This window comes from Triticum aestivum, chromosome 4A (genome assembly GCF_018294505.1).
Source record: "Triticum aestivum cultivar Chinese Spring chromosome 4A, IWGSC CS RefSeq v2.1, whole genome shotgun sequence".
NCBI classification, from domain to species: domain Eukaryota; kingdom Viridiplantae; phylum Streptophyta; class Magnoliopsida; order Poales; family Poaceae; genus Triticum; species Triticum aestivum.
This window is the reverse complement of record NC_057803.1, coordinates 666,327,987-666,399,719: the sequence shown is the minus strand read 5'-3', so window position 1 is coordinate 666,399,719 and position 71,733 is coordinate 666,327,987. Positions and strand designations below refer to the sequence as shown.

The window sequence follows — 71,733 nt, the reverse complement described above, 5'->3', positions numbered from 1 at the left end:
CGTCCCATACCTAGTTTTGAAATTGCATTACTGGTAGATCAGACATTTTTAGCATTCTTCAAGTTGGCCAACATGGCAACTGTTGCTGGATTTGCATGACAACTGCTAACTATGTCACATGGCAACTCATATTCCCCTTACATGGCAACTACCAGCTTTTCCACTTATTTTTCATTTTTTAGATTTCTACCATGGCAAAATATTCTTTGTTCATTTTTAACACCTTTTCCATGTGCTTTCCCTTTTTGCAGGGTGAAGAAGACTACTGCACGCGCAGTCAAGCATACCATTAGGGACCCCCTCGAACGTCTTCATTCAAAGTTGTCAACAGGTGGCAACTCAGATGTTCATGAGGCGCCAGGCGACAAAACTGCTGCTGCACCACCAACTATTCCCACTAACTCTGACGCAAGTGGCCGACCATCTCCGCCTGCTGCAGATGTGCTGGCTAGAACAACGGGCCTCCGTACATCGGGGAGTGACGACTCGGTATCTGCCAGGACCGCTGAAATATTGCCCACTCTGCTGGCAATGAAGGATGCTGCTGTGAGCCACGCCACCCCATCAGGAAGTGTTGAAGTGGATGCCCCCGAGACCAACCTAAGCAAGGAAGATTCCCGCTCATCTGACACTGATTCCAAGCGCGTGCGTGGTGCCACTCATGTGCCCACTACAGAAGTTGCCGAGGCGGCAGTTCATAATGATATGCCATCTGCAGGTGAGACTCTTGGCACAACAGCTCTAGCTCCTGGTGGTGCAGATATTGCTCAGGCCACTATTCCACGTGCTGGTCTTCCACCTAAGCGTCGTAGCCCCCGCAAGCAATCAACAGTTGTATCCAATGCACCAGCTGCAGCTAGGAGTAGCAGAGATGAGTCTGGTTACATCCCTGCGTCCACACTGTTCCCGCCAACCGCCAAAAGCAATGTTATGGAGAAACCAGAAGACCAGAGTATAACTGATGCAGGTGCCAAGCCGGGCACGAGTGATGAAGGTGAACGTCCGGAGCAGACTGCACCTTTACCCGCAGTGGAAATCCCCAGCTTAAATCTGCGCACTTCCAAACTCCCAATCAACATCGATGTCCCCTACAGCCCCAACAAGAGGATTGTCAACAAATCTACGCCCGTCACCACTGACAGCACGCCCCGCCTTATTGGCAAGCCTGATGATTCTGTAACAGCTGATCCCGAAGATATGTTTGTTGATCTTTCACCGTTGGATTCTGCCCCGCAAGTTGTTCGCGGTCCGGCCAGTAGGCATGAGAGGCACCCAATGGCCTTCACCCCACCAACCTTCAGCCTTGGCGTTAGTCAAGATCAACTAGTGGCTCAAGATCCTATGCCAGTTGCCTTTGCTTTTCCTGGAGGCGTGCCCGCAATGATGGCGCAGCCAATGGTTGAGGGCAGGAAGGCTGTCAAGTTCGCAGAGCCGATCGTCCAAGGTACATTTATCATGTGCTTTTGTCATTTTCTTGTATACATCTTTGTAGTTTGACTTTTGTCCCAATTATTTTTTTTGGGGGTTCTCACTTGTTATGGCAACTGATATGTGATGACATGGCAACTAGATTTGATGCACCATGTCACCTACATTTTTTTGCTGCCATGCTGCATTTTTTCATTGGGCAACCACATGGCAACTGTAGTTGTCGTCACATGGCAAATACAGTGCAATATACATGGCAACTGGATTTGCCGCACCGTGTCACCTGCATTTGTTGTTTCCATGCTGCATTTTTTTCATACGGCAAGCACACGGCAAGTGGACTTGACTCAACATGGCAACTGTAGTTGTTGTGAGATGGCAACTATAGTGCAAACTACGTGGCAACTGTAGTTGCTGTGGCATGGCATCTGTAGTGGCACCACACATGGCAACTCCTCACTTTTTGTACCTACATTTCACATCATGCACCCTATCTTTCTCACAATCCATCTGTTTTTGACTTCTAGGTATCCTAATCCACTTTTTTTATCCTTGCAGCCACCCCTGAGGAGATTTCACCGTCACTTGATGAAGCTTACTGCAGGATCGAGGAGGTAGCATTGCAGAGGAGGTCCTCACGAGGGCAGGGGCAATCAAGTTCCAACGTGCCTGCAAATACGGTATCTAAGGATACCATTAGGAGTGCCACCCCTGGTTCTGTGAGACAGCAGAGGGTAGTTCACCCACCTCCCGCGGAAGACTACGAGCCCGAATTCAGGGCCACAAAGGAACAGAACCAAGCGGTTTGGAAATGTGAGGGCCAGCAGCAAGCACATGAAGGAGCTAAAAGCGTAAATGACCACACCATATAATCTCTCGTTTTGCTTTGTTCTGTTTTTATCATTCATCTTCTTCGTACTTTCTATACATGACCCACTTATGCTTTAGTTCTTTTTTATTATTTTACTTAGTAGGCATGATTCGTTCGTGTTACATCATTTTCATACAGCTCATGTTTGGACAGAAACAAGGTCATTCAATGCAGAGCGACGTACGTCGACCTGGGTGATCTTGTCGAGTTCGTGAGGCCAAATGGTAAAATGTCAACGAATGTAGCTGCATGCGGGATTGACTACATCAACAATCATATGGATATTTCTGCCGACAAAACAATCATGCATTACAGTGTGACCTGCAAAATATGGGATGGTGACTTCCACCACAAAATCCCGAGGAAGAATTTCGGCCAACACGGTGAATTCAAGCTCACACTAAAGAAATATGTGAGTTCTCCTCCCCCTGGTTGCACTTTTTTTCCACATGGTATGGTTTTTTGCCATCATCTGCACCCTGTTTATGTGGCAGATGTTTCATGTGGCATCAGCTACCGTGCAAACTGACTTTTTGATTTTTTTTTCCATCCCGTGCAAACTATGTGGCAACTTCAAAGTAAAATACACGGCAAATTTTGTTCATACATGGACGGCAACTTTCTCTCAACTACACCAACCATAACTAAAACATTCTACGTGATTCTACATTTTTGTCCCCTGATGTTCTTCATGTGAACTCTGCTTCTCATTTCCTTCACTTTTACATGCAGGTCATGTTCCCCATGTTCCAGGAACTTGCACCACACGACCCACACGACAAGTGTGGTCACCACTATGCGATCTGTCTTGACCTGAAGAACCAACGCTTTGAGGTGCTTGATTCAATGCGGTCGGCAGCTAATGCAGACCTCACTTCGCATGCTGAATTCTTCATCAACAATGTCAAAGAGACATGGAACCGTCACTACGAACACTCAAAGGTCCAGATCAGACATTTCCCAATTGAGTACGTGGCGACCACGAATCAAGGGAACACGTAATTTCCTACCCCCCTTCCTTCATGTGCCATTTACATCAATCCCACCTCTCTGTTATTTGTTACATCTGAATTGAAGTTTATCACTGCTATGTTTGTCCTCTTTTTTGCGAGTTCACCTGACTCTTTTTCTTGTACAGGACGGACTGTGGCTTTCACACGTTGGAATACTTTGCAAAGTGGGAAGGTAGACTTGTCCCCGCTGTCACAGCGGCAACGGTCGTTGAGCCCCGGAAAATCTATACATGGAACTGGTTGACGAATGAAGATTTCAACAAGCGGTCCGGAGCACGCGAGTTCATGGAGGAAGCTGTCAAGAAAGTCATCAAGAAGTACAAGTGATCACGCACACCGGACGCATACCTTACATTCTGTTGCCGAGGAATGTAAGGTACTATTTCTTTTGTTTCTTTGTCAAAAACTATGTTCGTGTGCTATGTTATGACGGCAACCCCGCGTAGCCTACTATGTAGTGGTGGTGTGTGAGCGACATTTGAATAGGTTCTGTAATACATGTGTGGATGTGAACCTTTTTTAGGCGTGACAGCAGATATGTTTTATGTTTATCATTACTACTATGGTTTCATCGTTTGTAGCACCAGTTTTGCTGTTTCGAATGCGTCTACGATGTTTTAAAAAATGGCAAATGTAGTTCATCAGACATGGTTAGTGAAAGTCATCGTCGTTTTTCATTTGGCTGTTTTGCTTCTTCTTTTTCATCGCTAATTGCACCGGCTAGCATGGTAGATTGATCATGTAGCCCCAACCTTTCCTGCGGTTGATGCACGTTACGCTTTTCTTCAACTTGTTTCCCATACATTGCACACAACACACTATGTGTCACTAAACCGCGTTGAATTATCATGGAAATATATGTGATGCAGAGTCATTACAAATGCCATGGCATATTTTTCAGTATAGCTAACATGGCATATTCAGTACAAACAACACGGCAGATCCAGTACAATTAACATGGCAGATCCAGTACAACTAACATGGCATATTTAGTATAAAATAGCATGTCAAATTTAGTATAAAATAGCATGTCAAATTTAGTATAAAATAGCATGGCAAATTTAGTATAAAATAGCATGGCAGATTAAGTATCCATAACATGGCAACTACATTTATCCATTCAATGTATTCTCCTTCAACTTCTGACGCCCCTCAAGAGTCATTCTCCCAATTTAGTTTAGATAACATGGCATATTTTTACACTACATGCTATTTTATACTACATTTACAAATACCATGGCATATTTTTCAGTACAGCTAACATGGCAGATTCAGTACAAACAACACGGCAGATCCAGTACAATTAACATGGCAGATCTAGTACAACTAACATGGCAAATTTAGTGTAAAATAGCATGGCAAATTTAGTATAAAATAGCATGGCAAATTTAGTATAAAATAGCATGGCAACTACATTTATCCATTCAATGTATTCTCCTTCAACTTCTGACGCCCCTCAAAAGTCATTCTCCCAATTTAAAAAAAATCACAACATCTAGGGGTACAAAACGAAATGTCCACAAGGGCCATGTCACAGTGCCCCAATTTTTGCTTATGGATTGCCCGTCCCTTTCTTTGTTTTCTTGTGTTTCGCTTGAATCTCCAATCCCGATTTGTACCTTACCTCTCTTGGACAACCCTTTGTGATGGAACGGGGTGGGTTCCTGACCTGGGTTTGTGTGCTTGCTGTTCCAGATCCTATCTTCGAGTTTTTAGATGATGGCCCCGTGGACGAAGGCACACTTGATGTGCGGGGGAACTTGTGTAAGGCTTCCTCAGCTTTCCTCTTCTTGATCTCATCAAGCTCTCTTTTCAGGGCCTTCTTGTGTTTTTTTGCGACTCTCGTTGTCTCATCACTCTTGCACGCTTCATCAATTAGCTCAGCATAGTTCTTTGTCAACACAACATGCCTCACGGCTTCCATGGTTGACTCTGGTCTCTCGTCATGCACAGCTAGAACTACGTTTGTTGTCTGCGGCGCCAACACGTCGTCAGCGTCCCAAGTCCATCGCCGCCTTATGAAATGGCGGGGCATCCGTGTCACAGCGTTCATGTCCATTACTTTTAGTATGTGACAGCACACAATGCCGTTCCGTTCAAACTTGCAGCATTGGTAGTAGTATTCTCCTTGGCCTATTAAGGCTTTCACGAAGTAGTTCCTTCCTTTGTCCGGGTCTTCAGGTTCTGAATCCGACATGCCCAAAATAGAACACACCTTGAACGTATGTTCGTCAACCTGGAAAGCCGTGAACATGCTGGCACGCTTTATTTCTTCCTGGAATCTGCAAGTTTTGTGTGTTTTCTGTTACACATGGCAACTATAGTACATAACACATGGCAACTGTAGTACATAACACATGGCAACTGTAGTACATTAGACATGGCAACTGTAGTATATTAGACATGGCAACTGTAGTACATTAGACATGGCAACTGCATTGCACTTTCAATTGGCCATTGTCATTTCCATACAAACATCCCAAATAGAAGCACAGTGCTTAAAACATGGCAACTGCATTTATTAAACATGGTAACCTCAGTTGAGCAAATATGGCATTTTGCATTTCAGGAAACATGTCAACTAGCATTTTCAGAAAACATGGCAAATGCAGTTCAGTAAACATGGCAACTACACAACATTTTCATTTGGCATTGGCATTTTGCATACAACATGCCTAGTGGAAGTACAGTGCATTAAACATGGCAATTGCATTTCATTGAACATGGCAACTGCATTCCATTGAAGATGACAACTGCAGCTGAGCAAGCATGGCAAAACAGTGGTTCACTAAACATGGCAACTGCAGTTGAGTAATCATGTCAAACATTAGTTCATTAAACATGGCATCCTCAGATCATGGCAACTGCATTGCATTCTACATGGCCCCTACTGCCTTCATACTTGTTCAAATAAGACTGTAACACAACTGACTTACTTGTTAAAGATCTTGTTGGTGTATATCTTGCTCATTTGCCTCTCCATCGGTAAATACGTTAGCAATTTTGGCTGCTTTAGCATGGTGGTCGCTTCTTGCTGCAGCTCAGATCCCAGAATTTTTTGTTGCAAAGCTGTGTATTGCTTGGCAAACTGTAGCAATGAGTTGCCAGGGCTCACGTACCGCTTCAAAACAGCATTGAACCCCTCGCTGCGCTGCGTAGTCTGCAGAAAGGGGAAGAAGCACTACATGAAGTAGGCCGGCACCCAGTACATTCGCTTCTCCCACAGGCTAGCAAGCATCTCGTTGTCTTGGACTTGATATGTTTCAATCATGGCCATATAACTCCTTTCAAACTCCTCCACCGTCAAACTGTGGTCCACGCACAGCTCGAATGCCTTGTGGAGCTCTCGACGGTCAGCAAAGAACGGTCCTAGCGTCTCCTCAGCCTTCTTTATAATGTGCCACCTGCAGTGCTTGTGCACTACCAACGGAAAGACCTCCTCTATGCCTGCATGCATGCTGAAATCCTGGTATGTTATTATGTTCATCGGAGCAAGTCCATTCATGCACTCCAAAAAGGTCTTGAACAGCCAAACGTACCCATCCGTGTCTTCGTTTCGAATGAGCCCGCAGCCGAACTGCAACGACTGATTGTGGTTATTTATTCCTATGAACAGAGCGCATGGCATCTTGTACATATTAGTGAGATACATCGCGTCAAATGAAATGCAATCTCGGAAATGTTTGTAGGCTCTCCTTGCAGCACCATCCACCCAATACATGTTCCTGACACGGTCCTCATCGTCCAACCTTATCCTGTAGAGAAATCTGGATCTTCCTTCGCTTTCTCGTCGAAGTAGGCCATTGTGGCCTCTATGTCAGCCAACTTGCTCTCTCTACGGTACTTTGCCTGTAGGTTTATGACGTCAGATGGTATGTAGGGCATGCTACTCAGAGTCCCCTTTTGCTGTGGATGAGTGATAGTATCTGTACCATTCTTGATGGACCAACGTTACAATCATGTAGCAGCTTTACGAATTGCCTTTCGACGGGGATGAATCCTCTGTGGGCGGTCAGAAATTTTACCAGGTCGAACTTCTTTATGAGTTTGTGGTTGTGCTCATCAAAATAGTCAGTGACCACATACTGTGTTCCATCTACGTTTAGCTTACACCGGACAGGGTATCCCGTCTTGAGAATGACCCCTCTCTTTCGTTCCGGAACGACAGGCGCAACACCTTTCCCCTTCTTGTTCCTTCGTGCCTTGTGGCACCTCATCTTACCTCTATTGTACTCGTTTGTTTTCTTAATCTTCCTATGGTATTCGGTGTTGACCGCAAACCCATGGAACTTTGCATATGTCTGGTAGAATTCCTTTGCTTCTTCGAACGATTCAAATCTCTGCCCAACGTACGGTGGCTGAGGTACCATGATCTCTGATTGCCCATCATCTTCATCCCCTTGTGCCTCGTCATTAGTTTCATCATTCACTTCAGTATCGGCGGCAGTTTGATCTGCTTGAGTGTTGCCAGTGCTTGCGTTCAAAGGGGTGCTTGTCGGCATTGCAGGAATGATTGCCATTTCTGACTCTGACTCGGGATTGTCTACGGCATGACTTGTGGCTGGCTGGAGGACCGCGTCTTCCGTGCGCTCAGAGCTTCCCGCAGTAGATGCCCCTGCGCCGCTGTTCACTTTAGTCGTAGGCCCTGTAATAACAAAAACCAGGGACAAGCGTAAGATCTTTTGCTTGAATGACATGTTTATCATAACGGAGTACATCAACTTCAAGTGATTTGGCATGACATCATTCAAACAAGCAAGCTGTTAGTCTGCATGTCGACATGCATGGCAACTGTAGTTGTCTAGTCATGGCAGCTACTGTCCAACAAACATGGCAACTACTGGTTTTTCAGTAGTTGCATCAGTCATGCATGGCAACCAGCTCATTTTTTCAGTATGAAAACTTGGATTTTATGTGCATGGCAGCTGTAGTCCTGCATACATGGCAAATACTGCCGCCAACGCATGGCAAACTAATGTGTGCTAGCATCAATTTTTTTATATTCTAGTCTCGATCTCACTATGCAAATTTTTTATTTTACCTTGTTGTGCTGTATGTGCCCATATTGTGTGGTCCGTAACACCAAATTGATGTGATGTATCTGCATTGAGTGAAGCTTGCCATGAGATGTTTGTCAGGGTAGAAGCATCGTAATAACCTGTAAACATGGTATTTAGATGAGTAATGCATGGCAACTGCAAGTTGTCAATGAATGGCAAACTCAAGTTGTCCAGGATGGCAACTGTAGTTGTCCATGGATGGCAACTGCAAGTTGTCCATGGATGGCAACTACAAGTTGTCCATTGATGGCAACTGCAGTTGTTATGGGATGGCAACTGCAGTTGTCAACTACGCTCCTTCTGCTAATTCATTGTCCGCAACTTCACTTTTTATGGACTAACCTGTGTACGACGTCGATGGTAGGTACATTGGTGCCGACTACCGCCACATGCTGCACGAAGGCTCTGCATTTTTCCCGACATAACTTGTGAGTCTGTTGCCATCCTTTTGCAAGTTTATTTTTCATGTTCAGACCAGTATGTTTCATTTTCGTATGCGTTACCTTGACTTGCCGCATTAGCTACTTGAAGTTGGCTGCCCGCACATTTGTCAGTGTTAGCGTCCTGTGACTGAACTTGCCATGATGCCCCCCTGAGTGTGTTTTGGTCATAAGAACCTGCAAAAAATGACAGTGTAGGACATAAGTAGATTGTCATCTTCATTGTCGCGAACATGGCAAATGTTCTTTTTCTTTTTGTTTTTCATGCATCATATCAATGCCTGCGTACTGTTCTAGTAGTGGCAGCAACGTCCCTGCAGAAATGAGTTGACTGTATTCTGATGCATCCCAAGGGGGTGTTTCTGGCCTTTGAGAACCGAAAAGATCAGTGCCATCTCCGTGACTCATTCTTTCCCGCGTCTCGTTTTCTGCCACCGTGCTATCAATCACTGCATGAACAAGAATGCATTAACAATCCACAAAAAATGTATCCTTGTGATGCTTGCATGTAGAAGTTAACACGTCAGTGTTATCACATTTTCATGCGTAGGCAACCGGCATATCATGGCTAGTAGGACATGTACATCCACTATCTTTTTCTAAAATATGAGTGCTAGCTAACTGTTTTATTCGATGGCATCAGCCACTACAATAGGATGGCAAGCTATATGTTGACATGGTGGCAGTTGACGACAATGATAGGTGGCAACTGACGTTAGACACCAGTGGCAATTACTTTTGACACCCTACATTATTCCAAATTTCTCAATTTTCTCTATCTTTTTATGGATTCCCACACATCCATCCATTTATCAACTACGTGCATCAATCTACAGAGAACTTACGGTTATCTCTAACACAGTTCATGACAGATCTAGTGTACTCTGCTTGGCAACTGCGAAGACACACAACCCACGTAGGATGGATCTAGTTGCCAACCTCGTCGGTAATTTTGTACTTTGCGCCATGTAGAAGGATAAGAAGCAATAGTTAGATCGGGAGATTACCTGTTTTTTAGCTGGTCTTTTTTGGAGGGCGTTGTTGGATTGGGGTGGGGGAGGGGGTGGGGGGAGGGTGGGGGTGTGGTTTCAGGTGGGAATGCCCTACGGATCTGATCTGGTTGCCATGGCAACTAGAGAAGGCCGGCGATGGAGGTAGAGGATCGGAACGTGGGAGAATATGGGCGGCAGTCGGGATTCGGGTGGTGGTAAAAGAGCCCGGGACGGCTGGATCGTGCGGGGTGCTGGGTCCTCTGGCCCGCACGTCCGGGCGGGGTTGCCACACACCGGACGTGCGGGCGGGGTTGCCACACACCGGACGTTCGGGCGGGGTTGCCACACACCGGACGTGCGGGCCGTGCCGTTGTGCGCGCGAACGTAGTCGTGCGGGCTGGTTGCTGTCCATGCCGCACGAGGCGTGTGACACAACCCCCACACACCGGACGTGTGGCAGTTATCCGGACAAATAAACTATGAAGACGAAAATAAACCGTCGTGCATACCGGATTACGAATTCTCCTTTTAATACAGCAGTAGATAGACTACCAAGTGAAAACAAACCCTGATTGATTTTTATGAGAGGGAAATCCCCAATCCGTCGGCCGATTACAAACGCTTTACATTCAAGAAAAAATACGTATGCACATTTGGATATCGACAAAGGTAATCATCAATGATTGGTTGACTAGTGGGGTGGTTGTACTCCCGTCACTGCCCTGCCCATCGTTTCCGCCGCGCCCCGAGCCGACGCTGAGCGAGCCACCAAATCTACCAGCCGTGAAGGCCGGGCGGAGAGCACGCTGCCGGCAGCTTCCCCTCCCCTCCCCTCCTCGTCTCGCCATTTCCGCGGTATCGGAGCAGGGCAGGTGCGTGTCCGTCTCCTCCCCCAACTCCCACCCACCTCCCCCCTCCCCCCTCTACTGCTGCATTGCTGAGTCCGTACGCTCCAATCCACCGTCTGCTGCGGTGATGCCTCCCGGTAGCGGCGCCTGGCAGTAGGCTTCACCGCTTCGGCACTTCCCCGCTAGGATTCCCGACCCCGGCCGTAATTGCTCACCGGCTCGATCGATTGCAGGCCGCGCGCGGTAGGTGGGTGCGAGCGGCTGGGACATAGGGATTGGGGGTCCGGTCTTGGTCAGTCAAGATTTACTCGCTTCTGAAGACTGCTTGCTAGGATTTCAATGGACAAAGCGCTAGGGCCGTAGGCCAACTTGGTTCCGCTGGCGCTTTGACGATCTGCCGCATTCAGCATTCGGGTGCTTTTCCACCTACAGTGATTTTTTTTCACTGCATCTGCCGGCGCTGGATCCATTAATTTCCTGATTGAACAATTCCAAAGCACATAGGAGTAAGTTAGATTACTGTACCGCCACCGCTGCGTTTGATTAGGACAGGCAGAGAATGCCTGCCTCTCTGTGGTGTTTCAGTTTTTTGATTCGATGAATTTGCTGATGAGCAATGGCCACATATGCTGGGCACATCCCCGAACCTGTGATGCACTGCTGCAGCGGGATTGTTATTTGGTGGTGGTCATGATTTGGGATTTTATTTGCGGTTCGCGCAAATAAAACACTGAAATCAGGATGACTTGCTAGACAGCTCAGCTTCCTGGAATGCCTGAGTTTGGTTCCCATGTCACACCACATCGCGAGATTACCACTGATCGAGCTTGGCTCTGTTCTTGAACTGTACAACCACCGTGCTTCGTTTATTCTGTGCATCTTCGCTTTCCTTGTTTGTTAGCACATGTTTTAAGGCATTAGATGGGAACTCTTCTTCAGCTTACTGTTCGGTTTATTTAAATTTTTCGTTCGCCATTTGAAGAGTGAAGACACCAACTAGAATTTCCTCTGCAGATCTTGTCTGGCGTCTTCTTGGATGGCTGCTGCTGTAAAAACAAGTGGTGGTTTCTGTAACACACAGCAGCAGTGGCTACACTCAACGAGAGATCTGTTTTTACATGGATCTACTCGTTCGAATGCCAAAGAATGCAAAAGCAAGAAGACAAAAAAGCCCACTTCACTGTGTGTTAAAGCTACTTCCGCGAAAGTGGAATTAGATTTTAATGATCCATCTTGGAAGCAGAAGTTTCAAGAAGACTGGGATAATCGTTTTAATCTGCCACGTATTACAGATATATATGACTTGAAACCAAGGCCAACTACATTCTCACTCAAGAAACAGAGGTTTTGTGCGCCCTCTTTTCTTTGTCATCTTTGGATTAATTTGCCAGCCTTCCTGTAAGCTAATAACTATGCAGCATTTCTTATCCAATGCCACCTATTATCACTCTGCTAGAACTCCTACTGGTGATGAAGATAGTACACCTATGGATATGTGGAATGGTTACGTAAACAATGATGACCGGGCACTTATGAAGGTTAGTACTCTTATGAAAATTTAGCATGATACCGGAAGACTCAGATGTTAATTTAAAATTTAACATTTCACAGCGTTAGAGCCATCATTAAGCTGGGTGAGATTGTTTACTACTCCTGTACAGAAGATATGAAGATATGTTGTTGTAGTCTTTTAGACATTGGCAATTGGCAAGCATCAGTGCACACTTTGATGTTAACTTTTATAATAATATGCTATTTAAAGTTACAATGAGTATTATTATGTAAATATTCTGTATGGCAAATCTACTACTGCTATTCTCATATAGTGAATTTAAATACTTCTTTGTATCTTAGTCATGAAAGTTCAAATTGCTTGCTGCATGTACTTTAAACATCTATTTGTAATGGAGTAGTCATAAATGTTGTGGTATGCTTTCTCAGCAGCTAACTTCTATGATGCACGGCATCACTGAATTTATTAGCACCTAAAAGACGCATGTAGCTCGCAAAAGGCAGCTTTATTTTTGTTCCCACTATGCTGTGAACTTAACATAGCAATGCTACTTTAGGTGATAAAGTATTCGTCGCCTACTTCTGCTGGAGCAGAGTGCATTGATCCTGACTGTAGCTGGGTGGAGCAATGGTATGATATCTTCTAGGATAAATTCACAATATGAGTACTATTTCTTTCAGTGCCACAAGGATGCCATCTTTCTTCACATGCTATGTGTTATGCCACATCAACTTCTGCCCTTTTGTTTTCTACAATGGCGGAACTGCTACTTGTTTGTTAGATTTAACTCTTGAGAATCTTAAAGAGTCAGGCAGTGACAAATAGCTTTATGCAGGGTGCATCGTGCAGGGCCTCGTAAGGATATATACTATGAGCCAAATGAAGTAAAAGCTGCTATAGTTACTTGTGGAGGTCTCTGCCCTGGTTTGAATGATGTCATCAGACAGGTCCCTTTCTTTTAGCATTGTTCAAACAAATTCTGTTTTGCTGGCATGTCTACCTAAAGTTTGGTACATGCCCATGGTACTCATTGCGAACTTCAACTTAAGTAAGATTAATCAGCTCTGAAAATTATCATTGGGGCTATGAAGCTCTGCTTATCCTATGATTTCTCCAATTAGCTATCATAAAAAATCAACAAATTGAGTTTCATGCACATGGTGTTACACACACATGCATTTGTCTAATGTAAACTGCAAATATAAAAGTGGGGGCAAATTTCATCAGTGCATGATATTGATACAGTACTTTTATGTGTCCCCTGATCCTCAAACAGAAATGTTGGCGTTATCATTTGAAATATCCATGCAGCATTTTTATCAGTCCATGCAGTTTTTCGTAGATATGTTTTGTGGTTTTGTTAATGCTTTCGAACGGAGCATTTACCCTATCCAGTATTCTGGCATGCAAATGATATAATAGACTCGAGTGCAAATTTTTGGTTAATGTTGAGTATATGACGTGTATTTCCATGTGCAGGTAGTATTCACCCTAGAGACATATGGGGTTAAGAATATTGTTGGAATTCCATTTGGCTTTCGTGGATTTTTTGAAAAAGGTCTAAAAGAAATGCCAGTAAGAAGCTCCTCTCATAAATCAGCAAAACAGTTACTGCTTATTAGGTTCTCAGATTTCATTTTGGTAACACCATCCAGCTTTCACGTAATCTAGTGGAGAATATTAATCTTGCTGGTGGAAGTTTTCTAGGAGTCTCCCGTGGAGGACCTAAAACTAGTGAAATTGTAGATAGTATACAGGTAAGCTATCTGAATTGCAACAATTTTATTCTGTATTGGTTATTCCTATACTTTTTAATAATCATAGGTTTTTTCAGAAAATGATTAATGATTATCTGGTTTTTAGGCCAGAAGAATTGATATGCTTTTTGTACTTGGTGGAAATGGTACCCATGCAGGAGCAAATGCTATCCATGATGAGGTTCTTATATCTTTATATTTCTTGTCAGTCCTTTATTTTCTACCCTGAAGCAGTTGGAAAACATCCTACTGTGATTTTTATATATAATAAAGTTAGTATGGTCAGTACAGAAGTTCAATAATTAGGGGATTAGTATGAATAGTATTTACATAGGGTAGTTACAAGCTGAGAGGAGATACGATTGTAAGCATGGGATTAGAGATTTGTTGAATACATAACTCGAGTCTCTGGAGATGCTTCTGCTTGGTCCTGTGGGTCATCAGAATCAGGTCATCACAAAGATTGGAGCCCAAGTTATGAATTGTAGGAGGGATGTTCTTGAAGATGAGGTCATTCCTCTGTTTCCTGGCATATATGATAATAATTATACTAAAGGAGGTCATTTCTTGTCAGTCCTTCATCCAAATATTACATTAGCCCATGAATCTTTGAGAATTAAATGGAACCTCGCGTATGTTCGAACCCAGATAGGTGAAGGATGCACGGATGCAGAAACCCCTACCGCTCATCTTGTTTCATCTTGCTTTCCAGATTCATCATCTTGAATGTTATATATATCTTGTTCGTGCACAATACCTATTGATTCCCCTTCCCCAAACACTTGCAGTGCCGTAAAAGAAAGCTCAAGGTTTCCGTTGTAGCAGTTCCAAAGACCATTGACAATGACATACCTTTAATGGACAAAACATTTGGTTTTGATACTGCTGTGGAAGAAGCTCAACGGGCCATTAACTCTGCCTATATAGAGGTAGACTGCTCTCTCTCTCTCTCTCTCTCTCTCTCTCTCCCTCTCTCTCTCTCTCTCTCTCTCTCTCTTTCTAAGCCACACTATAATATTATTAAAACATCATGTCATTAGGCACGAAGTGCGTACCATGGTATCGGCTTGGTCAAATTAATGGGAAGAAGCAGTGGTTTCATTGCAATGCATGCTTCTCTTTCAAGTGGGCAGGTTGATGTCTGCTTAATACCAGAGGTTCGTAAACACTGCACTGTTTGTATTGAAACGTACCATTTCTTCTCATGGATGATGTACCAATAGAATCTTATACTGTATGAAAAGGTCTCATTTGCGCTCGATGGAGAATATGGTGTTTTACAGCACCTCGAGCAGTTAATAAAGAACAAGGGATTCTGTGTGGTTTGTGTTGCTGAAGCTGCAGGACAAGTAAGTGAGCTCAGTGTGGTTTTAGCCTTTGGCTTTTTTCGCTCCATATACCACTGACTAGCTTCTGTTTTACCTTTTGTTTTCAGGAGTTACTGCAAAACTCAGGTGCAACTGATGCATCAGGAAATGCAATACTTAGCGACATTGGTGTTCACATGCAACAAAAGGTTTGTATATGATAAAATCTCTTTACCTCGGAAAGGTCGATCTTATAATGTACATGCTGTCCTTCGATACAGTAGAAAGTTAGATGGTTATGGTGACATTGAACTTGGTCTAGCCTTATTCGTCTTACCGTACTAGCTTCTCTAGCTGCTTATATGAGGTTGCTGAAACTGAGTGTCCCCCATACTTCCATCCTCCCGTTTCTCTGTTCCATTCTAGAAGTCGGCAATGGAGAGCATTTAGTGACACTGATTACACTGATCACTGTTACTATTTAATGACACTGATTACACTCTCCAGATCAAGACGCATTTCAAGGGCATCGGTGTCCATGCTGATATAAAATACATCGACCCGACGTACATGGTCCGGGCTTGTCGTGCCAATGCATCCGATGCGATTCTGTGCACCGTGCTTGGACAAAATGCCGTAAGTCAAATCAGTTTCCTGCAAGCCCTTGCGGTTTAATTAATCTTCTCGAACCGTAGACGTACAGTTCCCCATGTCATTATCCACAGCCTGCTCATGTGAGAATTCTATGATGCTGCCCTGTGCAGGTCCATGGAGCGTTTGCCGGGTTCAGTGGCATCACCTCCTGCATCTGCAACACTCACTACGTGTACCTCCCGGTCACGCAAGTCATCACAGCACCGAAGCGTGTGAACCACAAAGGCAGGATGTGGCACCGTTGCCTCACGTCCACAGGCCAGCCGGACTTCCGCTGACCACCTCTCGCTACAGAACTTGAATGATAAGTGCTACGGAATTTCGGTGTCAAGTTTTTGCCCCATGCAATCAGTTCGGTTTTTCTCTTTGTGTAATCAGTTAAGTTGTTCAATGTTAAAGTACTAGAGAATCTGAGTGCTGTGCTACATAATTAGTCCAGTTTTTGCTTGTGCAATCAGTTCAGTTCAACTTTGTAACCCCTTTTATTTTTCCCTTGCTCAGCCGGTTCAGTTTTTCCCATTTAACCTGTCCACCTTTTGATTTTTGTGTCACCAGTTCAGTCGGTATTTAGATGTTCAAAATTTCCGTTGTGTAATCAATGTAGTTTATGCCTTGTACTTATAACCCGTTCAGTCATTTATACTCCCTCCGTTCAAAAATAAGTGCCAGAACACTTACTTTGGAATAGAGGGAGTAATATGTTTCAGCGGTACAATTTTCCATTGTGAAAATTTTCAATTTCGACAGTCGGTGGATCACTGCTGGTGTTTTTTGTCACTCTGGAACGCTGAACGCGGATAGCATGGAAGTCTGGGTGTTTTGCCTTTTTTTTTCTATTCATTTTGACCATTTGACCTGAACTAGTGGGCTAAAGTCACCCAATTTGCGTCCAGTCAAGATCTCCCAAAAATTTTGTGCGAGAAATTAACAAAAAATAACTCATGGCCTGGTCTCTCGCCTGTCCGATGTAACGTTGCGCTGCACAATAGCAGACATTCTTATTGGGTGAAGAGACCATACGATAGAAAGTTTTTAGAAGAAAGGCACAAGCAACGCTCGGCTTTACGCCAGAAGATCTACAGAGAAGTGTTTTTCATTAGTAACGGGCACGCAAGTGATTCGGGATAGAGATCCTTCTTAAATACAACAGCGCGACCTGCTTTCACTCGGAGCGCCTAGACATAAAAGGACCCCCGTCCCAAAAAAAAAAAACGAAAACACTAACGCCCACACGTGTGGGCGTTACCTAACTCGCCCACACGTCCGGATCGCCGTTCACTGTCTTTTGCACGAATCTTAACACGAAAAGGTGGATTTGGTGTACCACGTAGGACGGGGCTGGTGTGTGGGCGTTGGAGATTTTGCCCACACGCACGCACCACGCTGTTTGCCAGCTGCTTGTGTGGGCGAACTGCTTTTCGCCCACACAGCCACCACCTAGGTCATGCGCGTGTGGGCGAACTGCTTTTCGCCCACACGACACTCCTACCTTGTGGATGGCAACTGCACTTACGCGAACGTGGCAACTCGGTACACAAACATGGCAACTATGATTCTTTACTACATGGCAACTGTAGTTACGCGAACGTGGCAACTCGGTACACACACATAGCAACTGTGATTCTTTGCTACACGGCAACTGCAGTTACGTGAACGTGGCAACTCGGTACACACACATGGCAACTGTGATTCTTTGCTACACGGCAACTGCAGTTGCGCGTACGTGGCAACCAGATAAACATACATGGACACTGTGATTAACAATACATGGCAACTATGGTTGGACCACACGTGACAACTAGGTAAACACACATGGTAACTACTGTTTTGACCATATGTGGCAAGTAGTTAATCACACACGGCAACTACGGTTTGATTACACGCGACAACTACCATAAATTAGACATGTCAACTATAGTTAACCAAAACAGATAGAGTTGCCATGCTTTTACAACTACACTTGCCATCCCAAATAACTACATCTGCCAACCAGGATGGCAACTAAATCGTCATCCCGCGGGGTACCAAACGTAGCTGTGTCAGGACGTGTGGGCATTTTTGTTTCGTGCCACACGCACGGGATGGAGATGAGTAGTATTTGTTGGACGTGTGGCGCGAAGTAGCCGCGCCCACACGTATGAGCAATTCTAATGTCCGCCCACACACAGCCCGTGTGGGCTGCCTCCTACTCACACCACACACGGTATGTGGGTGCATGTCGTATATGCCACACGTGTGGCAGTTATCAGCGTCCAAAAAAAAGTCGGTTAACTAGTGTTGGATTTGTGTCCTCAGGATCCATCATTGTGACGACGTTTGCTCAAACACCAGTGCGGAGCTTGGGAGACAATGCATGAGCAGATGGAGATTTTGTGGTCTGTGATGTCGACATCTGAAAGATGGCGGATTGTATGCTGAGTTCGTGGTTGGCAGGTAGCATGTATGTTTTTCTCCTCTGACGTCTTCATCGAGCGGGGGCTCCAAATAGTTTGATGACGTGTTCGGAGTGCTGCCCCAATCAAATTCTTTCAACAACAATGTCTTTGCCTTTGGCAAGTCCTTTAAAAGTTTAAAAAGTGATGGAGCCGTGCCGAGCTCGGATGAAGAGGTGATCCGTTATATTTTCTTTGGTAGCAGCTACAATGGTGCCGAAGGTAGGTGACAAAATTAGCGTCAAGCTTAGGAGTTTTTTTGGTTTTAATTAAAAAAAATCTTCTTGGCTGATGATCCTCCATGCAAATGACGATCATTTTAGTCAGGTGGGTGATCTTTATTGTACACAATTACAACCTAGGCCAAGCCTGAGGCCCGCCAGGCTTTTTCATTTGCTGGGTAAGGCTTGGGCCTGAATTCTAGGCTCGACAGCCAGGCCTTCTTCTTCGGGCTTTGGTAGGCCCGGCCCGGCCCGACGGATGGCCAGGTATACTCAGGCCCTTCCCCCTCATCACCAGCTCCGGCACTGTCGAGGGCAGGCAAGCCTCCCGGCGCGGTCGAGATCTCCTCTCCCTGCCGCAAGGAAGAAGATGTCGACAAGACAGACCCCAAGCCCAAGAAGTTTCTGATGTTCGCCGCCAACTGCTAAAAAGAAATAGTATGGCGAGGAACGCCGCCGCCGCCGCCGCCGCGAGGTTACTCGCCGACTCCCCATCTCCCTTCCATTCCAGTCACCACCACCACCGCCGCCGTGCCCTCCCAGTCCCCACATCCCGCTCCAAGACCTCCTCCGCCAAGCCTGCTCCTCCATCTCCTCGCACCGACACCACCGGCGATCCAGCTGCAGCCATTTCCACCGGGCCCCGCCCATCTCTCTTCCAAGAAATCTCCGGCCTCATCGCCCCTGCCGCCGGCACGGTCAGCGACCCCCCATTTCAATCCCGATTGAATAGACAGTCGGGGAGGAGCGGCAACGAGGCCCCTGCGCAATGCACGGAAGGTGCTCGGCCAAATGCTCCAGAGACTTTTGCCTTTCTCACCGGCAGAGCTCCTGACCAAGGGGTTCCCGATGGCCCTTCTGACAGCCCGGGTGGCAACGCAAAAGGCTCTGCCCCAAGCCAGGAAGCATCATCTCACGAGGTGGTGGCAGGTGCGCTCGCCCAAGATCCTGACATTGACAGTGCCCAAGTGCAAAAGATCACCGAGGTTTTACGGTCAGAGGTGCCCGGATTGCCTTTCGAGGAGAGGCTGGGTTGCTTGGGGGTCGTGTACACGCCGAGGATCGTCAACATGGTGCTCAAGAGGTGCTTCAAGAAGCCGCACCTGGGGCTCAGGTTCCACTACTGGGTTAAGCAACTTCCAGGGTTCCACCACACTACAGAGACATACAACACGACGCTGTTTATTGCAGGCGAAGCGAGGAGTTTTGGGTTGATGGAGGAGCTGATGGGCGAGATGGATAAGGAGATGTGCCCCAAGGATATCAAGACGTGGACAATTATCATAGCCAGTTATGGGAAGGCAAGGCAGGTTGGCAAGATGCTGTCTGCATTTCATGCTATGAAGAAATCTCGTTCCGTGGCAGTAGACACTAGAGTCTATAGGACGATTCTTCGTGCTTTGTGCAACAATGCAAGGCATGAGCTTGCTCTTGAGTTCTACAAGGACATGCCCGCCAACATGGATGTCGGATCTGACATTCTGCGGCTTCTGCTGTGCTTGCTGGCTGGATCAAACAGTGCTGAAGCTGTCTTCATTATCAGAGATGATATGATTAAAAGCGCGAGGTATCCAGAGGAGTATTGCTACTTGGAAGCTCTACGGAGCTTCTGTGTCTCAGGAAAACTAGCAGAAGCTCAGAAAGTCTTTCAGCAGATGATGAACAAGTCCATGGATAGCTCATCTGCTTTTGAAACCCTCTTGAGGGGGCTGTGCAAAAGCGGAAGGATGGATGAAGCTCTTAAGCTAACGGAGCATATGAAGAACAGATCATCTATTAGCAGCATGGCGTTTGGTTTTCTCATCGATGGCTACCTCAGGAAAGGAGAACGTACAAAGGCACTTCAGTTGCTGCAGGGAATGAGAGAGTATGGTTGTATTCCATTGGCCTCCTCTTACACTCAGCTCATGCAGCACCTCTTTGCATCTGATCAGTATAAAGAAGCCTGTGAACTGTATGAGGAGATGCAGGAAGTTGGTGTTCAACCAGATATTGTAACAATCACAGCATTGATAGCCGGGCATATTCGCAGTGGACATATTTCTGAAGCATGGGATATTCTCAAAAAAATGAGCGAGAACGGTCAAAGGCCCACAATTAAAGCTTATACAGTGTTCATCCATGAGCTCTGTAAGGCCTCCAAGCCCCTCGAGTCGTTGGAACTTCTGAAGGAAATGTTGAAATTTGACTTCAGGCCTTCTGAAGAAACTTTCTGCCGGATTATTTCTTCCTTGCGTGAGAATAATTATCTGGAGGAAGCTATTAATGTTGAGAGAATGCGGGCACCTTTTGATATTAAAAAGCCTAAAGGTGAGACGGAAATCAGATCATTAGAGAAAACTGACACAGTTGATGAGTTCCAGAAATTATCCGAGTGTGAACTGGAGGAGAAGAAAATGATATTTGGGTCTGTTGTTCTTCCATCTGATAAAGACTCTGAGATATCGAGGTGCACACTTCGTGATAACGAAAATCACATCGAACTAACAAAGGGCTACAGCGACGAAGATGTTGAAAGGATATACCAAATTCTGTCATCTTCTGACGACTGGAGCTCAATGCAGCAGGCACTTGAGATGAGATCACTGCATTTTACACCAAACCTTGTCAATGCCATCATGAAGTGCTGCAAGAGAAATGGCCATGCTGCTTTGAAGTTTTTCTCTTGGGTAGGGAAACGACCCTCCTACATGCACACAACAGAAACGTACAACACAGCTATGAAACTCGCAGGCTCCACGAAAGATTTTAAGCACATGAGGCACCTTTACAGAGAAATGGCATGGGCACAATGTTCTCCAACAGTGGACACATGGAATGTCATGATTTGCCAGTACGGTAATGCTGGTCTCACTGAAATGGCCTTGAAGACATTTTATAAGATGAAGCAAGAAGGCTTTCAGCCTTCCAAAAGTACATACAGTCACCTGATAATGTATCTCTGCCGCAGAAAAGGCCGAAAAATAGGCGCTGCAATCAAGATCTTGAAGGAAATGATTCATGCAGGTTATATGCCTGATAATGATGCGCTTTGCACGTATCTTTCAGCGTTATGTGAGTGCGGGATGTTGGCTGATGCAAGAAGCTCAATAGTATCCCTATGTGAACACGGATTTACTACACAGATTGGCTACTCCATACTCCTTAGATCATTGTGCAGGTCTGATAGAAAAGAGGAAGCTGTCAGTTTGTTTGATGATATGGAGAGATATGGCTGCTCCAGAAATGACTACATGTATGGAAGCTTCATTCATGCGTTACTGAGGTGGGATCGCTTTGAAGACGCTGTAGCCAAATTTGAAGAACTGAAGAATGCAGGCATATGTCCAAGCACCCATATGTATACCTCGTTCATCATTTACTTCTTTCAGAAAAGAGATGTTGTCAAGGCAATGGATATGTTCAAGGAGATGGTAGACGATGGATGTGTGCCTTCAGTCGTCACATACTCCGCGTTAATACGCGGTTACATGGAAGTAGGCATGGTTTCAGAAGCCTGGGATGTCTTACGGCACATGAAACTGAAAGGACCATCGCCAGACTTTGTGACCTACTCGATGTTCATAACGTACCTCTGCAAAGCTTGTAGATCGGAGGATGGGTTGCAGCTGATTCATGATATGCTGGATGGTGGCATCACCCCCAGCACAGTAAACTTCAGGACTGTTTTTCATGGCCTGAATATGGAGGGCAAGCACAAGCTAGCCGACTCCGTCCTCCAGTCAAAATGGCATCTGCGGAGGCAAAGGAGCTTCTCAGATTCTTCGTTTGTTTAATCTTGCAGATGTGCTCACGTACTTGGTTCACTCAAAATCAATCTTCATGAGGATCATTTTTCTTTTCTTTAGACAAGCTTATATGATAGGAGCATCTTCTAAGGATGAACTGTTAACCTTTTTAGTACCACAATACTTGAAGCATCATGTTATTCTCAAAGTTTCAGGAGATGAGGCATACTAGGATGCAAAGATCTCAATAGGATTATCTATTTATTTATGCACATTTGCTATTCCTCAGTCGTCCAAGAATATAAATTGTATCAGTCGTTTACAACTGAGGAGAGCAAAGCTTAATACCAGAGCTTCGTAATCATTGGTGTTCACATGCAACAGAAGGTTTGTACGACAAATCTCTTTACCTCGGAAAGGTGGATGTTATAATGTACAGGCTGCTCTGTGTGACCAGTTCAGTCAAACATTTTAGATGTTCAGTTTTTCCTTTGTGTAATCAGTACAGTTTTTGCCTTCCATAACCCGTCCAGTTTTCTTCCATTGTGAAAATCTTCAATTTGGACAGTTTTCAGGGCATCGGTGCTACTGTTTTTGTCATTGCAACGCTGACAGCATCCAAGTCGCTGCTGCTGTTTTTGCCTTTGTTCATTTTGACCGGGTTATGTGACACAGAGGGCTAAAGTCACTCAATCTGGGTCCAGTAAGTAGTTGTTTCTCATAGAAGTCGAGCCATGGCGTAGTACTACTACTTAGCGACATTGGTCTCTCCATGAAGTGTTGCATGCCCGTCTGATGATTATAGGGCTCCTTCGATTCAAATGAGCAGTACCACACCTGAAGAAGCAGGCTCCTTCGATTCAAATGATTTCATAGAAATTCTAGAGGATTAGAATCCTTAGAAATTTTTTTCTAGAAATTCTATGTTAGTTCTTTGGTTCATAGGATTGAGTTCATAGGATTGAATCCTATAGGAATTTTTCCTTTTATTTTTACTATGCTGCAAATATGTTTTTTCTATTCCCGCGTGTCGGTGTCAAAACCGGCGGATCTCGGGTAGGGGGTCCCGAACTGTGCGTTTAGGCGGATGGTAACAGAAGACAAGGGACACGATGTTTTACCCAGGTTCGGGCCCTCTTGATGGAGGTAAAACCCTACGTCCTGCTTGATTGATATTGATATTGTGGATGTTTACAAGAGTGGATCTACCACGAGATCAAGGAGGCTAAACCCTAGAAGCTAGCCTATGGTATGATTGTAATGGTTGTTGTTGTGTCCTACGGACTAGAGCCATCCGGTTTATATAGACACCGGAGAGGGCTAGAGTTACATAGAGTCGGTTACAATGGTAGGAGATCTACATATCCGTATCGCCAAGCTTGCCTTCCATGCCAAGGAAAGTCCCATCCGGACACAGGGCGAAGTCTTCAATCTTGTATCTTCATAGTCTTGGAGTCCGGTCGATGATGATAGTCCGGCCGCTGATAGTTCGGCCGATGATGGTAGTCCGGCTATCCGGACACCCCTTAATCCGGGACTCCCTCAGTAGCCTCCGAACCAGGCTTCAATGACGATAAGTCCAGCATGTGTGTAGTCTTCGGCGTTGCAAGGCGGGTTCTCCTTCAAGTTCTACGTACCTGCCGAATAGTGTCCGGCTTTCTCATCAATGTTGCGCGTCTTGGCTTCCACGCCTAATAATGGCCTTCTTCCACGCGTCGCGCGAATGTGAAAAGCCAGGGTGTCTTTTATGTTTTACCCCCTAGTTGTGCGAATAATCTGCCTATAAGGGAGGCAAGAATCCAGATCCAAATCACCATCTTCCTCCCGCAAATACTCATCGGAGCGCTTTCGACCAAGAATCCATTCCATCATGGACCGTCAACGCGGCTCCTCTTCTCGCGCTCCCAGCCCTTTGCCAGGAGATTGGAGGAGATGCTCTGTTCCGCACAACGAGCTGGTGAAGCTCCAAGCGGGGGAATATCTCTCTCCGGCCTTTATGGTTCCGGTTCGAGCCGGGCTGGCCACCTACAAAGGTGGGAAGCAAGCGGAGGTTACCCCAAGTCCCAACAAAGGGGGCTCAGATTTCCTGTACATCCATTCCTCCGCGGGCTCCTGGAATTCTACGGACTCCAGCTTCATCACCTCACGCCCGCCTCAATCCTGCATATTGCGGGTTACGTAGCTCTTTGCGAGCTATTCCTGGGCGTCGAGCCCCATTTCGCGCTGTGGAAGAGGTTGTTCTGCCTTGTACCCCGCTCTCACGAGGGGTCCATATATCAAGTGGGCGGCGCTGAAATATGGCGCATTGCCGGGACCGGATATCCATCCGGAACCCCTAAGAAGGCGTCCGAAGACTGGCCTTCGAAATGGTTTTATATAGAAGACGCTCCGCTGCCGGACCCTGTTCGGATCGGCCTTCCGGAGTTCAGCAATTCTCCTCTGAAGAAATGCCTTAGTTGGCGTCTGCGGAGCCCCCAACTGGTGGAAGACAAGAGCGTCCATTATTTGATGGGCCGAATAAGGTTACTGGCCCATTCCGGGTTAACCATGATTGGAGTCATGGCAACATGCATTATGCGGGGGGTGCAGCCACTACAATACAGGGGCCACCCCATGTGGGATTTCAACGGGGAGGACGATGCCACCCGTCATGGCCGCAAAGGGCCGGATTCGGTCGAAGACCTGGTGACGATACTGTCCGGCCTGTATAAGGGGGAGAAGGAGGATTTCCTTCGGACAAACCCGTTAAATGGGTTCTCCATGAATAATCCCCGGCCTTGGGTAAGCGAACACTCTGCATGCCCGGACCATGCTTTTTGAAACTTAAGTTTCTTATATTGTGTTCTTCTTTCGACGCAGGAGCTGCGCCGGATCGTGGAGGACATGCTAAGTCCAGCTCCGCAACCCGAGGATCCAGAGAGATCCCGGGATCCGGCCTCCGAAGAGGATCCAGACATAAAGGTGGAGCTAATCGACGGGGTGTTCCACCAGCTCAGCATGGACAATGCTTTAGTCGCCATCATGGCCGACTATCCCGGACTATATCCGGCTTCCCAGGTGATTGCGACCGAAGTCCTGACACCGTCATTCCTTCCTTGCTTATTTCTGACCACCGTATATGATGGCGCTGTGCAGGAGGCGCCCCTAGGGCGAGAAGCCGAGCCCGCGGTGGCTGACCAACAAAGGCCAGTCCGGACCAGTAGGCGGAAGAGGAGCGCGGCGCGGACTGAAACGTGGCCGCAAAGGTGTAGCTCACAATTCACTATTTAGAGCAACGTTCTTAGGAAGCGTTTGAGTGCTCATGACTTTTGTAGGGAAAAAAGAGCCCACCGGACTGCGGGCGTGGAGGTTGCCAATCCAACCTCTACCAGCTAGGCTCCAGCACCTGGTCTGGAGGGGGAGGCGAGCGCAAGGTGCGAGCCGGACGTTCCTCCGACGGAGGACGCCGACAGACTGTCCGCCACCAAGTCTGAGGTGGAGAGTGCCATGAATCACAGGCGCCGCCGGACAGTATTTCGTGACGCGTGCTTCTCCCCCGAGGCGTTGAATGCCTTTAACGCGAGGGACGCGCACCTTCGTGCTGCTCAAGATGGTTTTACCAGAGCCACGGAGCAGTATGTAAAAGACATACGGGTAAGAGAATTTAATAGTTATATATGCCAGTAGCCCCCGAGACTTAAAGTAGTTATATTAACTGATTTAAGGATCATATGAAACGTAGGATCTTACCGAGAAGAATACCCAACTGTCTCAGGAGCTGCAAGAGTGCAAGGCCCAACTTGAGGCCACACTCTCTGGCGCAGGAGGAAACACAGGGACCTCTCCTGGTAACGCATTATTTTAGAAAGATAAGTAGCGTTTGGCCTTTGCGCAAGTCTAAAAAATGACGTTGCAGGTGCTGCCGGACAAGATCCGGACAAGCAAGAACTTCTGCGCCAGCTAAAGGCTGGCGAGAGGGTGCTGCATAAGGTGCAGCATGAAAGGAACAAGCTCCAGGATGCCCATGCCCAGCTTGGAGAAGAGCTGAAAGGCGTTCGGGCCGAGCTGTCGGGCTCCGTTAAGGAGAATCAGCGGCTTCGTCGCGACATCTATAGTAAGTGCTTGAGCGAACTCCTTTGAAAAGAAGAGTTCGGCGAGGAAGTCAATTTACAGAATATGTCTGCAGTTATGCTCACAGGTCGCCCTGCGGAGGAGATGCCCGTATCAACGGGTGATCAACTTCCCGAATTGTTGCGACTGATCGAACGAGTTCGGCAGGCAATGAGCGGCGTCATCCAGGCTTTATGGCCAGCCTTCTCCTTACCCGAGGGTCTTGGGGAGCTTGCGGAGAAGCTTCAAGGAGTGCGGCAGCGCTTCCATTTATGGAAGATTTCGGCCTGCCGCCAAGGTGCCAGGGAGGCCTGGGCCATGGTAAAGACGCGGTACAAGAAGGCGGATCCCAACCACATGGCCGAAGTCGGACCTGTGGGGCCCGATGGGAAGGAGATCCCTGTGAGTTTAGTATACGGCCAAGTAGAGTTGGCCGCTAAATTTTCCCAACAGGACTGTAAATTAGACAACCTGTTAGACGGGATTGAGGAAGAATACAATCAGTCGATTTGACAATGTATTATAAAATGACATGTAAAATGCCTTCTAGCCGGATTGTAGATCGTTTGTCTTTGCCGACCTTTTCGCTTCGACCTCGGGACCCTAGAGTCCGGAGTGTGTCCGAATACCTTCTCGGTTATGAAACAACCGGGGTATGCATGGAGACCAGGCGTAGGGGTCATTAGTGCTTTATCAGACAAGTGCCCAACTAGTTATGTTATATTACATGGGTAGTAAGAAACATCTTCCAGGGAGAATAGTTCCAGGGTTCCTTTCCTCTGGGGGTGGCATGCCCTAAAGTGCATGTCCGGACTGCGAAAAAAGCAGAAAAACATCTGGGGGCAGATAAATAAGTGGATAAAAAAAATCATCTTTTAAGTCACCGACCGAATATTCCCTTAAGAACGCTAGCTTTTGGCTTCACCCAGTCTGAGGTACACATCCGGCTGACCCGGCAGTAACAATCGCAGAGGTGCTCCCTTTACCTCCTAGCCGAACAATCGGGAACGTAGGGGTAAGCACAGGAGCCAGGCAACCCACCTTGGCCAAAACTTAAGTCATATCGATGCATATAATGGTGAATAAAAGGTACATGTGGAGGCTTGACACATGTGCTGGGCATGAAGCCCTTATAATTAAGCTTCTGGCAAAGAAGCCCCCAGGTATAATGAGTGCGGATAGCACATCAATTGCGCGCGATCGATGCGCAAGTAGGCCTTTTAAGGCTTTGATGAATAGGGTTGAGAAGAAAAAGATAAACAAAAGGCAGCTGAAGTAAAAAAAAAATTTGGACGGGGGGAAAGGGACGAACTCTTAGTCCGGCGCTAGGCATAGAATCTTCGGAGGCGGGCTGCGTTCCATGGGTTCGGCTTAAGTCGGTTATCCGACGCATTTCGTAGACGGTATGCTCCGCCGGTCAAGACTTTGTCGATGATGAAGGGGCCTTCCCATTTGGGCTTGAGCTTGTCCTTTTTCTTGTCCGGCAGGCGTAGAACTAGTTCGCCAACGTTGTAAGTCTTGGCCCGTACTTCTCTGCTTTGGTATCTTCGAGCCTACTGCTGATAGAATGCGGAACGAGCCTTGGTGTAACACCCCGGTGTAATGATGCTACAGTAACCCCTGGGGTTAAGTTAATTGTTTTGCTAAACATGTGCCTAATCATTTTTGTCTCTTACTCTTTCACATTCCAGTTGAATTCAATTTAAAGTTATGAGTGAAATTCAAAATGCTCAGACATGAACACAAAAATGTTCATCATGTGCCAAATAATCCACAACTAATATTGGTGGTGAACCAACATTTTTGCAAAGGGTTTAAGTGGCCTAAAGTACTTAAAACAGTGACCTAAGCAATAAATTAAATGCCCTTTTTAATTTATAAAATTGGCAACTATTCCAAAAGCCTCCCAACCTTTTTGAGGCAGTGCACTTTAATTCTTTGAGATTGTTTTGGCCAGTGGCATAATTTTGCAAAGTCAATTGTGGCAAAAAGAAAATGCAAAAGCTGCTGGAAAAGAAAAAAAAAAACAAAGAAAAGGAAAAGCCCCCCCCCTCAACTGGGCCGACTGGCCCAGCTGGCCACCGTGCCCCCCCCATGGGCCTCGGCCCACCTCAACCAGCCGGCCCAGCTCCCCGCACCGCGCCCCCTTCCTGTTCCCCTGGTGCGCGCCGCTACAGGGGCGCCGTCCCCGCCGAACCACCTCGCCGTCGACGAGGAGGATAAGGTCGGCCCCTCCCCTCGACACCTCGACCTCCTCCCCACCTACCTCCACCCACGCCCCGAACCCCCTCGCCCTCTCCGCCTCTCCCTCTCCCACTCATTCGTTCTGGAGAGGAGGCCGACGCGGTCGCCGCCGTGCCTCGCCTGTCCTCGCGGCCACCGGCGGCCCCGCGCCCGCTGACCCTGTCGGTGAGCTTCGCCAGGCTCGACTCCTTCGACTGGCGCCCTCCGCTGGAACCGGGAAGCACCTCAGCCGCCGTTCGTCCTCGTCCCCATCTCCGGCTGCCGTCGATCTCCTTCGACTCCGGCGATGTTTCTGCTGCTACTAAGCCTCCAAGGGCCACCGTGTGTGCCGCAAGGTGAGCTCCTCCCCCTCTCCCTTCTCTCACGTAGGCCGCCTCCCTCTCTAGCTCGCTCGCCGCAACCGCCGTAGCTCACCGTCGCCCTGCTGCGTCACCGCCGTGGCCACCGCTGCCATGGCCCCCATCTGAGCCCTCCGTCGTGCTCCTGGTGTTCCCAGGAGCCCGATGAGCCCTTCCTCTCGCCCTCTCGTGCCCCCAGCCCCGATTCCGACGACGACCGGAGTCCGGCGTCCGCCTCGCCGCTCGCCGTCGACGTTCCCGACCACCGCAGCCTCTCCCACCCCCCCAGATCGCCTCCTCGTCGTCTTCTCGTTCGAACGGGCCCGGTCGCGCTAGAAACGGCGCCCTGTGCGTGTAACCCGACCACCTCCCGAGCGCGCCGCCGTCGTTTTTTGTCGTCGGAGCTGTCTCCGGCGCCGTCGCCGACGTGGCCTGGCAGGTGGGCCATCCGTGCCACTGACGCTTGGCCCCACGGGTCCCTGTTGACTGGTTTGACCAGTCAACATGCTGACTGGGCTTCTCTGTGACACTGACGTGCGGGCCCCACCACGTAATTAGATTAACTAAACCGTTTTTTTATATAAAACTAATTAGTTAACCTAACCAGTCACTGACATGTGGGGCCCAGTAGCTAAATAACCCCCAGTTTAGTTTGAAATAAACTCTGTTACGTAAGAGAGGCTGACTGGTGGGACCTATTGGTTAGTTTGACCAGTCAGCGGGTCTGTTGACTTGCTGATGTCAGCATGGCGTCATGCTGATGTCATATTCCTTTTCTGTTAATTTAAATAATTTCCGAATATTAATAAAACTTTAAAAATTCATAGAAAATAAACCGTAACTCGGATGAAAATGTTTTCTATATGTAAGTTGCTCAGAAAAATCCAACGAATCCGAATACGTGGTCCGTTCATCTGTCACATGCCCCTAGCATGCTGAACATGGAACTTTCCCCCTCTTTTCCTTTGTCCGGAATCCACCTAACATCGGGAATTCACCCTCGGATGTTTCCCCCCTTCGTCTGCAACATGCAGTACCGCGTTAGAGCACGCTTAGCGCTATGTATCGTCATGTCATGCTTAGTGTTACCTCTGTTTGCTATGTATTTACTGTTTCTTCCCCCTCTTCTCTCCGGTAGACCCCGAGACCGATGCCGCCCCTGTGATCGACTACGTCGACGACGACCCCTCCTTGCCAGAGCAACCAGGCAAGCCCCCCCTTTGATCATCCCGATATCGCCCATTCCTTTCTCTCATGCTTGCATTAGATTTTGCTACTGTTATTGTTTGCACCTATTCTGATGCATAGCCTGCTTTTGTACCTACTGTTGTACCTTACCTGCTTATCCTAAACTGCTTAGTATAGGTTGGTTAGAGACCCATCAGTGACCCCCCCCCACTTGACTCGACTGCCCCGCTGGATTATCAGAAGACCCGATCAACGGGATCGAAGACCAGGACCCGACACCTCACGTCACATCACGCCCCTTCGTTGCTCGACTCTGCAGTGTTACTATTGAGTGCCGAGGGTGAGACCTCTACAGCACTTCTGATGTTAACCTGTAGTGTAGCTATTCGGTCGTGGTCATCGAGGGTGATTTCCTCCTTAACCACTTCCGATACGGCTCTGTCGTGCAACCCCTCAAGTGTGAACCTCGAGGGTGGATCCTCTTACGTTCACCTTGATGATTACATCGAGTGGAATTCACCGGGGGTGATTCCTCGGGTTTTCCCCTTAATGTTTGGACACACGGATACTTGGACTTTACCACTGTTACTTGGAAAGACGGGTCGACCCTGAGGGGTACCCGCGCGAGCTTAATTGCGAGTGATGTGGAGTCGGGTTGACCTGGAGGGTGCCCGCGAGATAATTACGAGGCGTGGCCGGGCATTCCTAGCCCTTGCCGCAAGTCCTCGAGACGGGGCAACGGGGTCACATCTTTCGTGAGTCTCTGCTTGTTACCGCGCGTTCCTAATCCACTACGATTTGGATATTTGATCCGAGGGGCCTCTGGCCTGATAGCACTAACCATCACGTGGGCATAGTATGGGCGTTCTGCGTCGTATACATCAGCCGAAGCTTAATAGACGTCAGCGACTGAGCGGCGCGCGCCGGGTTGGACTGGTAAGCGCCTGCCTTGTTGAAGGAGGTAGCTAGGTCTGCTCACCGGCCGCGTTCGCAACGTGCAGGAGTTCCCGGGGAGATGGCCCATGACCCCTGGGGGCATAGGTTTAGTCCGGCGTGCTGGCCTCTCTATTAAGCCTAGGCCGGGTTGCGGCGTATTGTTTGGCCGAGGCCGGGCATGACCCAGGAAAGTGTGTCCGGCCGGAGTTAATCAAGCGTGGTGGGTAAGTTGGTGCACCCCTGCAGGGAAGAAAACATCTATCGATAGCCTGTCCTACGGTAACGGACACTTGGAGTTGTATCCCGATCGATACAACTAGAACTGGATACTCATGATGAGAAATGGATTGAGATGAGAATGGATGGTGATGAGAATTGGATTGTGTTGATAATTGGATAGTACGGCTCTGGGATTTCTTTCTCGCAGGGAGTCGAGAAAGGATCTCTGGCCGAGGTTGATAACGCTACTACTACTTTACTTTATGCTACTCTACTCCCTCCTGTTTGCTGCAAGAGGGTGGTTTCCAGAAGATGCTAGTCTTCGATAGGACTAGGCCTTCTCTCTATTCTGGCATTTCTGCAGCCCAGTCCACATATACAACCTTCCTTTGATAATGTTGCATCTGTAGTGTAGATCCTTGCTTGCGAGTACTTTGGATGAGTACTCACGGTTGCTTTGCTCCCTCTTTTTCCCCTTTTCCATTCTTCTCGGATGACGCAACCAGATGACGGAGTCCAGGAGCCAGATGACACCTTTGACGACTGCTACTACACCGAGGGCGTCTACTACCACGTGACGAAGACCGCCGATGACCAGGAGTAGTTAGGAGGCTCCCAGGCAGGAGGCCTTGCCTTTTCGATCGTAGTGCTTTTGTGCTAGCCTTCTTAAGGCAAACTTGTTTAACTTATGTCTGTACTCAGATATTGTTGCTTCCGCTGACTCGTTTGTATTCAAGCTGATGTATTCGAGCCCTCGAGGCCCCTGGCTTGTAATATAAAGCTTGTATTATTTTAATTTGTGTCTAGAGTTGTGTTGTGATATCTTCCCGTGAGTCCTTGATCTTGATCGTACACATTTGCGTGTATGATTAGTGTACGATTGAATCGAGGGCGTCACAAGTTGGTATCAGAGCCGACTGCCTGTAGGTAGCCCCTTTCCAACTCCTTGGCCGAAGTTGAGTCTAGTCACTGAAAAACTTTTACTAACATTGGCTGTGTGGCTTACGGGCCCACGTCGCTATTGGGTGGTATTAGGATCTTTTATTCCTCGTCTATACTCTGGGACTCTGAACTCTCTTCTACTCGGGTTAAACAAATTTACTAACATTAGGATCCCGTGACCACATTCACCCCGAAGTTGGATAAAGCCATAGTTATTCCTTAGAATAGCCTCTTGAATAGTACACACACCTGTCGTGTTGACTACGAAGTGGAATCCATCGTACCTCCTTCATTATGCATGTTTCATCATGAATGATCCTTGCCTTTGCAAATGCTCAATGCTGAACTACCCCCTGTTACATGTTAGCAGGATGGTTAGACCGGCTGGTCGTGGTCATGGTGCCAACGATCCACCACCGCCTGAATTCTTTGCTGGAATGATGCAACAGTTTGAGTTGAATCGCCAGTTCATGGAAGGAATGATGGCTCAGTTTCCTCGTCCGAACATGAATCAACAGCCAACCCCAGTTACTCTGCAGGACTTCATGGGCCTCAACCCGACAATCTACCGCAGCTCAACTCAGCCCCTTGATGCTGATGACTGGCTCCGAGACATCACGTATGAAATGGAGTCTGCTAGTGTTGCCCCTGCCAGCTATGTCACCTTCGCATCCTTCTTCCTCAAGGGTCCCGCTGCTCAATGGTGGGACAGCCACAGGCGTACCCTACCTGCTGGAACGCTCATCACTTGGCCAGATTTCCAAGCCGCTTTCCGTGCCCGCTTCATTCCTCAGGGAATCATGGACAGGAAGAAGCGCGAGTTCCGTAACCTCACCCAAGGCAACAAGTCTGTAGATGCTTATCAGCGGGAATTCTTGGAATTGTCCCGTTACGCTGAAGAAGACATTGCTACTGATGCTCGTAGGCAAGAAAAGTTCCGTGACGGACTTCACCCTGATATCAAGCTAGCACTGCTCGTTCATGACTTTACCAACTTCGCCACCTTGGTGAACAAGGCTATTCAGGTTGAGACTGGTCTTCAGGAACACCAGGGATCCCTCAGGCGTAGCCGTGACGCTGGCCCATCTTCGGGCCCGTCAGCGCAGAAGCGTCGGATATGGATTCCCCACAGCATGTATCGTCCAACTGCACCTGCACCAAGACAGTCCTATGCTACACCTCATCTGCCTCTTCCACCAGAGAGGCAGCCTCTTCGAGATGTACCATCCCAAGCTCCTGCTCCCTATCCCAATGATGGTTTGTGCTTCAGATGTGGCCGCCCCGACCACCTTGCTAAAGAGTGCACTCAGAAAAAGAGCCAGCTGGCTCTACCTTCAAATGGCCGTAACAATCAGCCCTATAACAACAATGCCAGACCTTATGGTCGTGGTCATGCTAATCATGTTGATCTGAATGAAGCTCAAGACCAGCCTGCCACTATGATGGGTACTCTTCTCGTTAATTCAGTACCAGCTGCTGTTTTATTCGATACAGGAGCATCGCATTCTTTCATATCAGAAGATTTTGTATTCATGCATGGCATTAAATACGAAGAGATGCACACTCCACTAGTGGTAAAAACCCCTGCGGGCCAATGCCAAACCTCCATGGTTAGCCACAACGTTTCAGTTGAAATCGAAGGGTTGGAATTCTTTGCATCCCCCATTATTCTGAAGTCTTCCAATATTGACCTAATTCTGGGAATGGATTGGTTGAAAGCACATACGGCTTCTATCGTTTGTGCCACTAAAACCGTCCATCTTCTACACCCTTCAGATGAGATAGTAAGCTACAATGCTCGTCTGGTTCGAAACGCTGAAGCACGACTTTATGTGCTGAATGCGTTGAACGTGGCACCTCTTGAGGGAATTGAAAAGATTCCAGTCATTCGCGACTTCCAAGACGTATTTCCAGAAGAACTTCCAGGAATACCCCCTGCCCGGGCTGTCGAGTTCGTCATCGACTTGAAACCAGGCACCGTTCCTATTGCCAAACGACCCTACAAGATGCCACCTCATGAACTCCTTGAGCTTAAGGAGGAAATCGACAAATCTCTTCGCAAGGGTTTCATTCGTCCAAGTTCCTCTGCTTGGGGAGCACCTTCTCTCTTCGTCAAGAAGAAGGACGGTACGAACCGTTTGGTCCAAGACTACCGTCCTATCAACCAAGCTACAATTCAGAACAAATATCCCCTTCCTCGGATCAATGATCTGTATGATCAACTTGCTGGTTCATCGATATTCTCTAAACTCGACTTGAGGTTGGGTTACCACCAGATCCGTGTTCGTGAAGAGGATATTCCAAAGACCGCCTTCGTCACTCGTTATGGTTCTTACGAGTACACCGTCATGTCATTCGGTTTAACCAATGCTCCAGCTACATTCTCTCGTCTGATGAACTATATATTCATGGATTACCTCGACAAGTTCGTCGTAGTCTATCTGGATGATATCCTGGTATATTCGAAGAATAAAGAAGAACATGCTGAACATCTTCGTCTTGTTCTGGAGAAGCTTCGAGAGCATCAACTTTATGCCAAGTATTCCAAGTGTGAATTCTGGTTGCCCGAAGTCACCTACCTTGGTCATGTCATCTCCAAGGATGGTATTGCCGTCAACCCAGAGCGCGTTCAGGCTATTCTTGACTGGACCCCTCCGAAGACTGTCAAGCAAGTCAGAAGCTTTCTCGGACTAGCCAGCTATTGTCGCCGCTTTGTTGAGAATTTCTCCAAGATCGCCAAGCCACTGACTAATCTGCTTCACAAAGGCGTTAAGTTCGACTGGACAGACAAATGTCAGGAAAGTTTCCAGGCACTCAAGGACAAGCTGACTTCTGCCCCAGTGCTTGCTCCTCCTGATTCTCGCAAGGACTTCGTCATCTATTGTGACGCTTCACGTCAAGGATTAGGCTGTGTTCTAATGCAAGAGCGCAGGGTGATTGCTTATGCTTCCCGTCAAGTGCGTCCTCACGAGGAAAACTACCCGGTTCATGACCTTGAGCTTGCAGCGGTTATCTTTGCATTGAAGCTATGGCGACAGTACCTTCTCGGTAATCGTTGCGAGATCTTCACTGATCATCAGAGTCTGAAGTACCTGTTTACTCAACCAGATCTGAACCTCCGTCAGCAGCGGTGGATGGAAGCTATTGCGGACTACAACTGCGGTATATCTTATACCCCTGGTAAGGCTAATGTAATGGCTGATGCCCTGAGCCGCAAGTCTTATTGCAATAATCACATGGTCTACAAAGCTCAACCCCGCCTTTATGAAGAGCTATGCAAGCTAAACCTTCAACTAGTTCCACAGGGTTCTCTGAATAACCTTGTACTGGAACCAACTCTGCTGAAAGCAATTAAGTCTGCTCAAGCCAAAGATGCTCACGTTGATTTGATGAAAAAGGATCTTGCCTTAGAGAAATCCAGAGATTTCTCACTTGGTGAAGATGGAACCTTATACTTCAGAGATCGCATTGTAGTACCCCGGTTCGAGCTTATGACAGAGAAGGTGATGAAAGAAGCGCATGACACCCCTCTCTCTATTCATCCGGGAAGTACCAAGATGTATCTAGACATCCGTCAGAAGTACTGGTGGTCTAAAATGAAGCAAGACATTGCTCGATATATCGAAGAATGTGACGTTTGCCGTCGCGTCAAAGCAGAACATCAGAAACCGGCTGGACTTCTACAACCGCTTCCGATTCCTGAATGGAAGTGGGATAAGATTCAAATGGACTTCGTCACTGGACTTCCCAAGTCTCAGAAAGGTAACGATGCTATCTTTGTTGTCATCGACCAATTCTCGAAGGTTGCTCACTTTCTGCCAGTCAAGGAGACAATCACTGCTAGTCAATTAGCAAACTTGTATATCTCCAGAATTGTGTCACTCCATGGCATTCCGAAGGAGATCAGTTCAGACCGTGGCAGTTTATTCACTTCAAAGTTCTGGGATAGTTTCCAAGAGGCAATGGGAACTCATATTACCTGGAGCACTGCTTATCATCCCCAATCCCAAGGCCAAGTCGAGCGAGTCAATCAAATTCTTGAAGACATGCTTCGAGCTTGTGTTATTTCTTTTGGCAAGAAGTGGGAAGAATCTCTCCCTTATGCGGAGTTCTCTTATAACAACAGCTATCAAGCCAGCTTGAAGATGGCACCCTTCGAAGTGCTCTATGGACGTAAGTGCCGAACCCCTCTGAATTGGTCAGAAACTGGGGAACGGGCACTCATTGGTCCAGACATTATTCAACAAGCTGAAGAGCAGGTTCGCATTGTCCGGGATAATCTCAAGGCGGCCCAGTCCCGCCAGAAGAGCAACTATGACCGGAAACACTGGGGTTCAACTTATCAACCTGGTGAACAAGCTTATCTGCGTGTCACTCCTTTGAGAGGCACTCATCGGTTCGGAGTCAAGGGCAAGCTAGCTCCGCGCTACATTGGTCCTTTCCGCATTCTGGCCCGTCGTGGACTGGTGGCTTATCAACTGGAGTTGCCACCTCAGTTCTCTCATGTTCATGACGTCTTCCACGTGTCGCAACTTCGTCGATGCTTCAAGGATCCGGAACGTGAAGTGGATCCGGAATTGATTGAAATTCAAGATGATCTCACATACAAGGAGCATCCGATCTGCATTCTTGAAGAAGCTGAACGTCGAACACGCCAGAAGGTTACCAAGTTCCTCAAGGTGCAATGGTCAAATCATTCTAAGGATGAAGCCACTTGGGAACGCGAGGATAACCTCCGTGCTGAATACCCCGACCTGTTCCCTTCTACCTCTTAATTCTCGGGACGAGAATTTCTTTTAGAGGAGGAGAGTTGTAACACCCCCGGTGTAATGATGCTACAGTAACCCCTGGGGTTAAGTTAATTGTTTTGCTAAACATGTGCCTGATCATTTTTGTCTCATACTCTTTCACATTCCAGTTGAATTCAATTTAAAGTTATGAGTGAAATTCAAAATGCTCAGACATGAACACAAAAATGTTCATCATGTGCCAAATAATCCACAACTAATATTGGTGGTGAACCAACATTTTTGCAAAGGGTTTAAGTGGCCTAAACTACTTAAAACAGTGACCTAAGCAATAAATTAAATGCCCTTTTTAATTTATAAAATTGGCAACTATTCCAAAAGCCTCCCAACCTTTTTGAGGCAGTGCACTTTAATTCTTTGAGATTGTTTTGGCCAGTGGCATAATTTTGCAAAGTCAATTGTGGCAAAAAGAAAATGCAAAAGCTGCTGGAAAAGAAAAACAAAAAACAAAGAAAAGGAAAAGCCCCCCCCCCTCAACTGGGCCGACTGGCCCAGCTGGCCACCGTGCCCCCCCCATGGGCCTCGGCCCACCTCAACCAGCCGGCCCAGCTCCCCGCACCGCGCCCCCTTCCTGTTCCCCTGGTGCGCGCCGCTACAGGGGCGCCGTCCCCGCCGAACCACCTCGCCGTCGACGAGGAGGATAAGGTCGGCCCCTCCCCTCGACGCCTCGACCTCCTCCCCACCTACCTCCACCCACGCCCCGAACCCCCTCGCCCTCTCCGCCTCTCCCTCTCCCACTCCTTCGTTCTGGAGAGGAGGCCGACGCGGTCGCCGCCGTGCCTCGCCCGTCCTCGCGGCCACCGGCGGCCCCGCGCCCGCTGACCCTGTCGGTGAGCTTCGCCAGGCTCGACTCCTTCGACTGGCGCCCTCCGCTGGAACCGGGAAGCACCGCAGCCGCCGTTCGTCCTCGTCCCCATCTCCGGCTGCCGTCGATCTCCTTCGACTCCGGCGACGTCTCTGCCGCTACTAAGCCTCCGAGGGCCACCGTGCGTGCCGCAAGGTGAGCTCCTCCCCCTCTCCCTTCTCTCACGTAGGCCGCCTCCCTCTCTAGCTCGCTCGCCGCAACCGTCGTAGCTCACCATCGCCCTGCTGCGTCACCGCCGTGGCCACCGCTGCCATGGCCCCCATCTGAGCCCTCCGTCGTGCTCCTGGTGTTCCCAGGAGCCCGGCGAGCCCTTCCTCTCGCCCTCTCGTGCCCCCAGCCCCGATCCCGACGACGACCGGAGTCCGGCGTCCGCCTCGCTGCTCGCCGTCGATGTTCCCGACCACCGCAGCCTCTCCCACCCCCCAGATCGCCTCCTCGTCGTCTTCTCGTTCGAACGGGCCCGGTCGCGCTAGAAACGGCGCCCTGTGCGCGTAACCCGACCACCTCCCGAGCGCGCCGCTGTCGTTTTTGTCGCTGGAGCTGTCTCCGGCGCCGTCGCCGACGTGGCCTGGCAGGTGGGCCATCTGTGCCACTGACGCTGGGCCCCACGGGTCCCTGTTGACTGGTTTGACCAGTCAACATGCTGACTGGGCTTCTCTGTGACACTGACGTGCGGGCCCCACCACGTAATTAGATTAACTAAACCGGTTTTTATAATAAAACTAATTAGTTAACCTAACCAGTCACTGACATGTGGGGCCCAGTAGCTAAATAACCCCCAGTTTAGTTTGAAATAAACTCTGTTACGTAAGAGAGGCTGACTGGTGGGACCTATTGGTCAGTTTGACCAGTCAGCGGGTCTGTTGACTTGCTGATGTCAGCATGGCGTCATGCTGACGTCATATTCCTTTTCTGTTAATTTAAATAATTTCCGAATATTAATAAAACTTTAAAAATTCATAGAAAATAAACCGTAACTCGGATGAAAATGTTTTCTATATGTAAGTTGCTCAGAAAAATCCAACGAATCCGAATACGTGGTCCGTTCATCTGTCACATGCCCCTAGCATGCTGAACATGGAACTTTCCCCCTCTTTTCCTTTGTCCGGAATCCACCTAACGTCGGGAATTCACCCTCGGATGTTTCCCCCCTTCGTCTGCAACGTGTAGTACCGCGTTAGAGCACGCTTAGCGCTACGTATCGTCATGTCATGCTTAGTGTTACCTCTGTTTGCTATGAATTTACTGTTTCTTCCCCCTCTTCTCTCCGGTAGACCCCGAGGCCGATGCTGCCCCTGTGATCGACTACGTCGACGACGACCCCTCCTTGCCAGAGCAACCAGGCAAGCCCCCCCTTTGATCATCCCGATATCGCCCATTCCATTCTCTCATGCTTGCATTAGATTTTGCTACTGTTATTGTTTGCACCTATTCTGATGCATAGCCTGCTTTTGTACCTACTGTTGTACATTACCTGCTTATCCTAAACTGCTTAGTATAGGTTGGTTAGAGACCCATCAGTGACCCCCCCCCACTTGACTCGACTGCCCCGCTGGATTATCAGAAGACCCGATCAACGGGATCGAAGACCAGGACCCGACACCTCACGTCACATCACGCCCCTTCGTTGCTCGACTCTGCAGTGTTACTATTGAGTGCCGAGGGTGAGACCTCTACAACACTTCTGATGTTAACCTGTAGTGTAGCTATTCGGTCGTGGTCATCGAGGGTGATTTCCTCCTTAACCACTTCCGATACGGCTCTGTCGTGCAACCCCTCAAGTGTGAACCTCGAGGGTGGATCCTCTTACGTTCACCTTGATGATTACATCGAGTGGAATTCACCGGGGGTGATTCCTCGGGTTTTCCCCTTAATGTTTGGACACACGGATACTTGGACTTTACCATTGTTACTTGGAAAGACGGGTCGACCCTGAGGGGTACCTGCGCGAGCTTAATTGTGAGTGATGTGGAGTCGGGTTGACCTGGAGGGTGCCCGCGAGATAATTACGAGGCGTGGCCGGGCATTCCTAGCCCTTGCCACAAGTCCTCGAGACGGGGCAACGGGGTCACATCTTTCGTGAGTCTCTTCTTGTTACCGCGCGTTCCTAATCCACTACGATTTGGATATTTGATCCGAGGGGCCTCTGGCCTGATAGCACTAACCATCACGTGGGCATAGTATGGGCGTTCTGCGTCGTATACATCAGCCGAAGCTTAATAGACGTCAGCGACTGAGCGGCACGCGCCGGGTTGGACTGCGTAAGCGCCTGCCTTGTTGAAGGAGGTAGCTAGGTCTGTTCACCGGCCGCGTTCGCAGCGTGCAGGAGTTCCTGGGGAGATGGCCCATGACCCCTGGGGGCATAGGTTTAGTCCGGCGTGCTGGCCTCTCTATTAAGCCTAGGTCGGGTTGCGGCGTATTGTTTGGCCGAGGCCGGGCATGACCCAGGAAAGTGTGTCCGGCCGGAGTTAAGCGAGCGTGGTGGGTAAGTTGGTGCACCCCTGCAGGGAAGAAAACATCTATCGATAGCCTGTCCTACGGTAACGGACACTTGGAGTTGTATCCCGATCGATACAACTAGAACTGGATACTCATGATGAGAATGGATGAGATGAGAAATGGATGGTGATGAGAATTGGATTGTGTTGATAATTGGATAGTACGGCTCTGGGATTTCTTTCTCGCAGGGAGTCGAGAAAGGATCTCTGGCCGAGGTTGATAACGCTACTACTACTTTACTTTATGCTACTCTACTCCCTCCTGTTTGCTGCAAGAGGGTGGTTTCCAGAAGATGCTAGTCTTCGATAGGACTAGGCCTTCTCTCTATTCTGGCATTTCTGCAGCCCAGTCCACATATACAGCCTTCCTTTGATAATGTTGCATCTGTAGTGTAGATCCTTGCTTGCGAGTACTTTGGACGAGTACTCACGGTTGCTTTGCTCCCTCTTTTTCCCCTTTTCCATTCTTCTCGGATGACGCAACCAGATGACGGAGTCCAGGAGCCAGATGACACCTTTGACGACTGCTACTACAGAGGGCGTCTACTACCACGTGACGAAGACCGCCGATGACCAGGAGTAGTTAGGAGGCTCCCAGGCAGGAGGCCTTGCCTTTTCGATCGTAGATGCTTTTGTGCTAGCCTTCTTAAGGCAAACTTGTTTAACTTATGTCTGTACTCAGATATTGTTGCTTCCACTGACTCGTTTGTATTCAAGCTGATGTATTCGAGCCCTCGAGGCCCCTGGCTTGTAATATAAAGCTTGTATTATTTTAATTTGTGTCTAGAGTTGTGTTGTGATATCTTCCCGTGAGTCCTTGATCTTGATCGTACACATTTGCGTGTATGATTAGTGTACGATTGAATCGAGGGTGTTACACTTGGCGACGTCGCGTTCTTCCTCCAGCGCGTCCAAGCTTTCCTGCCGATCCAACTCGGCTTCTCTTTATTCATACATGCGCACTCGAGGTGAGTCATGAATGATGTCGCAGGGCAAAACTGCTTCTGCGCCGTATACCATAAAAAATGGTGTGAATCCGGTAGTACGGTTAGGCGTTGTCCGCAGCCCCCAGAGTACGGAGTCGAGCTCCTCTACCCAGTGCGTGTCAGATTTCGTAAGGGACCGCACTAGTCTGGATTTGATGCCGCTCATTATTAGACCATTTGCTCGTTCCACTTGACCGTTGGTTTGAGGATGATAGACTAAAGTGTAATCGAGCTTGATGCCCATATTTTTGCACCATGATTTAACCTCATCGGCCGTGAAGTTCGTGCCGTTATCGGTGATGATGCTGTGGGGGACACCATAACGGTGTACTACCCCGGATATAAAGTCTATCACTGGTCCAGACTCTGCCGTTTTAACTGGCTTGGCCTCTATCCATTTGGTGAATTTATCCACCATGACCAATAGGTACCTTTGCTTGCGGGTTCCCCCTTTAAGTGGTCCAATCATGTCAAGCCCCCAGACCGCGAACAACCAGGTAATGGGTATAGTTTTGAGGGCGGTGGGTGGCATGTGGCTCTGATTAGCAAAGAGCTGACAACCGACGCATCTTTGGACTAAGTCCTTAGCATCTGCCCGGGCCGTCGGCCAATAAAATCCTGTACGGAATGCCTTTCCTACAAGGGCCCGGGCTGCGGCGTGGTGTCCGCCTAGTCCGGTGTGAATTTCAGCCAGAAGGTCTCGCCCTTCCTCTTCGAAGATACACCTTTGAAGGACTCCGGTTGTGCTTTTCTTATAGAGTTCTCCCTCATGGACCTTGTAGGCTTTAGATTGCCGGACTATGCAGCGAGCCTCATTATGGTCTTCGAGGAGTTCCTGCCTAAGCAAGTAGGCTAGGAACGACTCTGTCCATGGGGCGATTACTGCCATTATGTCGTGAGCTGAGGGTGTTGTTTCATCGGCTTGATCGCCGGTTATGTCAGATTGCTCTGTGGCTGCCTCCGGTTTGTTATTTCCGGACTCCTCTTCCCATAGTACGGATGGCTTGAACAGCCGTTCCAGGAAGATATTTGGAGGGACAGCATCACGTTTTGCGCCGATGCGTGCCAATACGTCGGCCGCTTGGTTATTATCTCTGGCTACGTGGTGGAATTCAAGTCCTTCGAACCGAGCTGACATTTTAAGGACGGCGTTGTGATAGGCTGCCATTTTTGGATCCTTGGCGTCAAAGTCTCCATTTACTTGGGATATTGCGAGGTTTGAGTCCCCGCGCACCTCTAGGCATTGGATGCCCATGGAGATTGCCATCCGGAGGCCATGTAAGAGGGCCTCGTATTCGGCTGCATTGTTGAAGTCCGTGTACATTATCTGAAGTACGTATTGGACTCTGTCCCCGGTTGGGGACGTTAGTACAATGCCAGCCCCCAATCCGGCCAACATTTTGGAGCCGTCGAAATGCATAATCCAATTGGAGTATGCGCCGTACTCTTTAGGGAGTTCGGCTTCAGTCCACTCAGCGACAAAGTTAGGCAAAACTTGCGACTTTATAGCTCGCCGGGGTTTGTAAGTTATGTCGAATGGTAAGAGCTCAATGGCCCATTTTGCAATCCTGCCCGTTGCGTCGCGGTTATTTATAATGTCATTTAGGGGTACTTCGGAGGCCACTATTATCGAACACTCTTGAAAGTAGTGTCGGAGCTTCCGGGATGCCATGAACACCGCATACGCTATCTTTTGATAGTGCGGGTAACGGGACTTGCAGGGGGTTAAAACAGTGGATACGTAGTACACTGGTTTTTGAAGAGGGAATTTATGCCCTTCTGTCTCTCGTTCTACGACGAGCACCGCGCTTACTACTTGATGTGTTGCCGTGATGTATAACAACATAGGTTCGCCCAGGTTGGGCGCAGCCAGGACCGGATTCGTTGCCAATATGGCCTTTATTTCTTCGAGTCCGGCAGTGGCAGCATCCGTCCACTCGAAGTGTTCGGTGTGCCTGAGGAGGCGATAGAGGGGCAATGCCTTTTCTCCTAGGCGGGAGATAAAGCGGCTGAGAGCCGCCACGCATCCAGTCAATTTCTGGATCTGTTTGAGGTTTTTTGGAATATCCAACTGTGGTAGGGCTCGGATTTTGGCCGGATTTGCTTCAATTCCTCTACCGGATACAATGAAGCCCAAGAGCTTTCCGGCTGGTATGCCGAAAACGAATTTTTCCGGATTCAGCTTGATGTCATATGCTCGGAGGTTGTCGAATGTGACCCTCAAGTCGTCTACTAGAGTTTCGACGTGTTTGGTTTTGACGACTACGTCGTCTACGTATGCCTCTACTGTTTTGCCGATCTGGGTAGCCAGACATGTCTGCATCATGCGCTGATATGTTGCGCCGGCGTTTTTAAGTCCAAAGGGCATCGTGTTGAAGCAGAATGGTCCATATGGAGTAATGAACGCCGTTGCGGCTTGATCTGCTTCTGCCATCTTGATCTGATGATAGCCGGAGTATGCGTCCAGGAAGCACAATGAATCGTGCCCTGCAGTGGCATCGATGATTTGGTCGATGCGGGGGAGGGGGAAGGGATCCTTTGGGCAGGCTTTATTTAGGTCTTTGAAATCGACACATAGGCGCCAGGATCTTTCCTTCTTTGGTACGATTACCAGGTTTGCTAGCCAATCCGGATGTTTGATGTCTCTGATGAATCCGGCTTCCAATAGTTTGGCTAGTTCTTCTCCCATTGCCTGTCTTTTGGGTTCGGAAAATCGTCGAAGTGCCTGTTTGACGGGCTTGAATCCTTTTAGGATGTTTAGGCTATGCTCTGCCAGCCTGCGAGGGATTCCTGGCATATCTGAAGGATGCCAGGCGAAAATGTCCCAATTTTCCCGAAGGAATTCTCGCAGCGCGGTGTCTAAATCAGGGTTCAACTGTGCCCCGATGGAGCCCGTCTTTGTCGGGTCCGCTGGGTGGACCTGGAATTTTATAATTTCGTCCGCTGGTTTAAAGGAGGTGGATTTGGATCTCTTATCGAGTATCACGTCGTCTCTGTGCACCGTAGCGCGCAGCGCGGTGAGTTCCTCTGCCGCTAGGGCTTCGGATAGTGCCTCCAGGGCTAATGCGGCTGTTTTGTTTTCGGCGTGGAGTGCTATGTCCGGATCACTAACGAGAGTGATTATCCCGCCGGGCCCAGGCATTTTGAGCTTCATGTACCCGTAATGAGGTACGGCTTGGAAAATTGTGAATGCCTCTCGTCCTAATATAGCGTGGTATCCGCTGCTGGGCGGGGCCACTTGGAACGTGATTTCTTCGGACCTGTAATTGTCTGGCGAGCCGAACACCACATCGAGTGTGATTTTTCCGGTGCAGCATGCTTCCAGGCTAGGGATTATTCCTCTGAAGGTTGTGCTGCTTCGCTCAATGCGGCTCCAGTCTATTTCCATTTTTTGAAGAGTTTCCTCGTAAATGAGGTTCAATCCGCTGCCGCCATCCATGAGTACCTTGGTAAGTCGAAAGCCGTCCACTATTGGACTGAGGACCAATGCGGCTGGTGCTCGGGCTGTTCGGAATTTGGGTTCGTCGCTGGCGTTGAAGGTGATGGCCGCGTCGCTCCAAGGATTTGTTGTTGCTACTTGGTAGACTTCGGCAAGGCTGTGGATCGTTCGTTTCCGCATATTGTTTGATGCGAAAGTCTCGAAGACTGTTGATACCGTACCGGTATTGTTGGTGTGGTTTCGCGGGGCTAGAAGCTCCTCGCCACTTTTGGCCACCTGCCGTAATATCTAACATGCACGAAGGCTATGTGCAGGGGTGGCGCCCTTGGTACTGTGAATTGTACAGGGTTTGCTGAGCCATCCCTCCAGTACGGTTCCGTTCCCTTTAAGGGGCTTCTGTTTTTTGGTTCTTGTACTTGGTGCCTGAGTGTAATGCACCCTTTTGTTGCGGACTGGGGCTATGTTCAGGGCCGGATTATCCCAAAACCTATCTTCGGTTTTCCGGAAACTTTCTATGGCACAATACTTTCGCACTATGGATGCCAAGTCGGCGAAATGTGTGATTTCACGATGGCTGACGGCGTTCAAGATTCCCCTGTCCGTGCAATTGTTGCAAAAGATCGAGATTGCGTTTTCCTCTCGGAAGTCCTTTATCCGGTCCATGACCAGGAGGAATCTGGCCCAGTAATGATGTACTGTTTCGGCTGGCTCTTGCCGGATTAGAGATAGATCGCATATATCTGGACGGGCGGGCCTAATTGAGTCTGGGACCCTGCCCATCTCGAGGCTCAAGGGCCGAGAAGTTTCCGAATTTGGAAGCTTGGAAAGTGGAACGTTGTCCAACGATTTCGGTCCGATGCCTGACTTTATGTTCAGTGCTTGATCGGAATCCGCTCCTCCGCGGGAATCCGGCAGGGAGGGTTCGGTAGCCCGGACACGACTAGTTTTCAATATGGGAGAAGGATCGTCGCGATGTTCCTCTACCACCGTGACGTGGTGGGTAACCTGGGGAGAGTTAATCTCTCTCAGATCGGTTTTAAGCCCGATCCGATTGTAGTCTGTAGCGACTCCCAGGGCGGCGATCCGATCCAAGAGTTCATTTACAGACGAGAGCTCTGCTGGATCTAATTGCTCGGCGAATTCCGAGTTGACGTGAAGATTGCTCTCGATGACACGAGAGGTCATCGTTGAAGCGGTGGCCGGACAGGAGGTCATAAGAAAACCTCCTAGCCGGATAGTTTGGCCGGCGGCCAAGGCTCCATCGGCGAAGATGCCGTCCTTGAAGACGGGAAGAGGCATCCTTCCTATCGGTGACGGCACAGAGGAACTCTCAATAAAAGCATCAATATCGGTGTCAAAACCGGCGGATCTCGGGTAGGGGGTCCCGAACTGTGCGTCTAGGCGGATGGTAACAGGAGACAAGGGACACGATGTTTTACCCAGGTTCGGGCCCTCTTGATGGTGGTAAAACCCTACGTCCTGCTTGATTGATATTGATATGATATTGATATTGTGGATGTTTACAAGAGTGGATCTACCACGAGATCAAGGAGGCTAAACCCTAGAAGCTAGCCTATGGTATGATTATAATGGTTGTTGTTGTTGTGTCCTACGGACTAGAGCCATCCGGTTTATATAGACACCGGAGAGGGCTAGGGTTACATAGAGTCGGTTACAATGATAGGAGATCTACGTATCCGTATCGCCAAGCTTGCCTTCCACGCCAAGGAAAGTCCCATCCGGACACGGGGCGAAGTCTTCAATCTTGTATCTTCATAGTCTTGGAGTCCGGTCGATGATGATAGTCCGGCCGATGATAGTTCGGCCGATGATGGTAGTCCGGCTATCCGGATACCCCCTAATCCGGGACTCCCTCACCGCGTTTTTAGAATCCTGTGAATTCAAAGAGGCCTAAATCGTCGGGACGAGGCATACTAGCATACAAAGGTCTCACTAGGATTTTATTTTTATATATGCACATTTGTTATTCAGTCCGAGAACGGAAATTGTGTCGTCGATCCGCTGGGGAAGATAGCTAAGAGGAGGAACAAAATGGGACGACCACTGCTGACATCCCCAACAGCTCGGGCCACTGCGGTTAAAATCGACTGGAACTCGTTCTACTTTTCAGCTAACTGTTCACTAGGTGCTCCCTTATTATGACATTGAGGGATGTTTCCATTCCATTACATCTCAACAACAAAAAAAGAAAAAAAAAGGAAGGATGGATCTAACACTAGCTTCTGCTGTTGCTACGTCCTATGTTCAGACTCCCGCTCAATGTCTGAACTACCTAGTAGCGGCTAATGGTGCTTTCTCCTGTTCTTCCCGGGTCGGTCCTTCTTTCCCAGGACTCAAGGACAGATTCCAAGAAATCAAGCCGCGTCTCCGACTCCCTGAGCGCGAGCTTGGTCTCCCTGAGGGCGAGCTCGGCCTCCACGGCGGCGAGCCGGGCCTCCCTGAGCAGGCGAGCGCGGAGCTCCGGCACCGACGCCGACTCCGGCAGCTGCATCGCCATCCCCAGCTCCGCCAGCAGCTCTGGACGCACAATGCACAACGCACATGCATAGATTAATAAGATAAGAATGAACCGATCAGGGAACAGAGGAATCTGAAAGCGAGGACTTGCTTACCCTGCTCGCGCGCCACCGCCGCGGCGCCCCTCTTGATCACCGCCGTCGTCCTGGCGAGCAGCGGGTGAAACTCCAGCAGCGGCTGCAGCAGCTCCCGGGATATCGCCTGCTGCACCGGCGTGCGCGCCGTGCTCTTGAGCACCACCAGCTGCCGCAGCAGCTCCCTCGTCGTCGCGTCCCGCTCCTGCTGCGTCGTGTGCGCCATGTGTGCTCTTTCTTTCTGGCTCGAACTGGGTGGTGACGGAGGCCTTTATCGTTCGTTGCAAGGCGGTGCGTGGTTCGTGTTCATGCGTTGGTGGCAGCGTGGGTGGGCTGTGCGCGCGCGCGTGGCGGGTACGTGGCGTCTGCATGCTGCCGTGAGGATTGGCATGTCGGTTTGGCTGGCGCGCGCGCATGCGTTTTTGTTCTCTGGTGCAGTGCACCGTCGAAGCCGCACGAAAACCCAAACCGACAGAAGGCAGGGCCAGCCGCGGCTCAAGCTCAGCGAGGCCCAACCCTCGGGGGCCTACCTACCGGACCGCCAGAACGACCCCACAAAACAGCAAAGTGACATCCCCAGCCAAGAAAGCGCGGAACGCCAGAAACCGCCAGATAGTCTGGGGCCCTGGGCTAAGCTATGTCTCGCTCCATGCGAGACAGAAACTAGTCTCGCCTAAAGACAGCGCCAGGCTCGTCCGGCCAGCGTGCTGGTTATTTTTCTGTTTTTAACTATTGTTTTTGGTTTCGTTTATTTTTATAATTTTTATGCTTTCATTTTTTAAATACATTTATTATAAAAAACACTTTACAAAAATATTTAAAGAATGTTAAACATGTGAAATAAAATTAGATGTGTATAGAAAAAATATTTCTGATGTATACGAAGAATGTATAAGAAAGATATATGATAATTTTGAAAAAGTAGACATAAAAAATATATCTCGCAAATATTAATTATTTAAGTTTTAAACATGTATACAGAAATGTTCCAAATGTATGCGACAAATGTTCGACATTTATAAAAAAAGTAATCATTACAATATATAATAGAAAAATGTTAATAACATATTTGTGAAAATGCAAAATGTGTAGACAAATATGTACAACTTATCCTGCAATAATATCCATAAAAATATTTTCTAAAAATATTATATTATCCAAAAAAATTAATCATGTATTTAGAAAATGAAATTATGTATGTAAAAAAGGTTCCTAACGTACAATTTTTTTACAACGTGTATGGACAAATCAGACATAAAAATATATGTTTTAAGAAAGTATTAAATCATGTATTTGAAAAAACTTAAACACATATATAAATATGTTCCAACTGTGTACACAAAATGTACACGGTGTATGAAAAAAAATACATAAGAAAATATTAATCATGTATTTGGAAATATTAAACGTGCAAATGAAGAATGTTTCTGATGTATAAAAACATATAGATTGTTTATGAAAAAATTAGAAAAAAATATATAAGTTCTAGCAAATGTTTGGAAATTGTTAAACGTGTATAGATTCACAATACACTGCCTTGATCCACTTGGCTACATCCGCCCCTTATCCAGCTAAAGGATTTTTTTTCCATTGATCATTATTCTATTTATTCCGACCTCCGTACTTCGATCGAGATAAAAATATGTTTCTGATGTATACTATTTTTTTAAATGTGTATGTATAAAATAGACATAAAAACATATATCGAGATAAAAAATGTTCAATGTGTATATAATGTTTTTTCTCTGATGTAACAAAAAAAAATTGTTTATGGAAAAGGTAGACATCAAAAAATATATGTTTAAAAAATGTTAAATCATGTGTTTGGAAAATGTTAAAAGTGTATATATAAAAAGATTCCTCACGTTTAAAAAAATGCACAATATGTATGGATAAAATAGACATTAAAGTTATATGTTTAAAAAAAATCATGAATTTGGAAAATGTTCAACGTATATATAAAAATAGTTCCTAATGTATAAAAATATATTCAATATGATTCAAAAAACAGTAGACACACAAATATATGTTTAATAAAATGTGAAATCATGTATTTAATTTTTTTAAACACGTATATAAAATAAGTTCCTATGTATACAAAATATGTACACTGTGTGTGGATAAAATGTTAATTATGAGTTTGTAAAATGTTAAAAGTGTATATAAAAATTGTTCATGATGTGTAAAAAAATGTACAATGTATATGAAAAATACTATAGAAGTATATGTTTAATAAAACAAAAAGGCCATTTTACTCCCCTGAAGAAAATGGATTGTTCGCATAACACCCTGAACTTTTTCTGGTTCACTAAACCGGATCTATCCCAAACCGTTCAAAAATAATCTCTAGCTAATTTTCTAAGCTCATTCGCACACATGAACACGATTAAGGCCGTATTTGACCAATGGGGCCCTTTCGTCAGCCGCAGCCCCTCTCTTCTCCTATGCGACGAGAACAGTCGACACTCAGTTTATGCCGCCGGCGCTCTAGTTCTTCGCCCGCTCGGCCAACACCCCCCTCTTGTGTTAAAGACCTTGCCCTAGAGCTTCCCCTCGCTCCACTCTATGTTCCTGCCAAAGGACTTTGTCCGACTCACTATAAATCGCCAGCACCTATGTATTCTTCCCTGCCTCCAGCATCAACCATCGCCATCTCGATCTCTTCCTCCAGTGACCCCCTCTTCTCTTCCTTTGAGCATCATGATGCTGCTCTGAAGTTGACCGCCCCGTCCATTTGGAGTCGTGCGTCCCCGAGGACCTTTCCCCGCATGGCCATGCTCCGGCCCCCGCTACGGCTATAGGTGGTGCATGTTGCAAGTAGGCTACAGAGATGAGGGGGCAAAGAAGCTCCAGAGGAGCAGGGGCTCACCTTGGGGGGTTGGTGCTGGAAAGTAGACTGGGGGTGCTCTGCAGCAACGCCATGGACACCGAAGGCGGCGGCCGGAGTGCAGGCTTGTGGCAAAGGGGCTAGGGGTCGTGAGCTTCCCCGGGAAGCTATCAAGAAGGTGCAAGAGGTGGTCCCACGTCAGGGAAGGGGTCATGGGGGTCAAGGGACACACTAGTGATGGCAAATTTTGGGCGGTGGCTGGCGGCAATGACAAGGAAGATGACAATGCGAGACTCGATTGGGTTGGCTTGGCGTAGTGAATTTGGCAAAGTTGATGACGGCAACTAGGCAGATGTTCTGTACATCTTGGCATGGCTTTGTGCTTCCTCCGGCCATGTGCACGGCGATGATGGCCATTAAGCGAAGCTCAAGCGCTCTCTGGTGGATGTGGACGCCGGAGAGAGGGTAGAGGAGGGCCCCACCGATCAACAAACCATTTTGAGCTCGTCCACGTCAGCAAAACCACCCGTGCAAACACATCAATGATGATTTGTGAATGGTTTGGAAAAGATGAGGGGGTTAAATGAAGCAAAAAAAGTTCAGGGGATTACCGAACAACACATTTTCTTCGGGGGAGTCAAATGGACTTTTTTCTTAAGAAATGTGAAATCATGTATTTGCAGCATTTTAAATGTGTATACAAAAAATATACAATATTTATAAAAAGTAAAAATATATTTATTTGGAAAAACCTTAATCTTTTATTTGAAAATTGTTGAAATTTTGTATTAAAATGTTCATGATGCATAAAAAAATTAAAATTTTAATGGAAAAGTAGACATAAAAACATAAGTTTAAAAACTGTTAATCATGTTTTGGAAAAATGTTAAATGTTTATATGAAAAGTTTTCAACATGTATTTGAAGAACGTTGACCATGTATTAGAAAAAGTGTAAAAGCGTACATTGTGTATAAAACAAAGTAGTAATTTCTTGAAAAAAAGAAAACAAATGAAAACCAAAGAAACAAAAGAAACCAAAGAAAAGCATAGAAAACGAAGAGTGAAACAAAGAAAACTGAACTAAGACGAAGAAAAATGAAAAGTAAACTAAAAGAAAATAAAAATAAAAGTTCATAATGTATTTGAAAAATGATGACCATTTATTCGAAAAAGTTTTAAGAACATGCATTTTAAAAAATGTACATCATGTATTTGAAAAATGCTAAATTTTTATCAATATGTAGACCTGTGTTAAATAAAAGGAAACCAATGAAAACCGACAAAGAAACAAAAATGAAAGAAAAAGGACCAGAAAAACCAAGAAAGAAACTTAGAAACCAATGAAAAGACAAAGAGAAAAAAATAAATAAATAACATGTGCAAACCGAGAAAGGTACAAAGAAAAGCATTGAAAAAATAGAGAAAAACAAATAACCATCGAGTAAAGAAAAAAAACTAAAAACTAAAACCAAAATGAAAAAACCCAGGAAAAGTTAGTAAAGGAACCCAGCGGAACCTAGCAAACTTGATCGAAACCCAGCGAACGCAAGAAAGACAAAGAAAAATGGGTCGGCGCAGTAAGTACACACAGGGGGAAATCCTTCAGAGAGACGGAAGCTATACTCGCGTTGAGCGAGATATAGTCTTCGCGAGATAGTCTAGCGTTGGCCTTGTAATGCTGGGACAACAAAGGCGTTTACCCTTTTCGAAGAACATGAATTTTAGGAAACTTTGCAGTTGTTTCATCTTAAAATATCAATGGTAAGGTGGATATTTTTTTAAAAAAGTAGATACAGTATAGTTTGTAGAGGTGGCCACCTTTGACTATATGAAGGAGAGAGCCAAGAAAAAACGAAGAAGTTAATGAATGGTACATGGAGTTTCTGCACGAGAGCTCAAATGCTTGCGCAGGAACAGAAAAATAAAAAACAACGGTTAAAAAAAATATCAAAACATTTTGTAGTTTTGTGATAACAAACATTGATGAATTGTCTAAATGCGTACAAATTTTGATACAAAAACATTTCTAAATGCTCTATAGAAACAAACAACATTTCTAAGAACACTATTTTGAAAGCATTTAAGAGAAATTATTATTTTGCCTAGACCATTAGGAATGTTTTTACTTAAGAAAAATTTGTACGTTTGTAGAAATTTCCTCAATGTTTGTTGTACAAATGTTGAGATTTTTTTAACATCTGTTTTGATTTTGCTTTTCATGAGGAAGCAATTGAGCTCGCGAGCAGAATGACACTTCCAATAATTAATGGTACTCCTTAGTTCCGACACCCCACTGGTATATCTCTTGAGCAAGTGGCATAGTATCCTAGAATTTATTTGATCAAAGAATTAGAGTCACAATTAATATATTTTTCCTGTCGTTATTTCCAATAACCAACAGGTTATCGGTTTTTCTTCGAACCCTAAGAAGCAGCGCCATCGTTTAATTTCTTTTTGAAAATTTCAAATTTAAATGTTGATGCCACGGAATCAAACAATGTATTCCCCATGTTTTTTGTAAACATTTAAACGACACATAGATGACTGCAACCAATCTTTGATGGTTACTCACCCTGCCATAGGCACAATCAATCTGAACAATGAGGTTCCAATCTTGCAAGCAATCAAAGAACTGAAAAAAACTGTGATAATGCAATCTAAATTAATCACATGATAATGGAAGGGATCCTAATAGAGGATATGAACAAAGAGATACTCCTGCACATCTAAAATATGCGAATTGTAGCAAAGCTAAAAAATGTCTAACCAAAAAACCTGGAGTAATGTGCACAACTAGATGAAAAACTTGGCGTTGGAGACAATGGTCTTCCGGAAGACGTTGTTTACGATGGATCTATGCATGTGGAATCTAAACTCCAGCGTTTAATTTGTTGCATCTTGCACCTCCTCAATCGCATGATCATATATAATCTTCATTCATGGTTATGGGTTATGGAGTCGCGTCTGCTATCTCCTCGATCTGTGGACTGTGGTACGTACAACTACTACAACCGTCGAGGACCAACTGGTAATTAATTAACCCATTAATTAATCATCATGTACTAACTGTAATCATTTGTTCCATTCGCGGCGTGCTAGGGAGCAGAAGCCATGGCTGGACATGAGATCGGTGGGTCTCTTCTCAAAAGGGGATGACATGGCTCACGGGGCGGGCGGAGGCGATTTGTGACTAGTGAAGGCACGTGGCAACTACTGACCAGGCAACAGACCCGGTCGTGTAGGGATTTCTCCCGGCTACGAAAGTACCGATGGAGGAGCGCATGCACACCGCTCAGCGTCCTCCACACCAGCGGAAGCCAACTGGAAGGAGAACCGAGGTAAGAATCGAATCGCAGCACACACCGCCCAGATGATTTTGCTTCTCTTGGATCTTGGCGTGATTCTTGATTCAACACCGCATATCCCTTTCTATGAGTAACGTCAATGCAAGTAGTAGTACATCTATGCGTCATTGTGGTGATGCCGGTGGCCACGCCGTCTCTGCGCGCGCTCCCGATGAGGTCGAGGGAGCTGTGCGACACGCCGGAGAATCGGCCGCAGGCGGCGCCGGTGATCATCGGGGGGTTTCTGCTGGTCACCACGTCGGGATTTCAGTTGACAGGCAGAGGGAAGGCAGGGACCAGTGGGCGAGACAGCTCATCGGGACAAGCGGCAGGAGAAATCTCTCGTGATTTTCCTTGCCGGCCGTATAAATAGGTTCGATGCAAAATTCCGGCCGGATTCGCATTTACGAGTACATGAAACCGGGCCAAGTATATAATACTACTCTCTCTGTAAAGAAATATAAGAGTGTCTAGATCACTACTTTAATGATCTAAACACTCTTATATTTGTTTACGGATGGAGTACTATACGCGTCTTTTTTATCGTGCATTGCTTCATTCATGTCCTGGCTAGTACAATATATCACTGCAAACAAATTTTGCACTCGATGCAGGGCCTACTCTAACGGGATGTGCACGTCTTGTGAAAGCTGCAAACGGCGGGATGAGTATTACTACAGAAATTTGGATGATGAGAAGAAATATTTCTTGGTGCTTATGATTGGTGATTTCCGAGATGAGATGGTAACACTTGAATACAGTTCCATTCTTATCGTGCCATTTTTTTTTGTAAGACCACTAGACCAGTGATGTTTCTACTATCTATCCAGAGTAGTTTTTGGTAAGACCAGTGCCATTTTTTTATGCGTTCGTTGAGAGGCGGACTATTCTATATAGAGTACCAAAATGATATTGGAAAATTAAAGTAGTTAGTTTACATAAAATCAATGCATATATACAACATGATTATAGCTAGTGTCTTTTGGATCTTGCGAATAAACAGTCTGACCAAACTTTTGTTATTGTTGTTATTTCTTCCTGTAGGTAATCCCAGAAGAACTTGTGCAGCGTTTCAAAAGGGAAATCCTAGGGGAGATCAAGCTAGAAACCCGAAATGGTGACAGTCACGCTGTTGTGGTCGCCAAGATCCAAGAAAAGCGTATCTTTACAGTGGGTTGGAGGCAATTTGTTGCAAACTATGATCTACAGATTGGTGATCTCTTAATGTTCAGATACAAAGGAAACAGTCAGTTTAATGTCATAATCTTTGATAAACTTGGTCGTGAAAAGGCCTCATCAGCTGTTCTGGATCCTTTTATACCTCGTGTCCAAGACAGGGGCAACGAGGCGCATGAAATCGGGTGAAGTGCTAGTCTTTATTATTCACGGCTTCATTTCCTGGTACAAAATTTCAATTCAAATGGCTTTTGCACTGCAGGTCTTCTGAAAAGATGGATGTGCAATGTGGAAGATGCAACAACTGGCTTGAATATCACTACGCGGACTTGGATAATGAAAATAAATATTTCTTGATGCTTATGATGGGCGATTTTCAATATGAGATGGTAAATTCATATTCAGATATATTGCCAACTCCCTTTTGTCAGTAAATTTGTTGTTTTCTTTCATAGACCAATGATTTTCTACTTTTAGTTTAAATTATGTGGATATATTTATTGCTGTAGACTTTGGAGACATGCACAAACTATATGTACTTTTTTCAAAATTTGCTCAATGTCTGCTATTAATTTGCTGCTTGGATTGAGTCCAGCATGGTAGCACATTAATTCAGGTATGCTAGTTTGCACAAAGTTTCCTCATATTCAAAGATACCAGGCTTTTTGGTTTTCACATTTTTCCTTTGATACTATAGTCTATACAAGCCTTCTGTATTTTCCTTGCTATATGTTATGTAGTGGGATACCGAACCGTCAAATAGGCTTTGATTTTAGAGATCATCTTTTTTTATCCTGTTTAGAATCCATTCAAACTAAAAAAATATTGGTTCTTTTTCTCCAGATCATCCCAGAAGGAATTCTTGAGTGTTTCAAGGGCGAGTTCCCAAGAGAGATCAAACTTGAAACACAAAATCGTCGCAGCTACAAAATTGGAGTCGCCGAGAACAAACTAGACACTTGCTATAATCAAAAGCTTGTCTTTTCAGTGGGATGGGGGAAGTTCATCGAAACCTTTGGGCTACAGACGGGTGACACCATAGTACTCATATACAATGGCAACTCCCAATTTAGTGTCATAATATTCGATAAACATGGCTGCGAGAAGGCATTATCAGTTATTGTAGACCCTGTTCCGCCTCCTGTTCAAGGAAGGCGTCCCTGCAGTACTGATATAGTGAAAAGTTCCCATTTTCTTCCTCGGCCTATGCAAAGGCAGCCATTTATCATAGTGAATGGGCTCCCATTGGAATCACCGCCAACCGAAGGGCAGTGGCGTGCCCAACTGGAAATGGACAAGTCATGTCAAGGCAGCAGGGCTGCAATAAATACTCCCCCCTCCGAGTCATCTGGTCTCAGTTAATATTATAGATATATCTTCCCTTGCAAATCATTCTCATATTTTTGTAGCTGTCTATATTCAGTAGTTCTCTTTTTCTTTGCACAGGAGGTTCTTTATCCTCTGAACATGGCCATGGAGTACGTGATGTGCCCGTTTCCAGCAACATTGTCAAGAGGAAGGCTAAGATATCTTCATCTCAGAAGGAGCAGTTGAGGGACGGCTACATTACCGCACACAAGACCAAGCTAACTTCAGCTCAAAAGGACGTGGTGAAACAGAAGGTCCAATCTCTTGAGTCAAAGATCCTCATCTTTGTTGCTGTGATGTACAAGTGCAATGTGGAGTCACCATTCTTTCTGGTGAGTTCCATTTTTCTAATGTGTGATCTACTTCGATCATGTAGGTGTCTGTGTGAAGTGTAAACCAATACCTGTAGGAAGCAGTTGACATGTTATTCTACATAGACTGATTCATGCCATTATCAAGTAACTCTTTTGTTCAAATCTGTAAGCAGACTTTCCCCAACTACTATGCTCAGAAGTATCTTGGAGAGGAGGCACGGATGCATCTTGAGCTGCTTGGTGTGAAGTGGCAAGTGCGGTTTCCAAACAACCGTGGCGACAAAAAGCTCAAACATGGATGGAAACAGTTTGCGCAAGCCAACAACCTGAAGATGGGTGATATCTGCCTCTTTGAACTACTGAGCAATCAGAGTACCATGGTGGTCTATGTCATCCCTGCAAATGATGCCAATGTTGATTGATACTGCTAATGCTTTTGTGTTGGTGATAGTGCTTTCATTTAATTTGTTGTTGGTTAGTGAATCGTTGGTGAGGGCAGTATTGAAGTTGTGTTAGTTAGTGAATTGTCTGTGAAGTTTTCTGCTTTTCTTACAAGGATAACTGATTCCTTGTTAATTAGTTGACTACTACTTAACTCGCATAATGATGAATGATGCATACTTTTGATGCAAGACTGAATAAGTAAGGTAATTGTGTTGTGTTGAATTTATGTTCATTGGATTTTGGACTCCCTTCCTTCAAATTAGGTCTATCAGGTTCCGTTTTCCCAATTTTTTTTAAGAAAATGGAATCTATCATTACCCCCTGAAAGTTTAGATGGAACAATGAGTTGGATCCAAACATCTTATCGTGATGTTGGTCATGCTTTATATTGCCAAGCAAACTTGCAGGTCAAGAGATCACCAGTAGAGGAGATATCTAGGGTTGCAATCATGACGGATACAACACATTTTTTTCCTGACAGCCTATCACAAGTTCACAACACGAATCGTGTTAGCATGGGATCATAATTCAAACTAGAACTTATTATCTCTAACTCTACCCTCAACACAACCTTATAAAAGTCTAGGATTGTGAAACAATGCTCTTGGTTGTTCTACGCCCACCACTCATCGGCTTAGATAGACCATCATCTAGCTGATCTTGCAAGAAATGAATCCGATTTCCAAAGCTTTACGTGCCAGTGTGCCACGTGTGCTCTGACAGAGTAAAATCCACCTCTATGTGCTTAGTCCTTGCATGGAGCACTGGGGTAGCGGATAAATATGTCACCTCAACATAATCGTGCATAATTGTTGGTGCTTCCTCCCGATACACACTGAGTTGTCCAAGAAAGGACTATAACGAAATAATATAAAAAATAGCACTATTTGGGTGCCATGTAGTTTGCTTTGGTACTTGATCGAGACATTGTCTGTTGTGTGCATGAGCTCTACGAGATCAACTCTGACTAAGGAACTCAACAAAGCCGCTTATTGATCGTCTATCATTGGCCGAGCCTACCTAATCAACGCTTGTGAATGCACTAATGTGTGTAGAGAATGATATCTGAATGTGAACTTTCATCTTGATAGCATGCTTCAGGTATATATGCCAAGATGCTGGCCAATGTTCATTAACATGCCCTAATAAGTATTAACAATTTTTATTAATGATGAAGGTATGTCGGGTTGTCATATATTGTAGCACCATTGAATAATTTGAGTTTCTTATATTAGAAAATTGTACCTCCTCATTAGGAAGAATATGATACAATTTCTCTTTGCTGAGTGATAGCTTCAACTTCTTACTGCAAGTCTGCAACCCTTATATTTTGTACCAATGATGTTCTATACTTGCAATGCAAAACATCTATGCTTAACCAACAAGTGGTTGGATGGTTAGGACTGTTCTGGTGCCGTGTGGCAGAGTGAAGCCCACATCGGGCCTCGGGCCATCTTGAAGCATCATGTTGCAGTATTATTTTACAGTAAGTTCTATAGTGTGAAGTATTTTGGCCTCATGACTAGGGCAGCGGCCTGATGTGCCTTATGTCTACTACACAACTTATTCTTGTAGACTCATGTTGGGCCTCCAAGCACAGAGTTTTGTAGGACAACAACAAATTTCCCTCAAATGGATGACCTAAGGTTTATCAATCCATGGGAGGCGTAGGATGAAGATGGTCTCTCTCAAACAACCCTGCAATCAAATACAAGAAATCTCTTGTGTCCCCAACACACCAAATACAATAGTAAATTATATAAGTGCACTAGTTCGGCGAAGAGATGGTGATACAAGTGTAGTATGATAGTAGATATAGGTTTTTGTAATCTAACATATAAAAACAGCAAGGTAGCAAGTGATAAAATGGAGCACAAACGGGTATTGCAATGCTTGGAAACAAGGCCTAGGGTTTATACTTCCACTAGTGCAATCTCTGAACAATGCTAACATAATTGAATCATATCACCACCCCTCAATGTGCAACAAACAAACACTCCAAAGTTCTTATCAATAGAGGAGAGCATAAGAAGAAATTGTTGTAGGTAGTAAACCACCTCAAAGTTATCCTTTCCGATCAATCTATTGAGCTATTCCTATAAGTGTCACAAACAGCCCTAAAGTTCGTACTAAAATAACACCATATGATACGCATCAATCAACTCTAACATCACTTAAATACTCCAATGTCATCACAAGTATCCATGAGTCAATTATACGATATGCATCAAACAACTTCACATTCATAATATTCCATCCAACAGAAAGAACTTCAAAGAGTACCCCAAAGTTTCTACCGGAGAAAGCAGGACGAAACCATGCATCAACCTCTATGCCTAGATTACCCTAATGTCACCGCGGGACTCCGCAAGTCGATTGTCAAGACATATATCAAGTGAATCAACAGAACACCCCATTGTCACCATGGGTATCCGTTGGGAAACGTAGCATGCAATTTCAAAAAAATTCCTATGCTCATGCAAGATCTATCTTGGAGATGCATAGCAACGAGAGGGGAGAGTGTGTCCACGTACCATCGTAGACTGAAAGCGGAAGTGTTAACTTCCCGCGGTTGATGTAGTCAAACGTCTTCTCGAATCAACCGATCAAGTACCGAACGTACGACACCTCTGAGTTCTGCACACGTTCAACTCGATGATGTCCCTCGAACTCTTGATCCAGTAGAGGCAAGAAGGAGTCGATGAGTTCCGTCAGCAAAATAGTGTGATGACGGTGTTGGTGAAGTGATCCGCGCAGGGCTTCGCCTAAGCACTACGACAATATGACCGGAGGAGTAAACGGTGGAGGGGGGCACCGCACACAGCTAAACAATTGATGTGCTTTGGGGTGCCCCCCTTGCCCCCGTATATAAAGGAGGAGGGGAGGAGGCCGGCCACAAGGGGCGCGCCAAGGAGGGGGGAAGTCCTACTAGGACTCCTAGTCCTAGTAGGATTCGGTTCCCCTTTTTTTCCTTCTCATGGAGGGGGGAAAGGGGAAGGGAGAGGGAAGAGGAGAAGGAAAGGGGGGCGCCCCCCCTCTCCTAGTCCAATTCGGACTCCCCATGGAAGGTTGGCGCGGCCACCCCTTGTGGGCTGCCTCCCCTCTCCCCTATGGCCCATGTAGGACCAACAATTCCCCGGGGTGGGGTGGGGTGGGGGGTGTTCCGGTAACCTCCCGGTACTCCAAAAAATATCCGAATGTTTCTGAAACCATTCCGGTGTCCGAATACTATCGACCAATATATCAATCTTTACCTCTCGACCATTTCGAGACTCCTCGTCATGTCCGCGATCTCATCTGGGACTCTGAACAATCTTCGGCCACCAAAACACATAACTCATATAATACATATCGTCATCGAATGTTAAGCGTGCGGACCCTACGGGTTCGAGAACTATGTAGACATGACCGAGACACCTCTGCGGTCAATAACCAATAGTGGAACCTGGATGCTCATATTGGTTCCCACATATTCTACGAAGATTTTTATCGGTCGAAACGCAATGTCAACATACGTTATTCCCTTTGTCATTGATATGTTACTTGCCCGAGATTCGATCGTCGGTATCCTCATACCTAGTTCAATCTCGTTACCGGCAAGTCTCTTTACTCGTTCCTTAGTGCATCATCCCTGAACTAACTCATTAGTCAAATTTCTTGCAAGGCTTCATATGATGTGCATTACCGAGAGGGCCCAGAGATACTCTCCGATACTCGGAGTGACAAATCTTAATCTCGATCTATGCCAAACCAACAAACATCTTCGCAGATACCTGTAGAGCATCTTTATAATCACCAAGTTACATTGTGACGTTTGATAGCACACAAGGCATTCCTCCGGTATCCGGGAGTTGCATAATCTCATAGTCGGAGGAATATATATTTGACACAAAGAAAGTAGTAACAATAAAGCTGAACGATCATAATGCTAAGCTAACAGATGGGTCTTTTCCATCACATCATTATACTAATGATGTGATCCCATTTATAAAATGACAACTCATGTCCATGGCTAGGAAACTTAACCATCTTTGATCAACGAGCTAGTCTAGTAGAGGCATTCTAGGGACACGTAGTTTTGTCTATGTATTCACACATGTATCAAGTTTCCGGTTAATACAATTCTAGCATGAATAATAAACATTTATCATAAATAAGGAAATATAAAATAACAACTTTATTATTGCCTCTAGGGCATATTTCCTCCAGTCTCCCACTTGCACTAGAGTCAATAATCTAGATTGCATTGTAATGAATCTAACACCCATGGAGTCTGGGTGCTGATCATGTTTTTCTCATGGAAGAGGCTTAGTCAACGGGTCTGCAACATTCAGATCCGTATGTATTTTGCAAATCTTTATGTATCCCTCCTTGACCAAATCTCCGATGGAGTTGAAGCGTCTCTTGATGTGTTTGGTCTTTTTGTGAAATCTGGATTCCTTTGCCAAGGCAATTGCTCTAGTATTGTCACAAAAGATTTTCATTGGACCCAATGCACTAGGTATTACACTTAGATCGTATATGAACTCCTTCATCCAGGCTCCTTCATTTGCTGCTTCTGAAGCAACTATGTAGTCCGCTTCACACGTAGATCAAGCCACGATGCTCTGCTTGGAACTGCACCAACTGACAGCTCCACCATTCAATAAAAATACGTATCCGGATTGGGATTTAGAGTCATCCGGATCAGTGTCAAAGCTAGCATCGACATAAACACTTACGGCAAGCTCTTTGTCACCTCCATAAACGAGAAACATATCCCTAGTCCTTTTCAGGCACTTTAGGATGTTCTTGACCGCTGTCCAGTGATCCACTCCTGGATTACTTTGGTACCTCCCTAGTAAACTTATAGCAAGACACACATCAGGTCTGGTACACAACATAGCATACATGATAAAACATATGGCTGAAGCATAGGGAATGATTTTCATTTTCTCTCTATCTTCTGCAGTGGTCAGGAATTGAGTCTGACTCAACTTCACACCTTGTAACATAGGCAAGAACTCTTTCTTTGACTGATCCATTTTGGACTTCTTCAAAACTTTATCAAGGTATGTGCTTTGTGAAAGTCCTATCAAGCATCTTGATCTATCTCTATAGATCTTGATGCCAATATATAAGCAGCTTCACCGAGGTCTTTCATTGAAAAACTCTTATTCAAGTATCCTTTTATGCTATTCAAAAATTCTACATCATTTCCAATCAACAATATGTCATCCACATATAATACTAGAAATCCTATAGAGCTCCCACCCACTTTGTTGTAATACAGGCTTCTCCAAAAGTCTGTATAAAACCATATGCTTTGATCACCTCATCAAAGCGTATATTCCAACTCCAAGATGCTTGCACCAGTCCATAAACAGATCGCTGGAGCTTGCACACTTTGTTAGCACCTTTAGGATCGACAAAACCTTCTGGTTGCATCATATACAACTCTTCTTTAAGAAATCCATTAAGGAATGTAGTTTTGACATCCATTTGCCAGATTTCATAATCATAAAATGCGGCAATTGCTAACATTTTCCGGATAGACTTAAGCATTTCTACGAGTGAGAAAGTCTCATCGTAGTCCACTCCTTGAACTTGTCGAAAACCCTTTGAAACAAGTCGAGCTTTATAGATAATAACATTACCATCAGCATCAGTCTTCTTCTTGAAGATTCATTTATTCTCTATGGGTCGCCGATCATCGAGCATATCCACCAAAGTCCACACTTTGTTCTCATACATGGATCCTATCTCAGATTTCATGGTCTCAGGCCATTTATCGTAATCTGGGCTCATCATAGCTTCTTCATAGTTCGTAGGTTCATTATGGTCAAATAACATGACCTCTAGAAAAGGATTACCATACCACTCTAGTGCGGATCGTGCTATGCCAGACCTACGAGGTTCTGTAGCAACTTGATCTATAGTTTCATGATCTTTATCATTAGCTTCTTCTCCAGTTGGTGTAGGCATCACGGGGACTGATTTCTCGGATGAGCTATGATACGTCTCCAATGTATCTATAATTTTTGATTGTTCCATGCTATTATGTTATCTGTTTTGGATATTTTTTTTGCCTATTTTAGAGTTTCGCAGAAAAGGAATACCAAACGGGGTCCAAACGGAATGAAACCTTAGCAATGATCTTTCTTGGACCGAAAGCAAACCAGAAGACTTGGAGATGAAGTAGGAGAGGCAACGAGGCGGCCAAGAGGAAGGAAGGCGCGCCCCCACCCTCATGGCCCCCTCGTAGCTCCCATGGCCTAGTTCCTTCGCCTATATATACTCTTATACCCTGAAAACATCCAGGATAGCCATGAAACCACTTTTCCACCGCCGCAACCTTCGGTACCCATGAGATCCCATCTAGGTACCTTTTCCGGCATCGTGCCGGAGGGGGATTCGATCATGGAGGGCTTCAACATCAACACCATTACCTCTCCGATGAAGCATGAGTAGTTTACCACAGACCTTTGGGTCCATAGTTATTAGCTAGATGGTTTCCTCTCTCTCTTTGATTCTCAATACCATGTTCTCCTCGATGTTCTTGGAGATCTATTCGATGTAATATTGTTTTGTGGTCTATTTGCCGAGATCTGATGAATTATGGATTTATGATCAGATTATCTATGAATATTATTTGGTTCTTCTCTGAATTCTTATATGTATGATTTGATATCTTTGCAAGTCTCTTCGAATTATTGGTTTAGTTGGCCTACTAGATTGATCTTTCTTGCAATGGGAGAAGTGCTTAGCTTTGGGTTCAATCTTGCGGTGTCCTTTCCCAATGACAGTAGGGGCAGCAAGGCACGTATTGTATTGTTGCCATCGAGGATAAAAAGATGGGGGTTTCATCATATTGTTTGAGTTAATTCCTCTACATCATGTCATTTTACTTAATGCGTTACTCCGTTCTCTATGAACTTAATACTCTAGATGCATGCTGGATAGCGGTTGATATGTGGAGTAATAGTAGTAGATGCAGGCAGGAGTCGGTCTACTTGACACGGACATGATGCCTATGTTCATTTTCATTGCCTTAGATATCATCATAACTATGCACTTTTCTATCAATTGCTCGGCGGTAATTTGTTCACCCACCGTAGTATTTGCTATCTTGAGAGAAGCCACTAGTGAAAACTATGCCCCAGGGTCTCTTTTCCATTATATTGAATCTCTTTTCCATATTATTTAATCTTGTTTACATCTTACTCGTTTCCGATCTATAAACCAAAAATACCAAAAATATTTACTTTACTGTTTATCTATCTCTATCAGATCTCACTTTTGCAAGTGACCGTGAAGGGATTGACAACCCCTTTATCACGTTGGGTGCAAGTTGTTGATTGTTCGTGCAGGTATTCAGTGACTTGTGCGTTGTCCCCTACTGGATTGATACCTTAGTTCTCAAAACTGAGGGAAATACTTATGCTACTTTGCTGCATCACCATTTCCTCTTTAAGGGAAAACCAACGCAAGCTCAAGAGGTAGCAAGAAGGATTTCTGGCGCCTTTGCCACGGAGATTTACGCCAAGTCAAGTCAAGATTTGTCTCCCGTCAACTTGCCAATTTCTGGCGCCGTTGTTGGGGAGAGCTACGTCAAGTCAAGCCATACCAGGTACCCATCATAAACTCTTCTCCCTTGCATTACATTATTCGCCATTCGCCTCTCATTTTCCTCTCCCCCACTTCTAAAATGATTTTCGAAAACCTTTGCCTTTTCTTCACCCCTCTTTCATTCGTCTCTTTTCAAAACGATTTTCGCTTGCTTCTTGTGTGCTTGTGTGTTGGATTGATTGCTTTGTCACAATGGCTCAAGATAATACTAAATTGTGTGACTTTTCCAATACCAACAATAATGATTTTATTAGCACTACGATTGCTCCCACTACTAATGCTGAATCTTGTGAAATTAATGCCGCTTCTAAACAATTTCGTTGATTTGTGCGATATGCAAAATAAGAAAGATGTGGATAATGATATTGTTAAATTTAATCTATTTCCATTTGCTCTTAGAGATCGTGCTGAAACTTTGTTTTTGTCTTTTCCCAAAAATAGTATTGATTCATGGAATAAGTGTAAAGATGCTTTCATCTCTAAGTAATTTCCTCCCGCTAAGATCATCTCCCTTAGGAACGATATTATGAATTTTAAGCAACTTGATCATGAGCATGTTGCACAATCTTGGGAGAGGATGAAATTGATGATACGTAATTGCCCTACACATGGTTTGAATTTGTGGATGCTTATACAAAAAATATATGCCAGATTGAATTTTGCTTCTAGAAATCTTTTAGATTTGGCCGCGGGAGGTACTTTTATGGAAATCACTTTAGGAGAGGCTACTAAGCTCCTAGATAATATTATGGTTAATTATTCTCAATGGCACAGCGAAAGATCCACTAGTAAAAAGGTTCATGCGGTTGAAGAGATTAATGTTTTGAGTGGAAAGATGGATGAACTTATGAAATTATTTGTTAGTAAAAGTGTTTCTTCTGATCCTAATGATATGCCTTTGTCCACTTTGATTGAGAATAATAATGAATCTATGGATGTGAACTTTGTTGGTAGGAACAATTTTGGTAACAATGCGTATAGAGGCAATTTTAATCCTAGGTCATTTCCTAGTAATTCCTCTAATAATTATGGTAATTCCTATAACAACTCTTATGTAATTTTTTAATAAGATTCCCTCTTACTTTGAGAATATTGTTAAAGAATTTATGAGTTCGCAAAAGAATTTCAATGCTTTGATTGAAGAAAAATTTCTCAAGATTGGTGATTTAGCTAGGAACGTGGATAGAATCTCTCTTGATGTTGATTATTTGAAACTTAGATCTATCCCACCTAATCATGATATCAATGAGTCTCTCAAATCCATGAGAATTTCCATTGATGAGTGCAAAGAAAGAACCGCTAAGATGCGTGCAAAAAAGATTGGTTTGTAAAAGCATGTTCTTCTAGTTTTCATGATAATGACGAAGATCTAAAAGTGATTTATGTGACTCATATTAAATATTTGTTTTCCAATATGAATCTTGATAAATATGGGACTAGAGATGAGTCAACTTTAGTTAAAAGGCGACCCAATGATTCAGAGTTTTTAGATCTAGATGCAAAAATTGATAAAAGTGGGATTGGAGAGGTCAAGACTTAAGTAACAATGAACCCACTCTTTTAGATTTCAAGGAATTTAATTATTATAATTGTTCTTTAATAGGTTGTATTTCCTTGTTGCAATCCATGATAAATTCTCCTCATGCTTATAATCAAAACAAAGCTTTTACTAAACATATCGTTGATGCTATGATGCAATCTTTTGAAGAAAAGCTTGAACTAGAAGTTTCTATCCCTAGAAAACTTTATGATGACTGGGAACCTACTAAGATTAAGATTAAAGATTATGAATGTATGCTTTGTGTGATTTGGGTGCTAGTGTTTCCACGATTCCAAAAACTTTGTGTGATGTGTTAGGTTTTCGTGAATTTGATGATTGTTCTTTGAATTTGCATCTTGCGGATTCCACTATTAAAATACCTATGTGAAGGATTAATGATTTTCTTATTGTTGAAAATAGGAACTATGTGCCTGTAGATTTCATTGTTCTTGATATAGATTGCAATCCTACATGTCCTATTATTCTTGGTAGACCTTTCCTTAGAACAATTGGTGCAATTATTGATATGAAAGAAGGAAATCTTAGATTCCAATTTGCGTTAAAGAAAGGCATGGAACACTTTCCTAGGAAGAAAATTGAATTGCCTTATGAATCTATTATGAGATCCACTTATGGATTGCATACCAAATATGGCAATACCTAGATCTATTCACGTTTTTATGCCTAGCTAGGGGCGTTAAATGATAGCGCTTGTTGAGAGGCAACCCAATTTTATTTTTGTTCTTTGCTTTTTGCTCCTGTTTAGTAATAAATAATTCATATAGCCTCTGGTTAGATGTGTTTTCATGTTTTAATTAGTGTTTTTGCCAAGTAGAACCTTTGGGAAGACTTGGGTGAAAGTTGATTTGATCTTGCTGAAAAACAGAAACTTTTGCGCTCACGAGATTATTTGTCATTTTTAACAAAAGAGTGATTTTGAGTTAATGATTTTTTCAGAAGATTAATAGAGGAATTACTCACATCCACCAATTTAGTTCAGAATTTGCGGAGTTACATAAGTATTCGAGAGTTATAGATTACTACAGACTGTTCTTTTTTTGACACATTCTGTTTTTCGCCTGTTGTTTGCTTATTTTGATGAATCTATGGGTAGTATCGGGGGGTATGAACCATGGAGAAGTTGGAATACAGTAGATATTACACCAATATAAATAAAGAATGAGTTTTCAACAGTAACTTAAAGTGGTGATTTGTTTTCTTATACTAACGGAGCTCACGAGATTTTCTGTCGAGTTTTGTGTTGTGAAGTTTTCAAGTTTTGGGTAAGGATTTGATGGACTATGGAATAAGGAGTGGCAAGAGCCTAATCTTGGGGATTCCCATGTCACCCCAAGGTAATATTCAAGGACAACAAAAAGCCTAAGCTTGGGGATGCCCCGGAAGGCATCCCCTCTTTCGTCTTTGTCTATCGGTAACTTTACTTGAGGCTATATTTTTATTCACCACATGATATGTGTTTTGCTTGGAGCATCTTGTATGATTTGAGTCTTTTCTTTTTAGTTTACCACAATCATCCATGCTGTACACACCTTTTGGGAGAGACATGCATGAATCGTGATTTATTAGAATACTCTATGTGCTTCACTTATATCTTTTGAGCTAGGCAATATTGCTCTAGTGCTTCACTTATATCTTTTTAGAGCACGACGGTGGATTTATTTTATAGCAATTGTTGAACTCTCATGCTTCACTTATATTATTCTGAGAGTATTTTAGAACAGCATGGTAATTTGCTTGGATTATAAAACTAGTCTAATATGATGGGCATCCAAGATGGATATAATAAAAACTTTCATATAAAGTGCATTGAATACTATGAGAAGTTTGATTCCTTATGATAGTTTTGAGATATGAAGATGGTGATATTAGAGTCATGCTAGTGGAGTAATTGTGAATTTTAGAAATACTTTTGTTGAGGTTTGTGAGTCTCGTAGCATGCACGTATGGTAACCATTGTGTAACAAATTTTAAGAATGAGGTATCTCTTTGATTGTCATCCTTTGTGTGGAGGTCGGGATCGCGCGATGGTTAAATCCTACCAACCCTTCCCCTAGGAGCATGCACATAGTGCTTGGTTTTGATGACTTGTAGATTTTTGCAATAAGTATGTATCTTTATGACTAATGTTGAGTCCATGGATTATACACACTCTCACCCTTCCACTATTGCTAGCCTCTCTTGTACCGCGCAACTTCCGCCGGTACCATACACCCACCATTTACCTTCCTCAAAATAGCCACCATACCTACCTATTATGGCATTTTCATAGACATTCCTAGATATATTGCCATGCAACTTTCTGCCATTCCTTTTATTATGACACGATTCATTATTGTCATATTACTTTGGATGATCATGTAGTTGACATCGTATTTGTGGCAAAGCCGCATTTCATAATTCTTTCATACATGTCACTCTTGATTCATTGCACATCCCGGCACACCGCCAGAGGCATTCACATAGAGTCATATTTTGTTCTAAGTATCGAGTTGGAATTCTTGAGTTGTAAGTAAATAGAAGTGTGATGATCATCATTCTTAGAGCATTGTCCCATGTGAGGAAAAAACAGAGGCCAAAGAAGCCAATAGAAAAAGAGGCCAAAGAAGGAAATAAAAAAAATGAGAGAAAAAGAGAGAAGGGACAATGTTACTATCCTTTTTCCACACTTGTGCTTCAAATTAGCACCATGATCTTCATGATAGAGAGTCTCTTATTTTGTCATTTTCATATACTAGTGGGAATTTTACATTATAGAACTTGGCTTGTATATTCCAACGACGGGCTTCCTCAAATGCCCTAGGTCTTCATGAGCAAGCAAGTTGGATGCACACCCACTTAGTTTCTTTTTGAGCTTTCATACACTTATAGCTCTAGTGCATCTGTTGCATGGCAATCCCTACTCACTCACATTGATATCTATTGATGGGCATCTCCATACCCATTGATACACCTAGTTGATGTGAGACTATCTCCTATTTTTTGTCTTCTCCACAACCACCATTCTATTCCACCTATAGTGCTATGTCCATGGCTTACGCTCATGTATTGCGTGAAAGTTGAAAAGGTTTGAGAATACTAAAGTATGAAACAATTGCTTGGCTGAAACCGGGGTTGTGCATGATTTGAATATTTTGTGTGACGAAGATGGAGCATAGCTAAACTATATGATTTTGTAGGGATGAGCTTTCTTTGGCCATGTTATTTTGAGAAGACATAATTTCCTTGTTAGTATGCTTGAAGTATTATAATTTTCATGTCAATATTAAACTTTTATTTTGAATCTTTTGGATCCGAACATTCATGCCACAATAAAGAAAATTACATGGATAAATATGTTAGGTAGCATTCCACATCAAAAATTCTGTTTTTATCATTTACCTACTTGAGGACGAGCAGGAATTAAGCTTGGGGATGCTTGATACGTCTCCAATGTATCTATAATTTTTGATTGTTCCATGCTATTATATTATCTGTTTTGGATGTTTAATAGGAATTCATATGATATTTTATATTATTTTTGGGACTAACCTATTAACCGAGGGCCCAGTGCCAGTTTCTGTTTTTTTGCCTATTCTAGAGTTTGGCAGAAAAGGAATACCAAACGGAGTCCAAATGGAATGAAACCTTCACGATGATCTTTCTTGGACCGAAAGCAAACCAGAAGACTTGGAGATGAAGTCGGAGAGGCAACAAGGCGGCCACGAGGCAGGAGGGCGCACCCAGGGGGGTAGGGCGCGCCCCCCACCCTCGTGGGCCCCTCGTAGCTCCCCTGACCAAGTTCCTTCGCCTATATATACTCTTATACCCTGAAAACATCTAAGAGAGCCACGAAACCACTTTTCCACCGCCGCAACCTTCTATACCCATGAGAACCCATCTAGGGACCTTTTCCGACATCCTGCTGGAAGGGGATTCGATCATGGAGGGCTTATACATCAAGACCATTACCTCTCTAATGAAGCGTGAGTAGTTTACCACAGACCTTCGGGTCCATAGTTATTAGCTAGATGGATTCTTCTCTCTCTTTGATTCTCAATACCATGTTCTCCTTTCTGGGAGATCTATTCGATGTAATATTCTTTTGCGGTGTGTTTGCCGAGATCCGATGAATTGTGGATTTATGATCAGATTATCTATGAATATTATTTGGTTCTTCCCTGAATTCTTATATGCATGATTTGATATCTTTGCAAGTCTCTTCGAATTATCGGTTTAGTTTGGCCTACTAGATTGATCTTTCTTGCAATGTGAGAAGTGCTTAGCTTTGGGTTCAATCTTGAGGTGTCCTTTCCCATTGACAGTAGGGGCAGCAAGGCACGTATTGTATTGTTGCCATCGAGGATAAAAAGATGGGGTTTTCATCATATTGTTTGAGTTAATTCCTCTACATCATGTCATCTTACTTAATGCATTACTCCATTCTTTATGAACTTAATACTCTAGATTCATGATGGATAGCGGTCGATGTGTGGAGTATTAGTAGTAGATGCAGGCAGGAGTCGGTCTACTTGACACAGACGTGATGCCTATGTTCATGATAACTGCCTTAGATATCATCATAACTATGCGCTTTTCTATCAATTTCTCGGCAGTAATTTGTTCACCCACCATAATATTTGCTATCTTAAGAGAAGCCACTAGTGAAACCTATGGCCCTCGGGTCTCTTTTCCATTATATTGAATCTCTTTTCCATATTATTTAATATCGTTTACATCTTACTAGTTTCCGATCTATAAACCAAAAATACCAAAAAATATTTACTTTACCGTTTATCTATCTCTATCAGATCTCACTTTTGCAAGTGACCGTGAAGGGATTGACAACCCCTTTATCGCGTTGGGTGCACATTGTTGATTGTTTGTGCAGGTATTCAGTGACTTGTGCGTTGTGTCCTACTGGATTGATACCTTGGTTCTCAAAACTAAGGGAAATACTTATGCTACTTTGCTGCATCACCCTGTCCTCTTCAAGGGGAAACCAACGCAAGCTCAAGAGGTAGCATGCTACTTTCAAATTGAGAGCAGGTACAATTACCTCATCAAGTTCTACTTTCCTCCCACTCACTTCTTTCGAGAGAAACTCCTTCTCTAGAAAGGTTCCGTTCTTAGCAACAAAAATCTTGCCTTCGGACTTGTGGCAGAAGGAGTACCCAATTGTTTCCTTAGGGTATCCTATGAACACACATTTCTCCATTTGGGTTCGAGCTTATCGGGCTGAAGCCTTTTGACATAGGCATCGCATCCCCAAACTTTAAGAAACGACAGCTTAGGTTTGCTACCAAACCACAGTTCATACGGTGTCGTCTCAACGGACTTTGTCGGTGCCTAATTTAAAGTGAATGCAGTTGTCTCTAATGCATAACCCCAAAACGATAGTGGTAAATCGGTGAGAGACACCATATATCGCACCATATCGAATAAAGTGCGGTTACGATGTTTGGACACACCACTACGTTGTGGTGTTCCAGGTGGCGTGAGCTGTGAAAATATTCCACATTGTTTTAAATGAAGGCCAAACTCGTAACTCAAATATTCTCCTCCACGACCAGATCTTGGAAACTTTATTTTCTCGTTACGATGATTCTCGACTTCATTCTGAAATTCTTTGAACTTTTCAAATGTTTCATACTTGTGTTTCATTAAGTAGATATACCCATATATG

General features: G+C 45.3%; 3 protein-coding genes across 4 annotated transcripts; 2 read left to right on the top strand and 1 right to left on the bottom strand.

Annotated features, from left to right (window-relative positions):
- Positions 1 to 10,434: 10,434 nt before the first annotated feature.
- On the top strand, positions 10,435 to 16,478 carry LOC123087974 (ATP-dependent 6-phosphofructokinase 5, chloroplastic). Its single transcript, XM_044510094.1, has 14 exons — positions 10,435 to 10,676; positions 11,667 to 11,996; positions 12,109 to 12,190; positions 12,722 to 12,795; positions 13,001 to 13,112; positions 13,645 to 13,740; positions 13,821 to 13,922; positions 14,029 to 14,103; positions 14,711 to 14,851; positions 14,963 to 15,079; positions 15,167 to 15,271; positions 15,358 to 15,438; positions 15,737 to 15,865; positions 15,994 to 16,478. Exons 1-14 carry the CDS (start codon positions 10,450 to 10,452, stop codon positions 16,159 to 16,161), a joined length of 1,839 nt encoding a protein of 612 aa, XP_044366029.1. The 5' UTR covers positions 10,435 to 10,449; the 3' UTR covers positions 16,162 to 16,478.
- A 30,294-nt stretch (positions 16,479 to 46,772) lies between these two features.
- LOC123082989 (uncharacterized) lies at positions 46,773 to 47,677 on the bottom strand. The gene is made up of 2 exons (XM_044505158.1): positions 47,450 to 47,677; positions 46,773 to 47,354 (listed from the first exon to the last, which is right to left on the bottom strand). The coding sequence occupies exons 1-2, from the start codon at positions 47,652 to 47,654 to the stop codon at positions 47,110 to 47,112; spliced, it is 450 nt and encodes a 149-aa protein (XP_044361093.1). The 5' UTR covers positions 47,655 to 47,677; the 3' UTR covers positions 46,773 to 47,109.
- Positions 47,678 to 53,412: 5,735 nt separating this feature from the next.
- On the top strand, positions 53,413 to 57,126 carry LOC123082988 (putative B3 domain-containing protein Os08g0325100). Of its 2 annotated transcripts, none has more exons than XM_044505157.1 (7): positions 53,413 to 53,594; positions 54,215 to 54,344; positions 54,645 to 54,961; positions 55,039 to 55,165; positions 55,620 to 56,127; positions 56,223 to 56,476; positions 56,632 to 57,126. In XM_044505157.1, exons 2-7 carry the CDS (start codon positions 54,231 to 54,233, stop codon positions 56,878 to 56,880), a joined length of 1,569 nt encoding a protein of 522 aa, XP_044361092.1. In that variant the 5' UTR covers positions 53,413 to 53,594; positions 54,215 to 54,230; the 3' UTR covers positions 56,881 to 57,126. The 2 variants fall into 2 exon arrangements, with proteins under 2 accessions (XP_044361092.1, XP_044361091.1); XM_044505156.1 differs by having other exon boundaries at positions 53,417 to 53,594; positions 55,620 to 56,133.
- Positions 57,127 to 71,733: the final 14,607 nt, after the last annotated feature.

Coding starts and splice junctions, on each gene's coding strand:
- LOC123087974 (XM_044510094.1), top strand. CDS start 10,450: ATGCACATTTGGATATCGACAAAGGTAATCATCAATGATTGGTTGACT. Junction 14,104..14,710: donor CAAATGCTATCCATGATGAG/GTTCTTATATCT, acceptor AAACACTTGCAG/TGCCGTAAAAGAAAGCTCAA. Junction 15,439..15,736: donor GTGTTCACATGCAACAAAAG/GTTTGTATATGA, acceptor TACACTCTCCAG/ATCAAGACGCATTTCAAGGG.
- LOC123082989 (XM_044505158.1), bottom strand. CDS start 47,654: ATGGCGCACACGACGCAGCAGGAGCGGGACGCGACGACGAGGGAGCTG. Junction 47,355..47,449: donor GGCGGTGGCGCGCGAGCAGG/GTAAGCAAGTCC, acceptor TTGTGCGTCCAG/AGCTGCTGGCGGAGCTGGGG.
- LOC123082988 (XM_044505156.1), top strand. CDS start 54,231: ATGTGCACGTCTTGTGAAAGCTGCAAACGGCGGGATGAGTATTACTAC. Junction 54,345..54,644: donor GTGATTTCCGAGATGAGATG/GTAACACTTGAA, acceptor TTCTTCCTGTAG/GTAATCCCAGAAGAACTTGT. Junction 55,166..55,619: donor GCGATTTTCAATATGAGATG/GTAAATTCATAT, acceptor CTTTTTCTCCAG/ATCATCCCAGAAGGAATTCT.